Source organism: Magnolia sinica, chromosome 11 (genome assembly GCF_029962835.1).
Source record: "Magnolia sinica isolate HGM2019 chromosome 11, MsV1, whole genome shotgun sequence".
NCBI classification, from domain to species: Eukaryota; Viridiplantae; Streptophyta; class Magnoliopsida; order Magnoliales; family Magnoliaceae; genus Magnolia; species Magnolia sinica.
This window is the reverse complement of record NC_080583.1, coordinates 71568404-71640492: the sequence shown is the minus strand read 5'-3', so window position 1 is coordinate 71640492 and position 72089 is coordinate 71568404. Positions and strand designations below refer to the sequence as shown.

General features: G+C 40.4%; 1 protein-coding gene across 2 annotated transcripts; it reads left to right on the top strand.

Moving 5' to 3' along the window:
* The first annotated feature begins 14670 nt into the window (after positions 1–14670).
* LOC131219327 (probable methyltransferase PMT5) lies at positions 14671–70403 on the top strand. 2 transcript variants are annotated; one of them, XM_058214406.1, is made up of 8 exons: positions 14676–15480; positions 18951–19086; positions 46224–46464; positions 51787–52012; positions 52614–52795; positions 52994–53297; positions 63888–64023; positions 69572–70403. In XM_058214406.1, exons 1-8 carry the CDS (start codon positions 14981–14983, stop codon positions 69749–69751), a joined length of 1905 nt encoding a protein of 634 aa, XP_058070389.1. In that variant the 5' UTR covers positions 14676–14980; the 3' UTR covers positions 69752–70403. The 2 variants fall into 2 exon arrangements, with proteins under 2 accessions (XP_058070388.1, XP_058070389.1); XM_058214405.1 differs by lacking the exons at positions 63888–64023; positions 69572–70403 and having other exon boundaries at positions 14671–15480; positions 52614–52814; positions 52994–53161.
* The last annotated feature ends 1686 nt before the right edge of the window (positions 70404–72089 follow it).

Here is a 72089-nt window from a genome sequence, read left to right as displayed (position 1 = left end):
AGTCGTTGGCCTACGCTGGGGTGACGAGCCTCCCCGTAGTGACCAGTGAGCAACCCAGACTCGTGAGCCGAATACGGTGGTATGGGACACTATATTAGAGCTGCTGGCCTACATTGATAAGGTGACGAGCCCTTTGTAGTGACCTCGAGCGTACGCTAAGACTGCATAGAGGCGACGAGCCCTTACGTATCAAGAAGAGTACACTAGGCCTGCATTGATAAGGTGACGAGCCCTTTGCAGTGACCTAGAACCGTATCATCGTATGAGAATTGCTAGGACTGACGACCTTAGAATGGATCATTGTTTGGGAATTGATATAAGAAAGATACCTTAACTTCTCAATCCTGCTGTATAAAAAAGACTAATAAGAACTTGGTAATCATACTCATGCACCGCATTGCATGTGTCGTTTGGTGATGTGTAAAGAGCACGAGGAAGTGACTGACATGCGCGACCGTTAGATGAAGATCGCTGAGGGAGTGCAGGCGAGGGCATACATCATTTATACACACCATTCCTGCATTAATCAGAGTATCTAGGGATGTTTGATTGTATTACTTTATCATCACTGCTTGACTAAATTGATAACATGTTAACCTTTGCTTTATTGTTCCACTGAGTTGATCACTCACTCTCACGTTACGGGACGGTGTCTTGAACACCGACCAGACCCTATTGTAGGTTCAGACGATGGCGCAGCCCGAGAGGCGGAGCTGGACTTTGAGGATGATGATGAGGCATTCTCATATATGCAGTATTCAGGCGGGTTCTCGTAGACCGTTCTGATCGTTGGGGCTTCAGGGTTATACTTGTAGTAGACTATTACATTTTGGCATTTTGTATTTTGAAACCAAACATGTAATTATTAACCGGGCAATGCACACATACTTTGGGGACTTATACTGATTTGTAAACTTATATATATTCGTTTCAGTCTTCCGCTCGCGTATTACAACTGTCCCTGGATTATGTTTTGCAGTTTTGGCTTAATCTTATTCATGTTTATGCACTAATACAGACAACATTTAATCATCATTAAATATGTTGCATAAGTGATGTGTTGGAACTCAGGAGTTGGACTTTTACTCGACCCCCGATTTTCAGGGCGTTACATATATACAAGGACTACGTAAAGGCAACAAGCCTTTTCGTAGTAACCTCGAGTATAAACCAAGCCTGCGCTAAGGTGACTAGTCGTTTCGCAGCTACGTGGAACTGTTTTTCGTATGCGACTAACTAGGACTGACGACCCTAGATGGATCAATGTTTGGGCAATGTTATAAAAAAGAGGTACCTTAGTTTTTCAATCCTGCTGTATGAATATGCTTATCTAAGAACTTGGCTAATCACACACATGCACCGCATTGCATGTGCCTTTGGTGTTGGTGTTGAGCACAATGGGAGTTTTGCATGCCACGATCGTGAGATGATGTCGCAGAGGGAGTGTAGGCGAGGGCATACATCATTATCACATATCATTCCTGCATTAACAAGAGTACTTAGGACATGAGTGTTGTATTGTTTTATCATTACTTGTTGACTGAATTGATAACATGTTAACCTTTGCTTTATAACTCCACTGAGTTGATCACTCACTCCCACATTCTGGGACGATGCTTTAAACACCAACCCGACCTTGTTGTAGTTGCAGATGATAGTGATGCTTACGTAGTGGAGCCGGACTTTTATGATAATGATGAGGAGTTCTCTTACATGCAGTTATCAGGCGGGTCTATGTAGGCCGTGATCTGATCGACAGGGGTTACTGGGATGCTGACTAGATGACATTACACATTTTATATATTTTGAAAATTTTACATATAATTAATTGACCTGGTAACATGATCATACTCAGGAACCCACAGTCACTTATATACTTTATATACTTATCACAGTCTTCCGCTTGCGTAATTCAATTATCTTTGGAGTATGATATGTTGTTTTGGTATAATCTCATTCATGTTTAATGCACTAATATGGTCAACATTTAATCATCATTATCTATGTTCCATAAGTGATGTGTTGGAACTCGGGAGTTGGGCTCCTGCTCGACTCCTGATTTTCAGGGCGTTACAGGAGTATGTTGTGAGAGCAAAAATGGAATTTTTGTACGTGGATGCCATGAAAGATTGTTTGCTTCAAGTAGCAGAGGAGTTTCTTTGCAGCCGCCCAATGAGTTACTGTGGGGCTGTGCATAAACTGTGAGAGTTTATTCACGGAGAAACAAATGTCCGGATGGGTGAGAGACAAATATTGAAGACCGCCAATGACACTTCGAAACTCGGTACTATCAAAAGATGTTATACCATCAACCAACTTTAGAGTTGTGCTTGTGGACAGCGGAGTAGAAACATCCTTAACACCTGTCATGTTGGTTTTAAAGAGGTCTCGAATATATTTATGTTGTGAGAGGAAGAGACATGATGTAGTAGAAATGACTTCCATATCCAAGAAAAAGTGAAGGTGGCCCATGTCCTTTAAAGAGAATCGAACTCCAAGTTGGTCAATGATATGAGACCCAAATTGCATGTCACTGCCAGTGATAACTAGATCATCCACATATACCAATAAATAGCATAAAACAGAATTGTGGCGATATATGAACAAAGAGAAGTCTGCTTTCAAATTTTGAAAACCAAGATTCATGATTGCCAATCTGAGCGCCGAGTACTAGGCTCGAGGAGCCAGTTTGAGGCCATAGATGGCCTTATTTAACCTGCAAATATGGTGTAACGCCCTGAAATTCGGGGGTCGAGCAAAGCTCTACTCTCGAGTTCCAACGCATCACTTATACAACATGGATAATGATGTTTAGATGTCATCCATTAGCAATGCAATAAACATGAGTGAGATTATACTAAAACAACATATCACACTCCAGAGTTAATCTAATTTGGTAAGCGGAATATTGAAATATATGCATTTAATTATGAAAATGTTTCACAAATTTCGGAGTATGAGTATGAAACTGGGATAAATATATACATGTGTTGTTTATAATCATATAAATATAGAAAATAAATGTGTTCAACTAAACAAGTATCCCAGTAGTCCCGCGCATCGGTATGAGATCTACATAGATCCGCCCGATAGTTGAACGTAGGAGAACTCTTCTTCCTCGCCTACGAAGTCCAACTCTACTGTATAGACCTCGCCATCACCTGCATCTAAACTAAAGTCTGGATAGTGTTTAAAACACTGTCCCCATGTGGGAATGAGTAGCTAATTCAGTAAAACTATAAAGTAAAGGTTAACATGTTATCAATTCAGTTAAGCAGTACAACAATCATGTCCTAGGTACTCTTGTTAATGTAGGGATGATCTACTATAATGATGCATGCCCTCGCCTGCACTCCCTCAACGACATCATCTCATGGTCGCGCATGCAACACTCCCGCTGTGCTCAACTCTATCACCAAAGGCACATGTAATGCTGTGCATGTGTATGTTAGTTAAGTTTTTAATTAGACCTATTCATACAGTATGTTTGGGAAGCTAAGGTACCTCCCTTTATATTATTTACCCAAACAATGATCCATCTAGGGTCGTCAATCATAGTTAATCACATACGATAGGCAAATTCGAGAGTTTACACTCTAGGTTACTATAATAGGCTCGTCACCGTCAGCGTAGGCCTATTCTATACTTGAGGTCACACCACTAACGCCCTACCAACTGGTAGTATATTTTCGAAGGCTCGTCACCAACCCAATTGGGGACTACAGCCAAGCTGCACCGGGTAGGCCGACAGCTCGAATACAGTGTTTATATCACCGTATTCGGCTCACGAGTTTTGGGTTGCTTACTGGTCACTACGGGGAGACTCGTCACCCCAGCATAGGCCGACAGCTCGACCACGGTGTCTCATACTACTATGCCCGGCTCATGAGTCTTAGCGGATCGTGGTACTATGGTTGAAACGGGCTTTTACATTGGTAAGTGGTACCTTAGATTCAAGCAGTAGCGTTTATACATGGTAAACACACAATAGGCCCATCAGTTTATTAGACAAGTTCAACTGGTACGAGCGTACGCTGAATTAATTGATATGGTACCACTGTCAATAATCATCATACGCCTCGGATTTACCGAATACATCAAATGTGGCGAGACTAATTCGACCACTCAAATAAGAATTGTTACCAATTGCCTGGACTACATAGTAGTCCTAATCATACTCAAATGCAGCATGTGGATATATGTGATAATCATATAAGCATTTAACAAACAATCTAAGAACAACACTCGTTTGAGCATTTCATCAAACATACTGAACGTGTCACCGAACATTGCAATTCATCCATAAATTGTGTAATTAAAATTAAGGTTACATGAAGGAATTTATACATATGGTTAAAGTAATCGAGAATCCTATCTCAACACCCTTAATAAATTCAAATCATCAGACAATTTCTCATTCAGACATATTATCAAACACTTAGACTACACATTTTTAAATACATAGACTAGATTAGTTACGACGTGAATTGTAGCAATTTCCTACATAACATAGGTTATAAAACATATAACAAACATGGATCTAAGATTAGTAATCATGACAAGCATAATTCACCATATCATGTTCATTCAAGCATTTCGGCAAACACATGGAATGCATTTTGTATACAACCTAGTTTACACATATATGATATATTGAAAACGTCATAACTAAGATCATATGGCAGCAATCAAGTCAGACATAAATCATTAGCTGACATTGAAAGCCTTGAAAACTATAACCTAAACATTTATAGTCTGTACCTTTCGCCGGTATGCCGATTACGAAATCGGTTCGAACCCTACGTCTTTGTCTACGGCACAACGACTACCTAAATCACGAAAGAGGTTAGCTACTTCGCTGATTCTTCTACTTGGATTCCTAAAACGAGATTAAAGTCAGGATTCCTTACCCAAATCGAAGTTGGACACGATCATGAAGCGATGCGAAAGGATGAATCGAGGTGTAGAGTTGCGGGAGAGAATCCCAGCAACAATCTCCCACTCTTTCTCTTCTCTCCTCACACTTTTCTCCTCTTTTCTCTATTCTCTCTCTTGGGGTTTGGAGCAAATTCGTATGTGAGAGAGAAGGGGTGGGTTAAGGGTCTTATATAGGCCTAGAACTGGTTCAAATGGCCCCAGGGCCATGGTATACTTAGGTTATAGCCAAAGGGAGTCTATTTCTGATAAACGGGGCCCATCTGGAAGTCTATTACTCACCTACGGCATAAGGTAAGTTCCCTGGCAATGGATCTAGGTCAGGTTAAGATTTTGGTCTGATCAGATTTGTGGATCGACCGTGGAGGACCAGTTTCAGTTCAACGACTATTGTCACTTGATCAGGGCCACAAGTACACTGACCTGTGTAGGAAAATTTCCCTGATCCAAGGGTGTAGTTGGGTCAGAATCTAACAGTCTGAAACCTTAAATTTGTTCCACAAGCGAACGACCCAAATCACTCAAATATGAGTTCATTTTTTTAAAATATTCGGGTTTCCCACACACTTCGCTCCGGGCTCAAGTTGTGTGTTTTTAGTTACTATTTGGACTCGATTCCCGTGATGGTTGTCAAACCCAGTAAGGTGGTCATAACCTTATAATTTCGCAGTCATCGGACTTTCGACATGCGGTCCAAGTCTAATATGGAGTTCCAATGTGCTCCTTTGAGCAACTGGGCTTTGAGATTGATCCTAGGTTTTTAGGTAATGTTGAGTTAGTGATTTTAATGGTTTTGAGTCTTGTATTTTGTATAGAAAGTGGTTCAAGCCAAATCCATCGATTGTTTAGTTAAGTATTTAACTACGTGTCGCCCAATTATGACAGACTAGGTTGCTCTATCAACATCACCTATTTATTTTTGTCAGATTCCATAAGACTAATTGCCCAAAATCCATTTTTATTTATATATTTACTATTATAGTAAATTTAAGTTTAAGTATTATTCTCCATCATTTAAATGTTAGGATTAGCATCTACTATGAAAGTACTTAGAAAAATGTGAAGAATAAGGTGATGAAAGGTGAGATTTGTGAAGGAAATGGGTTGGAAAGGGATTTTAAACTTTGAGATTGAGTTTTGAGAAGTCAATAAGGTGCTATAATCGACCCATTTTCTAAGGACGTTTAACTCCAGATTGGCAAAAATCCCGGACGTTACACATGGTTAGGTTTCGAGGCATCTTTGAATCCCAGGGGTTGGATCATATATGCAGTTTCAGTCAACTCTCCATGCAGAAATGCATTGTTGACATCAAGTTGTCTCAAGGGCCATCCTTACATAATAGCAACTGTCAAAACAGTGCGAATAGTAGTGAGCTTCACAACGGGGCTAAATGTTTCCTTGTAGTCCAATCCAGGACGTTGATGATAACCTTTAGCGACAAGGCTTGCTTTAAAGCGATTAACTGACCCATCAGCTTTGCGTTTTACACAGAAGACCCATTTGCAACCCATTGGTTTACAGTTATTTGGTGGGGGAACCAGTTCCCATGTACCATGGCGCATGAGCGCAGTGAGTTCTTCTGACATTGTTGTTCTCCAGTGTGTTTCACGGAGTGCTTGGCCCACACAACTTGGTTCAATGGTGTTTGGAATGAGATGTTTAGTTGTTGAATTGAATTGTTTGGGTTTATAGATGTTGTTCATCGACCGAGTGCTCATGGAGCGGGTGTGGGTAATTTGTGGTGCAGGTAAGTCGCAGGGAACAAATATTGAATCAATGTGCAAAGTAGTGTCATGGGGGAGAGGAAGCACACGTGAATTTGATGAGGATGCCTCACCGTCATGCGAAGAAGAGAAATTAGGACACAAATGAACAGAGGCTAAATTTCGAAAAGTAGAGGAAGAGGAAACAGAGGCGTTACTTGGAGGTGATGCTGAAGTATTATCCCCTGCCGAAGTCACTAGTGGAGATAGTGGTGGAGACGAGGCGTTGATGAGTGAAGCAGCTGCCGAGGATGACGAAGACTCTGGGTTGTCATGAGGACCATTCTTGTTTTCATCAAAGAGGACATGTCGAGAATGATATATTTTTTTGGTTTTTGGATCAATGCATTTGTATGCATTTTGTGCTGAAAAATAGCCCACAAACAGATAGGGAATGGCTTTGGGCTGAAGTTTGTTGGTATTATAAGGCCGAGTGAGTGGAAAGCATAGACAACCAAACTTTTTCAACTTGAGATAATTTGGTAGCCGTTTAAATAATGCCTCAAGTGACGATGTGTTGTGTAGAAGAGGTGTTGGTTGACGATTTATAAGGTATGCAGCAGTGGAAAAAAAATGGGGCCAATATATCAAGGATAGTGAAGCATCATGTAATAGCGTGAGGCCTGTTTCCACTAAGTGATGGTGACGACGCTCGAAAACACCATTTTGCTGTGGTGTATGGGGGGCAGTGGTGTAATGGCTTATTCCATGGATGGAAAAATATTTTTTTAAGGCTACAAATTCACCACCATTATCTGAATAAATGCTTTTCATTTTTGATTGAAATCTGGTTTCAACGAGATGTTTAAATTGAGGAAATATTGTGCTAATACCAAATTTTGTTTCCATAGGATAGAACCAAATATATTTTGTGAAATGATAAACCAAAATCAAATAATAGCGGGATCCGTCAATGCCAATAGAATTGGAGGGACCCCAAACATCAGTATAAATTAAGTCAAGTGGTGCATGACTTTGAAAACTAGTGGGCTGAAATGGTTGTTTGTGTGCTTTATTGACCAAACAAGAAGTACATAGTTGAGAAACTTTTTATTTTATTATTGGAAGAGAAAAAGAGTTGACAAGTTGATGAACAATTTTATGAGACGGGTGTCCAGGACGTTTGTGCCACCCATCAACGGATGTCCATTCATGCACGTTTGCAACCATTTTTGGAGAAGATTTCACCATTGGCTCCGGTAGGGTGTAAACTCCATTTTCACATGCACCTTTGAGTAGAACCACCCCCGTGGTCTGATCCTTAACAAGAAAAAGAAAAGGATGAAATTCAATAAAAACATGATTTTGAGATGTAAAATGATGGACAAAAATAAAAATTTTTCGTATATGAGGAACACAAAGGGTGTCATTTAAATGAAATGTGCGGGTGGGTGAGTGAAGAACCAATGAACCAATGTATGAGACATGCGAACCTGAACCATCACCGATTAAAACCTCGTCAGTGCCATCATATTCAGAATGAATTGATAAATTAGCCAAATCACCAGTGATATTGTGGCATGTTGTCGAGTCAATAAGCCATTTTGTGTCATGGGTTGGTGATGTTGAGGCACAATTTGCCATTGCTGCAAAGAACTGCACACGGGGACAGTATTTTGCAATGTGACCCAATTGATCACAAAGTTGGCATTTTGGGGTGTAACGACCCTGTCCAGTGGGTTTGTTTTTTCTATTGTCTCGTGGGCCACCATTATTTCAGTACTGGGCGGAAGGAGAGTTTTGGCAATGGAAATGAATGGTGTTATGGTAGTGGTCGTCGAAGCCCAAATAGCACTGAGGATAAGCTTATCTTGTCTTATCCAGTGGGTTCTTTGAATGATGGAAATGGAGGGATCATTGGGATTGGGACAGGGTTTATCACCAGTAACATAATCAAGTAGATTATACCCAATGAGGAGGGCTTCGAACTGGGCACGCCATTGAGGGAAGGTTGAGGGTGTGAGTTTTTCGTTTATCTGGGCACGCCATTGAGGGAAGGTTGAGGGTGTGAGTTTTTCGAACTGGGCACGCCATTGAGGGAAGGTTGAAGGTTGAGGGTTTATCACCAATAACATAATAAAGTCCCTTGATATACATTAATACACCATACTCTGACAGCTTAAGTTTTGGGAGTAAATGGTTGTTTGACATGGTATCATAGCGGAAGATCCTATGTTCGAATCTCGAGAGCAGCCTATTTATGGTGTGAGTGTCTCTCCACCTTCGTCAGTATGTTCCTGTGTGGAGTTCCCATCCAGCACATGCGCGGGGGGGGGGGGGGTGTTGAAGTGATAAAGTTTGAAAATATTGACACTGAATTTTTTTATTGCTGTCTTGGAAGAATATATATTTTACAATTGTTTGAATAGAAATATATAGAATCTATTATAGGAAGGAAAGCTAAAACTAAGCCTAATCGTTACAGAAAATTTCTAGCTGTTACACGCAGATGTGTTGCCTAATAACTAGGATAAGATTGATCTTGTGCATGATTTGAGGAGTCCTCCGTTATAACAGATGTTCAGCCTAATAATAAGGATAAGATTGATCTTGTGCTTGATTTGAGGAGTTCTCCGTTATAGCCCCCACGATCAGAGCCGTACCATGTTTGGTGCGGCCAGGGAGCACTAATCCAATTCCATTTATATAAAAAATAAAAATAAAATAAAATTGAGGGATGGATTAGTTCAACCCATCACAACTTTTCATCCAAAAGTCTTCACATTACAAGAGTTTTTGTCTCTACAATATATTATGTTTCACTATACTTATCTTAAGAGGCAGGCTTAAAGTCTATGTCCAGTGTTTGACCAACGTGAATGATAGATGGCCTGTCTCAACTTGTTGGCTCGGTCTAATAATTGACTGGGTTAGTGTTAAATGAGATGATGAATGATTTGTGCGATGGTACCATTTAGCCCTTATTTATAATTTAAAGACACCTTTTGTTATATGAACATGTTTATATTGTCACGACCTTTTATAAGATGAAACAAGAATGAAACTAGCAATGGAGGGAATGTTGTACACACGCACATATATGGAAATGGTACTATGAGGTCAAGCTATGTGGGCCCCACCATGATGTGCATTGGACATTAAAACCATGCATTTGACAGGTCCCATTTAGGTTATGAGATTTCCTAAAAAAAAGTCTTATACATAACTCAGGTTGGCCATACCATCTATGACCATGCGAAGACATGGATAAAACATATAAAACCACTTAGCGGTGCCCACATGAATTTTGGATGCGTCTGAAACTTGGTCTGGGCCCTCATCCAAGTGGGACACACACAATGGATGAGCTGGATTTGTGAGCCACATTTTTGTGGCCCAGTGCACGATCATGAAGGCTTTAATGGGCGGGTAATCCCTCTCAACTATTGTATGTGACGTGGCCTACCTAAGTCATGGATTTGACCTTATTTTTTAGCTTGTGGCCCACCATGAAATGATGCATTTGACTGATGGGGTAGATGTTCGACGTGCATCACATGGGCCACCGTGAGGTCAACTTGATAGTACCCCCCCCCCCCCCGCTCCACACACACACATGCACGCGCGCACACGTAGTGAAATGCTCAGCTATGCACCATTTCTCATGAGAACTCATAAGCACATTTTGATACATGATATGAGCACAAAATCTAAACGATCCACATGATGCACCACCTCGTGAAAACCCTAAGACCCAATTTTCAGCCTAATAAAAAATCAGTGGGCCATGGCAAAAGGAAACAATTACTTCCATTGATTTGCCTCTCTTTATTATAGCTCACTAGAGTTTTGAATTTGGCTAATGGTTTGTAACAGACCGACCCCAACAGTAAGATATTGTCCGCTTTGCCCGAGGGCGCACGGATTTGTTCTCGGGCTAGCCCAAAGCGCGTCCCAAAATGCGTCTTACCATTGAAGGCCGAAACCCCACTTATAGCTCAGATTGATAGGCATTCCCTTTCCGATGTGGGACGAGCGCGCTACCCCCGACCAGCTAGAGCGCTATTTTCGAAGCCCAACCGATCCACAGGGACCCAAATGACAACCCACGCTCAAACCGCAACCTGGCTGGGCAGGCACCCACCCCCGCTTTGATACCATCTGTAACAGCCCCGGCTCCAATAGTAAGATATTGTCCGCTTTGCCCGAGAGCGTATGGATTTGTTCTCGGGGCTAGCCCATGGTTCGTCCCAAAACGTGTCTTACCATTAAAGGCCGAAGCCCCACTTATAGCCCAGATCGATAGGTGTTCCCTTTCTAATGTGGGACGAGCACGCTACCCCCAACCAGCTGGAGCGCTATTTTCGAAGCCCGACCGATCCACATAGGGACCGGATGACAACCCACGCTCGGACCACAACCCGGGTGGGTAGGCACCAGCCCGACCCCAACAGTAAGATATTGTTCGCTTTGCCCGAGGGCGTACGGATTTATTCTCGGGGCTAGCCTCGAGAAACAAATCCGTGCGCCCTCACGCAAAGCGGACAATATTTTACTGTTGGGGCCAGGCTGTTACAGATGGTATCAGAGCAGGGGCGCTCTGTCTCCCGAGGGGGGGTCGGTGCCTACCCAGCTGGGCTGTGGTCCGAGCATGGGTTGTTATTCGGGTCCTCATGTGAGTTGGTCAGGCTTTGAAAATAGCGCTCCAGCTGGTTTGGGGTAGTGCGCTTGTCCCACATCGGAAAGGGAACAACTATCGATCTGGTCTATAAGTGGGGCTTCGGCCTTCAATGGTAAAATGTGTTTTGGAGTGAGCCATGGGCTAGCCCCGAGAACAAATCCGTGCGCCCTTGGGCAAAGTGGACAATATCTTACTGTTGAGGCCGAGCTGTTACATGGTTCGACCTCGACAGTTTCATCTATATATATATATATCTTTTACATATCCCCTTGTTTGTTAACTTTTGGGGAAATTATACAAAGAAAGATGTCTTGTATGTAGATCAAATGAGACAATGCGAGTAAAAATTCCTAAAGTAATTCCAACTTCAACAGCATACTTTGTATCAACAAAAATTATATATATGTGTGTGTATAGAGAGAGAGTCATGCTCACGTGCGCACCTTTGCACACGTGTCATGGTCGTCTAATCCGAATGATCCATGTGACGCAAAATCCCATAAAACCCCGAGGGATAGATTTTCACCCCGTTCTAAAATTCTAGTGGGCCATAGAAAGGAGAAATGCAAATCAAGGGATGAAACTGTTCTTATTTTTCATGGCCCACTAAAGTTATGGATCAAACTAAACATGGGCCCGTGGGTTTCATGAGATGCTGCTTCACATGGACCGTTCAGATTTTAGAGTCACATCATATGTGGTGTGTGTGTGTGTGTGTGTGTGTGTGTGTGTGTGTGTGTGTGGGAATGCTCACTTGCACGCCTGTTATAACTTGTGAGAACTTTTTTAGAACCCATCACATGTGATGTGGGCCCAAAATCTGAACTGTCCATGTGATGCAACACCTCATGAAACTCCCATGGCCTACCTTTCACTCTGATCCAAAACTTTGGCGGGCCATTGAAAAAAAGAAACAACTTCCTCCCTTGATTTGTCTCTCTCTTTTGCCATGGCCTACCAAAGATTTGGATAAGGGTAAAATCGGCCTAAGGGGTTTCATGGGGTGCCGCATCACATGGACGAATGGTGTGTAGGTGAGCATTATACATAGAGGAACCTTCTTATGTGAGCATCCATGTGCACCTTTGCACATGCATCTTCGGCACAGAATCTGAAAGGTCAACATGATGCGGCACCCCTTTTAACTTTTTAGGCCCAATTTTCAGCCTGATTCAATACTATAGTGGGCCACAGCTGAAAGAAATGCAAATCAAGGGAGGAAACTTTTTCCTTTTGCCATGTCCCATCAAAGTTTTGTATTGGGCAAAAAGTTGGACTTGTGAGGTTTCTAGAGGTGCTGCATCACGTTGACCGTTTAGATTTTGTGTCAGAGACATTTGTGCAAAGGTGCGCATGAGTGCTAAGGTAAAAAGGTGCGAGATCAGTCCTCTCTCTCTATATATATACACACACCATTTCATATCTTTGTACTGTTATCCTCTTTCGTTAGCCCGACCTCTTTTCGAGCCATAATTGCCCAATTCAGGACTTGACTTGGGCCAAGGTAGGGTCAGGCCCTAGCTCAACCCATTGCCACCTTGCTTTCAACATATGCATTTCATCTACACTAATTTAAACACAATTGTGTAAACCATTCACTCCTCCAATTCCATTTCTCATTTACCTCAGTTTACAACATCTCTAAAATGTAATCCTGTCTGAGTTGCAAGCTGTCAATTTTTGCAGTGACAAAAAGTTGTGCCGGCCTTACCATGATGCTTGTGTGATGACATCCACTCCATCTATCACCCCAAAACTAAGTGTGACACTCCACAATAAAATAGGGATGGGACGCCCACTACTAAAACTTTCTTGGTGGGATTAATCTTTTGAATGGGTTTTGGAGCTTATATTTCTATTTCACTTCATATGGATGTATCTTTTGAATAAGTTTCACCGTTGGCTCAAGAAGGCTTCCAAAGTGAGTTCAACCCATTCCACGGCGCTTGCATGCCATGCAACCCGTTGCGCTTTTCTAAAAATAAAAACAAAAAAAAAAAACCTTTGGTGGGCCTCGACAAGGCTCCAACGGTGGGTGTCTCGTCTCCACCGTTTCCTACCGTGTGGCCCTCTTTGATTTTTTCTTTTCACGTCCTAACAGCCCGCATATCTGATGGACGGAATACATACCATGTGGCCCCACAGGACTTTCTGCTGCACACGTTCGTTCTCCTGGAAATTTGCGTCCATTGACGAGGAATTCGGTGATTGGCTACTCCCCTGCCACTAGCCGGGTGGCTGGTGGTCGGTGCACCGTGGGCCCCACCATGATGTATGTGTTTCATCCATGCCGTCCATCTATTTTTTTAAAGATGATTTTATAATATGCAACCAAAAATAGGGTATATAACAATCTCAAGTGGACCACATTATACGAAACAGTGTTATTGAACATTGACCATTAAAAACTTTTTGGGTGCCATAAAAGTTTTGGATCAAGATGATCTTTGTTTTTCCCTTCATCTAGGTCTGCATGACCTAATCAAAAGATTGGATGTCAAATAAAAAGTACAGAGGATTTTAATGGTGGATATCCAATTACTATTGTTTCCCCGTGGTGTGGTCCAACTGAGATTTATATCCCTCTCATTTTTGGGATCAAGCCCTAAAATAATCTTTAAAAATGGATGAACGGCATGGATGAAACACATACATCATGGGGCCCACAGAGCACCGACCACCAGCCACCAGGCTAGTGTCGGGGAAATAGCCAATCCGTTTCCGACTTGGTCCTTGAACACATCCCGCCTCTCTCTTCACCGGACGGCGGACGGGAGTTGCACGCGAGATTCCTGAAAGGCTGAAACACTCGCATAGCACGAAAGCCGTGTAGGGTTAGCTGCGACGTCTATGTAAAATCCATTCCGTCCATCAGTTTTAGGACCTCAGGTTACAAATGCGACCCAAAAATGAGTCAGATCTTATATCCAATTGGACCACACCATAAGGAAACATCGGGGATGGAAATGCCACCACTTAAACCTTACTGGTACTCACCGTCATGTCTATATTCCATCCAACCCGTTCATAAGTTGAATCCTACAAGGATGAAGGAAAAGAACAAATATTATTCTGTTAAAAAACTTCTGTGGGCCCTGCGAAGGTTTCAATTGTGGGCGTACAATATCTACTCTTTCTCATGATATAGCCCACTTGAGTCTTAGATCTATTTTTTTTTTATTCCCATCGTAATATGAGCTGAAAAAAAGGATGCACGGATTAGATCCCACATGGACATCATGATGGGCCCCACAGGCGTTTGTGTTGCAGGAAACTCGCGTATACTGGAGTGACGTCAAAAGAAGCAATCCACTCAAAAACACACAACAGAAATCTCTCTCTATTCATGCCATTTCTCCTCGTCGCAGAGCGGATCCATGCAGTTATCGTCTCGCCTTGAAGATTTCGATGCATTCGTCGTCCAGATCGCAGCATTTCGTGCTTCGGCAAGTTGATTCCCTCAAATTCTTTTCTTACATCTCATAATGCAGTGCAGATCAGGTTAAACTCGATCTAATCCCCCCTTAAATCAATGTACACCGTCTGATTACGACGATCCTAGTAATCAATGCCGTGTCTTCGGATCCGAACATCGATTCGCTAGGTTGGAAATTGGGATAAGATTCTTCTTCTTCACAATCCTCAACTCAGTTTGGAAATGAGAAAGCCCTGGGCCCACCAGCCCTCTGTCGATTCCGGGCGGGCACCACCACTTCACTGGTGGATCTTGTGCTTTTTTGGCGTCCTCGCGTTTATCGCCGTCTTAGGGAAGTTGCCTTCGAGCGGAGATTCCGATTCTGTAACTGATGTTTATAAGAATTATAGGAGGCTGAGAGTGCAAGCGGGGAGCGATTTTTCGGAAGTAAGTTCGCTCTTGCTGGGGCTGAGTCAAGCAAATGAGCTCGATCTCTGTGGCAAGGAAAGAGAGGACTATGTTCCTTGCTACAATGTCTCTGCGAATTGTTTAGCTGGGTTCTGCGATGGGGAGGAATTCGATCGGCACTGTAAAGCATCGGGCGTGGGCCTGCGTTGCTTGGTCCAGCCACCTAAGGACTACAAGATCCCGTTGAAGTGGCCTGTCGGGAGGGATGTCATATGGAGTGGCAATGTGAAGATCGCCAAAGACCAGTTCCTTTCATCTGGAAGCATGACGAAAAGGTATCTTTTTTGTTTGGGGAATAATATGATTAGATCCGTTCATTCATTCAAATGACAGGGTAAACATTGGATAGTGAGTGGTACACACAGTGTAGCTTGCTACCAACAGTCCATGGTTAAACGTTCACTTGAGGCAGATGATCTCACGCATCCATATGGTGCCCTTTATGGATGGTAAAGGGAAGAAAGATAGTTAATCATTGATATTTAGTAGGGAGGATGAGAGAATAAGGATGGCTAAGACTCAGCGTGGTTTTTAAACCATGGGGCATCCAAGACATTGCCCCCACTAGTGGGGTGGTTTCAATCGGCTCTCTACTTTGCCATCTACCATACCATGATAGAGATGGCTCCATGATATCACTTTCCTTCTTTTTTGGTCTTGTGGCATGACACAAATGTTCTGCTTTCCGATGATTTTTTTTTTTCTTTCGAGATATGGTTTTCAATAAATTTGGATTAGCGTAAACCTAAATCCACATAGCCTGTAAGACACTAATGCAAATAAAAGTTACTCCGAAAAACAAGTTCTTGCAGCTACTTATGCTAGGTTTAGGTCAAGGTCACCTGGATCATGGGTCACCTTGGTATGTCCTGTGGGAATGGGTACGTGGTATGTTACTTCGTCCAATACATGATATGTTAGTAGGTTCATGTGCATCACTCCGATACATATGCTGTATATAGATATAGTTTAATATGTGAACCCCGGATCATGGGTTGCTTTGGTACGTTGTGTGGGAATGGGTATGTGGTATGTTACTTCATCCAATACATGATATGTTAGGAGTAGGATCATGTGCATCACTCCAATACATATGTTGTATATAAGTATAGTTTTATATGTGAACTCATGTTGCAGTTTGTATATGAAATGGTGAATGTTATTATTATAGACCCTGCATCTTGTGTTATGTTATAACTAAACTAGGGGAAGTGGCATGTGCAATGCATGTGGAGAGAGGAAGGGAGATATTTTCGGACGGGAGAGAAAGGAAAGGATGCCATATGTGGGAGCATAGATAAAATCCATCCTGTTTGTTTATGTCGATAAATCCAAGCCGCCAGCTTGTAAGCAGGGAGATTTTCAAAATTCCATAAATATGCTTATCTTGAAAATCTAATTTAATGGCCATAAAATCTAAAAGGCCACAACTAATTGGATGGACCAAAATGTCTGTTTACTCCTGTCGTTATACACAGTGGAGATAAATAAAAGTATAAATCTTTACATCATAAATATAATTTTGCATTAATTTAATCAATAATCAGAATATAGAGCCATAATTTCTAAAAAAAGGGATCTGGATTGTAAATGATCCATTATCCAGTTCATTTGATCCAGAACATGGGGGGTTTCGTGTTTTAGGTATCATTGGTTTGGATTTTGTGTGGGGCATCCATGCCATGCATCAGGTGGTCCCTGCTGTGTAGATGGCTTGGCTCTAGAATCAGGCCAGCCCACTCATTAGGCGGGCCACATGTGCCAATTTAATGTCACATTTTGTTTCTACAAAATTTGAACCCTGTCCTAATTGTGATCGGACCCTATAAACTACATTAAAAACATGATAGTTACCATTTGATTTTGTCCTTTGTGTTTGGACTACTCACCATTTTTACTTGTAACCATGCAGTTGATAGCCATAAATAGGATTGTTATGATTGCTTGATCAACACGCTTTTAAAGATATTCTCCGTCCATAATGCATCTCACGATTTGGGTGATGTTGATGGCCATACATGAGTGCTAAATATGAAGAGATGAGTCACTGCTCAAAATGGTACTGAACTATCACAGGAGTCTAGTTTGGTGGAAAGAGGACGCCAATTGGCTGGTTCACCTTATTTATGTAAATGCCCTTTACTTTGGTTTAAAACCTTCACATGCCCTTAATAATGCATAGCTTTAGCAATTTCAAAAAGTATTTGCATGCAAAATTTGCTACTGATTACACTACTTATATGTAAATAGATATTGTCATTATTCATAATTGGCTACAATGTATATAATATGCGAAAATAATAGGGACTGAACAACATACATTATTGTGCTTTCATTTTTTCACAACAGGGTTAAATGCAAGAATGCGAGGAATCAAGATCACAAGCGCATAATTATTAGAGAATAAAAATGACACAGCGTCAAGAAGAGCCCTACAAAAGGTGGTGAGCAGCCCCAATAGTGGGTCTCATCCACAACCCAAGCAGGGGTCTTGAAAGGGCATGTGAACATGTGGTCAGCTCTTGTAGGTAACCATGGTTTGGGCCCTAGAGAAGCTAAACATGGTTTGCTTAATTATTTGTATTAGTTTTTGGGATAAAATAACTTCATAATACATTATATTAGAAGGTTGATCGAAGCGGGTTAGTAAACATGTTCCTAACTTAGCTTTTAGTGATGGTTTCTTCAATTACTTCATTTCAAATTAATTAAGGAGTGTCATTCGAATAGGTTGGAAATAGCCCCTACATGTAACAAGACGAGGGAAATTAGAGTAGTAGACTTAGATGGTATGACCATGTGCATTGGAGACCAAGAACTATACTGGTTCAAAGGAGTGATTTTGTTCAAATTAAAGGCTATAAAAGGGCAAGGGGAAGGTTGGAAAGGACGTGGGTTGAGGCAGTGAGAAAAGATTTTGATGGTCCTATGGTTTAAGTAAAGGATATGGTCCTTGATAGAGTGGAATGACGAAACTAGATTGTGTAGCCAACCCTAATTAGTTGGTATAAGGCTTGATGAAAATGATCATTTGAATAGGTTTGGGGTTTTTCTATTTCTAGGTTTAGATGGGAAAGTGCTTGTCTTTGTGCTGGTAGGACTTGAATTTTGAGCTTAAATATTTTTATTTTAAATTTTATTTTGAGGTGAAATACTTTTTCTTGATAGCAGGTTAAATTGGGAGTGTGTTAAAATTAGAAGTCTGGGTTTAGAGTTGTTTAGGTGGTTACAAAATGTGTCTATTTTGGATTTGCTTCTGATAATTATGAGAATTTTCTTGTAGCTTTATGCTTTGTTAATTATGTTTTTGAATCCTATCATCTGTTGTGCTCTCCTTTTTGTTCCTTTTTGTTAATTTGTTCATGGGAATTGTGAACTTCATTGAAAGAGTCACATTTTCTTTCTATACTAACATGGAGCATCATGAAGAAAGTACACAGTACGTCATCACATCCTAGGAGGCCAGCATCTCTTATAAGTTGCCAAATACAAGCACTGGATATTATGAAGTACATAGGTTGTGAACACAATACGCCTAGTAGGCTAGCTGACTCCCTAGCCTAGATCTAGGTTGATGGGGTGGGGGCGACCTTTCCCATTTGCTAGACCCCACACTTTATGCCTAGGTGATTGTCTAGGCACCTAGCACCTAAGCAAGTGCAATGACCATAGAGTTTAATTATTTGTGGCTTTTAGAGTTGATAACTAATTCCTCCTTTTCCTTTTCCTTTATGGTACCCTTTAGGCTAATGTTTTTGGAGGAGAACCAAATTGCTTTTCACTCGGAGGATGGCATGAACACCAATGGCGTTAGAGACTACTCCCACCAAATTGCCAAGATGATAGGCTTGGGAAGCGACTCCGAATTTCTTGAAGCCGGGGTAATGCTTTCTTTATTTTTCATCATTGCTGCTATCATAGTTGATTAGATCGTATATTGATTTGAGCTAATTTAATTGTTTATAACTGACACCAACATATTAGTTGTTTGGATGAATGATTGGTCTAGATCGATGATTGGCAGCCCCAAGTGTCAAGTGTAAGCTTTGGAGACAATGCCAACATCCTAATAGCATACACACAAAAACACACCCATGTATATATGTATGTACGTATTATTCCACATGATGATTGGATTGGCCTGATTTTGGGGTGTGTGTCCCACTTGATGATTGGTTATGCTTGATTTATTAGATGTGGTCCACTTGATGATTGGATTGATCTAGTTTTTGGGGTGTTCCATCGTCATGGTGTGGCGCAAACTACACGTCGCAGGATCCCATCCAAATGACTACCAACAACCAAGGAACAACAACATCATACAAAGACTCCTTCCTTGTTCTTTGATGGGGGCATTTGTTGGCCACAAAAACCGCATGGTCAAAGATATGAGCCCCTGAAAATATTTGGACTACATGAAGCCCCTCTCTACACCCCAGATATAGAGGATGATGCTTTCGGAACTATAGTTAGTTGTTTTAAGGTTTAAAGTATACAAAGGACAACACCACAACAAGGGCACAAACTAGATGCTAGTTTGAGCAACAAAATTGGCCCCAGGCAACATTTTATCTTTCAAAACCCTTTTGGGTAACAAAAGAGTCTCTCATAACTCGTCCATGAACGACAAGATCTGGTTTATGGGCAACCAAATTGTCCTTGATTGACAAAACACCTTGTGGGTGATAAAATATTGTCCTAGGGTAACTAAGGGTGGTAATGGGCTGGGTAGCCCACCCGACTCTATGAGCTCGACTTGGCTTTGGGCCGTGCTTGCATGGCCCGATCAATTTTTTGATCTGGCTTGGGTTAAGTCATTTTAGCTCCACTCAGCTCATCCTAGCCCGGCTCGATTGTCTTTATATGTATGTGTGTTACATCCATTATTCAAGGTATCGGTATCATTACATGTACTGATGATCAAGAGATGGAAACATGTATAGGTATCGCCAACGTTATCGATACTTCGAAAAATATCGTTTTCTAAGGGAAACATTGGGGAAATGTTGGGAAAATGTGGAAATTTCAGTGAAACTTCAAGATATGCTCATGTTTACACATATATGAATTAATATATTGCAAAAAACAATTATACATATTAAGTTGCTATTTTATAGGGGCCTAACCATGTGTTGTCGAAAAAAATTAGTATAAAATAAATACATAAAATTTGTAATTAATCAATAGATTGGCCAACACTAATTAATATATAAAATTTTCCTATTAACTAATAGTGCAAAATACATATTTTCCAATATAAAAATCGAATAATTAGGATTTCACCAATTTCTCTCATTTTTCACTTAAATGTTAATTTTTCCTTACAAATCCATGTCAGTGCCTGAGAATCATGCATAGAAATCCATGTTAGCATTTGAAAAAAAATGAAGTTTTTATGGATTTTTTGTCACCTATGAGTCCTAGCTTATCTGCATTTCAAGTCGAGATTTCTTCCCAAAACCAAACTTTGATTCAATAAAAACAAATAGTGATCAAAATCACCTAAGGAACAAATTTTGCAAAAAAAAAACAAAAAAAACAAAACCCAGAAATGGAGACTATTTGGATTTTTTGATTCTTTTTTTTTTTTTTTTTGGGTGTGTGAATTTTTGCCTCTTTAAATATGTTTCCTTGGTATTGGGGATATTATTGTTGGTCTCGGGGATATTATTGATAGTATCGCCAAAACCACTCAACTTTTATAAGCTGTTCTTCTCAAAATACCGCTGATATCATTAATATCGCTAAATATTACCGATGTTATTGAAAATATCAGCGATATTTGAAAAATTTTAAACTTATAGCAGTTTCGATATCACTGATCTAGTGATACTAATAATATTGACGATATTATCGATAATATCACCAATATTTGGAACACTGGCAATGTTTGTAGTATCATTATCATTACATTATCACTGGTTGGGGATGCGGAAACATTTATCAATATTGCCGATACCTGGAAATGTTAGCTGATTGAGGGAAATATAAGGAAAATGGTGGAGTTTCTCAATGAAACCTCAGGAAATACTAAATGCACATATTTTCTTATTTACAAATCAAATAATTGCAAAAAAGATGCATACATAATGAGTTTCCTTTAATGGGAGCCTAAAAGCATTCAACGCTAACTCGAGGAAACATTAGGGAAACATGGGGAAAATGGTGGAATTTCTTATGATACTTCAAGAGATTCTAAAAAACACATATATGCATATTTAGGAATCAAACAATAACGAAAAAGGCACATACATAATAAGTTTCCCTTAATGGGGACCTCAAAGCATGTATCATTGACTTTAGGGAAACATGGGGAAAATGGTGGATCCATCCTAACAACTATACATGCATGCATGCACATACATGTATACAAACATACATGCATGATCCATCATCCATCCATGCATACATACATACATACATACATACATACATACATACATACATACAATGACACGTACATATATAGACACATACATGATCCATCCATTCTATGTTGGCAGTGTAGCCTTTTTGGCAGTTGTATTATTTTTCCTGGTTTTGCCATTTTTTTTTCAATAAAATTTCATTCATAATCCTTTAAAAAAAAATCCATCCATTCACCAATCCATGCATGCATGCATAAATACACCCAGATACACATCCATCCATCCATCATCAATCATCCATCATCATCGATGCAGATACACATGCACACATGCATTTGCTCATACAACCATGCACCCGAAAAAAGTTTTCAAATGGAATTTTTTAATAAACAATTTTTTGGTGAGATCGAAACATTGGCGATATTATTGATAATATCGCCAATACATTGGTGGCACAGCTGCACAAGCGACACTTGGAATTTATATAGTTGAAAAAATCGAGATACATTGGTGATATCGATACATTGGTGATATCTATACATTGGTGATACTAAGCGATATATTGCCGATACCTGGAATTTCTAATACTACCAGTGTTAACATGGCGATGCCAATAATATCGGCAACGTTATCAGTAATATTACTGATATGTGGAATAATGGTCTGATGTAGGCAACATCTAGATCGAGATCATTGCCATTATTGTTGTTTGTCTGCGATTGGACTGTTCATAGACTGGATTCATGTGGAATTATGAACAAATCGCTGTGTATTATCTTGGTGGACAACAATTGGCCTTGTTCAGGTGGCGAAGATTCAATTTCCACCCCATAGCCTGCCCTTTCTTTTCAATCTAGTTGTTTTGATTTAGTTATTTGCTTAAGTTCTGGAGTATTTTTGTATTTTTACAGTGCATTAGTTTGAGTGGTTGAGATTCAAAGTTTGGAGAAACAACGAGGGGCTTAGATTGATTAGGGGTAAGATTTTAGTATGAATACATTTCTTTACATTGTAATTTGCAGTTTTTGAGTTAACAAATTGAGTTTTTCTCCACGTGAGTGCATCTCTGTGTTCCAGCGTGTGAGCTGAAGGAAACTTGTAAAACATTTTTTGAGGCCTATCGATCCCCTCATAGGCATTCAAAGACTGCTTATTGCATCGCTTCTGTGGGTGTACCTATCTTAATCTAACCACCCGTACACGTTGTACAGGTGCCTCGATGACCTGTAAGGACCACGCCACTAAGGAAGGTGCTTTGTAAGTAGTAGTTGCTACCATCCAGACCTGGTAATCTTTCATGGATTGCGAGCTTCCCTTGATGACTCAATCATCGTGATCACTATGCCTTTTGGCCCTGTTGTTCTTTGTCGTATCTACTGTTCTAGTGAGCTCATGTGACCACATTTGTCTTGAGACTGTCATATTCAGATGCTTGGAGTGCGGAGTGTTACCCTCTAGGCCTTGCAGTCTGCCGCATCTCTATTGTTGTTGTTGTTGTAGTGGAGGAAGATGATGCCATGGGTAATTAATAATGGAGAATAAACTAACAAAGATTGAAGAATAAAGGAAACGAAAGAAGTCAGATTTGGGGCGATGTTACCTCTAATAATCTGATCTGGACTATGACTGGAGAGCCACAGAGGACGTCTCTAATACCACGAAAAGTTCAGATTTAACACCAACTCCCAAAGAGCTTTATAGCATCACCTAGTGAATAATAACAACTCAAAAATGACATGGAAGGGAAGTTGCTGCGAGGGCAGCCCAAGGCTGCACAAATAGAAATATCTATATGCTTGACGTTCAGGGACATGGACCAAAAAGGCTGGTCTTTAACTATAATGAACTGCTTTCCCTTAAATAAAAGAAAACCTCTTTATCCCAGGTATAATGTAGAAAATGTGGAACTCATAACTGCACTAGGCCAAAAAAAGAGAAGAGGCAACCCTTCCATTGGGCGGATATACAGAAATCTTTCTCATTATCAATGGATCCTAAAAAGGACCGTGTCGAATGAAGTATGTTCTTCGACTTTTGTGTGCTAGAACTTTGGCTCACATACATAAAAGTATGGTACGTGCTTTTTTTGCGAAGATTAGGTTCGGAATTCTTGAAAGAATTCCCGTTGAGTTCAATGCTCAACTCACTTAAGTAGCAGCTCCCGTCTGTAATTGAATGTGCATTGCACAGCTCTGCACTCGTGTGTAGATGCACTTGCATCAAGATTGGCACCACTTGGAGACATCATCTGTTTCTACTCGCTCATCTCATGGATCTTAGTGCAACCTCGTGTGGGCCCCTCATAGTGACACATGTGCTTCCTCATTTGTGGGACCCCATGACATTTGCATCTAATTTGGCCACGTCACCCTCTAGTGACACCTCACCATTGGCTGCCATGTCTCACCTTCACATATGCTGCTAGATGCCACATATAGAGCAAGGATTTGCCTATTGGCTAGCTTCCTTTCCTTGCCACCCTATAAATAGGAGTTGTCTTTCACCAGAAAAGGTAAGGATTAGAAGAATAAAGAAGAGAAAGAAGAGTAGCAAGAAAGAAGACCTAAAGGATTCGATCGAGAGAGATCGATCGAGAGGGAGAGAGGGAGGGAGGGGCAGATGTAGAACAAGGCCCCACCATAAATAATAAAAACCTATACAAGGGTGTTTTGTGGAGTGCATTTATGTGCATTATAATCCTTTGTTTTCCTCCTCTCATCTGCTCTTGCAACCCTTAGCACCTCGAGGCTCTAGGCGTAGGGTCGCCCTGAACAGTTGGGATGGGGATACCTAGCATTAGTTGTTTGTGTGGCCAACCGTGGTGCATATATGCCATCCAGTCTGTTCATCTGACGTGGCCGACTAGGATGAAGGGATTTCCCCCAAAAGTAAGGGCACCACCATGTGAATTTAGAGGTTTCATCAGAATTTTTTAATTAACATACATACATACATACATATATATATATATATATATATATATATATATATATATATATATATATATAATGTTCCCTATGCTTTGCCCCACTTGCGTTTTGGGTCGGTTTGATTTTTTGGATTAGGGCTAAATATGGGGCTACACACCTTACAAGTGATGTGGATGTCATGCACATAAGTTGTTCCCCATGTTAGGGATAAGAATAACCCCTATATCCACATGCAAGTCAACATTGGAGTTACACGTTGATAAGGGACGGGGATTCTGATGGCTAGTGGCGTGTCATGGTTCTGCATTGGTCCAGACCATCCAAATCATGCACTCGACCATGGATGGAGCATAACTGAAAAATTGCACTGGCCTCTCACAAACATGGTGATGTAAGTATTAAGTATTCAACCTTTTGCTCTATCCACACAAGCTTATACTGATTGGTATATACATTGTTAATAGCTGTTGTTTTCACAACTGTATTCATCATAAAATAATCTTATCCATGCGTCACTATCAACCACATAACTGTATGACGTGTGTCAAACGGACCCTAAGAGTTAGTGGAAGGCAATTTAGCGTGTCATAGAAGGATTTGCGTGGAAGTATTTAGTTGAGAGTATGTGGAGCCGAAAACCTCCTCATGGAGGGCATTGGACAATATTAGCTAAGAAGGCCATATTTATGCGTCGAAAGGTTCATATTAGATACCTCTAAATTTGATGGGTTTATGCTCCCAACCGAGAAAATCCATAGTTCAATTGTTTAGAAAATTACCTCAAAGAGACACAGGTGCATTCAAGGTGTACCAACGAAGAAAGCGCCAACCACAAGTGCCGTCCTTGTGGATAGGCGAATATTGAGGAGCTGAAGACCTTTCACATGTGATTGGACATATAGAAGACCCCACTTAGGGAAGACACATGTGAAGGAAGATTGGAGAAAGAAGACCGAGCGCCTAAAATTTCCCATACTTATGTTATTTGTGCATTTTTTGACTTAGTTAGGGGTCTTTTAGTAATCTTATATATTTTTTGCTTATTTTAGGGGTATTTTAGTAATTTTATGTCTTTATTTGCTTATTTAAGTGGGGTAAAGCCCTAAACACGAATTTCAACTATTGATGAATGAAAAGCAAACCCTTTGGTTGCCTCCTTCCTCTCTTCTCTCTAATGGTGCTTCTTCTCTCCCCTTGATCTTCTTCTTCTAATTTCTTCTTGTGCCCCTCCAACTTCCTCAAGGTAATAACTTTCTTTCTTCTATTTTTTTGTTTTGGCTAATTCCTCTTCGATCAAAATCTTGAGAACCGATCTAAACCCTAAATCCCCAAATTCTCAAATCCCTAATCCGAGAAACTTCTTGGTTCTTCGGACTAGTGATCTTCATTGATCGATTGGGTGTGACCATGCAAGATCGGGAGGTCTCATCCTCCGGATCCAACCTAAGTAGTAATTGAATTCCATACTCCATGGTTGTAGTGATGGCCCGCTCCATTGCATGTTTCCTTTATGATTTTCTCGGTTATGATGATTATTGTTAGAATTTTAGATCATTTATTCCTTTTATTTCCATTGTTTAATTAACCGAGAAAATCCATAGTTCAATTGTTTAGAAAATTACCTCAAACAAATTGTAATGTGCCCTTCGCAATTTTGACGATACCTAGCAGGGGAGATATTGGAAAGACATGATGTGATTTGGGATACTCACCATGATTGGCTTTGATGAGAGTTAGGTGCCCTGCTTCGATAAGGGCCGTGCTTTACAACCTTGGATTTTTTTATTTGCACCACTTTCCAAATTCCAACCTTAGAAGATTCTCAAGTCGTTTAGGAGCTGAGCTCGGTACTATGCTCAAAAAGTTAGAAGGATGTTCATTGATTAATACAAGCAAGATGAGAAAAGAGGGATTCAGTGCACTTGGATTGCATGAGCTTGGCATTACATTTGCAAGGAGAGGATAATAGGTTTAGAAAGTGATTTTTGTATTAAAAAAATCTTTAGGCTTATCCTGATTTTTATGAAAGAAAGCATCAACTATGAAAAAGTGTTATTTGTATATGTTCTTAAAAAGTGGAGTTGAGCATTATGGTTATCGTGGGTCCATTCGGTGCGCGTCATAGCATTGTGTGGACAACTTCTCCTGGATATGGTTATTTATGATGATTACTGTTGTAATGGCAATGGATAGCTGGTATTTTGCAGTGACTTTAACTATCATTATATAAGCTTGTATGGATAGAACTACCTGCTTGGATGTAACGCCCTGAAAATCGGGGGGTTGAGCAGGAGCCCAACTCCCGAGTTCCAATGCATCACATATGTAACATGGAAAGTGATGATTTAATATTGTCTGTGTTAGTGCATTGGACATGAGTGAGATTATACCAAAACAACATATCATACTCCAGAGACAGTTAAATTTCGCAAGCGGAAGACTATGATATATATATATATATATATATATATATATAAAGCATATAAGTAGTAGTGCGTCTCCAGAGTATAATCATATTCCAGGTTAAACAATTACATGTATCATTTCAAATTACAAAATATCAAAGGTGTAGGCCCGTTTACATCATGAAATCCCTGTAGTCCCGATGATCAGAATGCGGTCTACATGAACCCGCCTGAATACTGTGTATACGAGAACTCCTCCTCATTGACATCAAAATTAGGCTCCGCTTCATAAGCCGCGCCGTCATCTACAACTAAGACAGTTTGGTTGGTGTTTTAAAACATCGTCCCAGAGTGGGAGTGAGTGATCAACTCAGTGGAACTCTAAGGCAAAGGTTAACATGTTATCAATTCAGTTAAGCAGTAATGATAAAGCAGTACAACAATCATGTCGTAGATTACTCTTGTTAATGCAAGAATGGTATGCGGTAATGATGCATGCCCTCGCCTACACTCCCTCAGCGACTTCATCTCACGTTCGCGCATGGCATCCTCCCGAAACGTGCCCTTCCTCGCCATAGCACATGCAGTGCGGTGCATGATCGTGATTGGTCAAGTTCTTAATTAGGCGTATTCATACAGCAGGATTGGGAAGCTAAGGTACCTCCCTTCATATCATTTACCCAAACATTGATCCATTTAGGGTCGTTAATCCTAGTTAATCACATATGAAGAACAGTTCCAAGTAGCTACGGAGCGGCTCGTCACCTCAGCGCAGGCCTGATTTTATACTCAAGGTCACTACGGAAAAGCTTGTCGCCTTAACGTTGTCTTAGAGTATACTTGAGGTCACTACGGGCTCGTCACCTGATCGTAGGTTGATAGCTCGAATACAGTGTCCCATACCACTGTATTCGGCTCATGAGTCTGGGTTGCTCATTGGACATTACGGGGAGGCTCGTCGCCCCAGCGTAGGCCGACAGCTCGACTACAGTGTCCTATACCACCATGCCTGGCTCATGAGTCTTAGCGGATCGAGGTACCAAGGTTAAACGGGCCTTTCTCTGGTAAGTTTGGTACCTTAGATTCAAGCAGTAGCGTCCATATACGGTGAATATACATTGAGCCAATCGGGTTACTTGACAAGCTCGACTGGTACGAGCGTACGTCGACTTGATCGACATGGAGTGCGTAAGCATTCCGCGTAGCCTAACCACTGTTGACAAACAATGTATGACTCGAATTCATCAGGTGTATCCGTTGTGGCTAAGCAGCACGGCCACCGATCGTAAACCATTACCGATTGCCTGGACTACATCGTAGCCCCAATCACACTCCAACCAATAGCATCCACATGTGATATTTCAAGACAGCATGTGACAACCAAATCTAAATATAAATCCCATTCGAGCATTTCCACAAACACCTACCACATATGTCATCATACATAGGCATTCATCTGTATATCACATAGTAGTAAGATAGGTGGCATAAAGGAAACTGTAACTATATGTAAGGGAATTGAGAATCTTATCTCAACACCCTTAGTAAGTACATTACATCAAGCATTTTCTTATTCAGGCATTTTATCAAACACTTAGACCACACATATTGCATACAGGTAATAAATTCATTAAAAACACATACTATATCTAGTCCTTTCACAAGGAGTAGCCACGTATACAACGATCATGTATTAGCAATCAATAATCATAGCAAGCACAAATCATAATTCCATACTCATTCAAACATTTTTACAAACACTTAGACTACACACTTCAACATACATGGCGTATGTTGGTCATAACATGTATTAGGGCAAATCCTTTCACCAAGGAGTTGTCACATATACAACAATCATTTATCCATGACAGATAATCATGGCAAGCACGAATCCAAATTCCATACCCAATCAAACATTTTTACAAACACTTAGACTACATACTTCAACATACATGGCGTATGTTGGTCATAACATGTATAGGGCAAATCCTTTCACCAAGGAGTTGTCACATATACAACAATCATATATCCACGACGGATAATCATGGTAAGCACGAATCCAAATTCCATACCCATTCAAACATTTTTACAAACACATGAATTACACTATATTCGACATAGTTCATATATATCTGTAAAGTGAGGGAAACATCGTATCTAGCATGAGAAATCGCAACCAAGTCAGTTATAAATCATTAACCGACATTGACAGCCTTGAAAATCATAACCTAATCGCTTATAGTCCGCACCTTTCGCCGGTAAACTCGTAATGGATTCAGTTTGAACACTCGCCTTGTAAACTAGACTTTGAATACCTAATCAATAAAACAGGTTAGCTATTTCACCGATCTATGTATTTGGATTCCTAAAACAGGTTAGGGTTAGGGTTTCTTATCCAAGAACGGAATCAAAATCTTCGGTATAGCGACATGGAAGTGGTAGTTACGTACGTGGAGTAGTGGGATCGAATCCTAGGAACTATCTCACACTCGCTCTCTCACTTCTCCACTTTCTCCTTCACTTTCTCTCTCTTTTCTCTCTTAAGGTTTAAAATTCGTATGAAATGAGAGAGGGGTGGGTAAAGGCCCTTATATAGGCCAAGAAGTGGAATGGTCACGGCCATGGTATACTTAGGTTATAGCCAAAGAATGGCTGTTTTGGTCCAAGAGCACATCTGGAGGCCCCCTTTTTGCATACGATCTGGTAAACTTCCCGACATTGGATCTAGGTCGTTAAGTTTTCGGTCTTATAGATCGACCGCAGAGGACCAGTTTCAGTTCAACGGTCAGCGCCACTCGATCAGGGCCACAAGTACACTGACCTGCGTATGAAATTTTCCCTGATCCGAGGGTGTATTTGGGTCAGATTCTGACGGTCTGAAACCTTAGAATTGGCCCGCAAGCGAACGGCCCAGTTCACTTAAGTTTCAGTTCATTTTCTAAAGATATTCACGTTTCTCACACACTTCGCTCTGGGCTTAAGTTGTGCGTTTCTGGATACTATTTGGACTTCATTTCCGAGATGGTCATCAAGCCCAGTAAGGCAGTCATATTTGTATAGTCTCGCGATAATTGGACTTTCGACGTGCGGTACAGGTCCGATACGGAGTTTCGGTGTGCTCCCGAGAGCAACCGAGCTTTAAGATTGATTCTAAGTTTCAGGGTAATGTAGCGTCAACGATTCTACACGTTTTGGGTCTTGTAGTCCGTATTTAAAGTGGTTCAAGCTAATTTCATAGATAATCTCATTTAACACTTAGTTAATTCTCATCTAATTTCTAAAGGATTTGGTCCTGAGCGATTTATGCCCGAGGTGGAACTCGGGTCTTTGTACGGATTTTTTTTCCTAGACGTTACAATCTACCCCCCTTAAAGAAAAATTTCGTCCTCGAAATTAATACCTTTTCGTACTCCTCGAGAATCTGGGGGTAGTTCTTACGGACCTCGGCTTCTGTCTCCCAAGTAGCCTCTTCCTCAGTGTGATGCATCCATAACACCTTCACCAACGGGATAACCTTACTACGCAACACCTGCTCCTTCTTGTCTAGGATCCGCGTCGGCCGCAGTACATAAGTAGCATCCTCACACAATTGTACCTGCTCCCATTTGATGACATGGGAAGGATCAAGAACGTATTTCTTTATCATAGATACATGAAATACATTGTGCACGCTCGCGAGTGGTGTGGGCAAAGCAAGGCGGTACGCGACCACACCCACTCGGTCTAGTATCTGGAATGGACCAATAAATCTCGGCGTGAGCTTCCCCTTCTTGTCAAACCGAAGGACTCCCTTCATGGGTGAAACCCTAAGAAATATATGGTCCCCAACCTCGAACTCTAGTGGTCGCCGTCTCGTATCGGCGTAGCTCTTGTCTGCTCTGTGCTACAAGAAGTCGACACCTGATAATGTTGATCTTCTCTAAGGTCGCCTGTACTAACTTGGGTCCAATCAAACTTCTCTCGTCAACTTCCACCCAGCAATGCGGTGCTCTACATGGGCGCCCATACAGTGCTTCGTAGGGAGCCATGCCAATACTCTGTTGTTGTAAGCGAACTCGGCATAAGGAAGACAGTCATCCCAACTGTCCTTGAAATCAAGCACGCAAGCTCGCAACATGTCCTCTAACACCTGGTCTACTCGTTCTGTCTGCCCATCGGTTTGTGGGTGGAACGCGGTACTGAACTTCGACTTCACACCCATTGCTTCCTAGATATGAGTCTAGAAGATGTGAATCGCGTGTCTCGATCCGACACGATCTCCTTAGGCACTCCATGCAGACGTACTATCTCCTTGATGTATAGCCTGACCAAATCGTTTGCAGAGTTTGTAACTCTGATCGGAAGGAAATGAGCCGATTTCGTTAATCGGTCCACGATCATCCAAATGGAGTCATGCCCCTTCCTCGTCTTCAGTAACCCTGAAATGAAATCCATAGAGATGAAGTCCCACTTCCATTCAGCTATAGGCATAGGTTGAAGTAGACTAAGAGGTCGGCGATGCTCGGCTTTGACCTGCTAGCACGTGAGACAATGGAATACGAAGTCAGCTATGTGGGCCTTCATGTTGTCCCACCAGTATGAACGCTTCATGTCTCGATACATCTTTGTACTACCCGGATGCATTGCCATCTTCGAATTGTGAGCGGCTGCTAGAACTTCTCTCATTAAGTCATGGAGATTCGGGACGCACAGGCGGCCATGATATCGCAAACCTCCATCTAAACCAACCCTCCATTCGGAGTCATCACTGTCGCTCACCAGCTCTCTCATCTCGGCCAATCGCTCATCCTCTTTCTGAGCCACTATGATCCCATCATCCGCAAGTGGCCGCACACGAACGTGTGCGACGCTCGTAAACGGCTCCTCTACCGTGAGCTTCTGCTCAAAATCTCGCATGAACTCCACCATATTCTACTCCTCAACCATTAGCGGAGCCGCAAATGCTATCGCTTTCTTGCGGCTCAACGCGTCTGCCACAAGGTTGGCCTTGCCAGGATGGTAGGAGACCTCGAACTTGAAGTCATTCAAGGTTTCCATCCATCGGCGCTGCCTCACATTCAAGTCTCTTTGGGTGAATATATAGCGAAGGCTCTTGTGGTCGCAAAAGAGCTCGAACTCCTCTCCGTAGAGGTAATGTCTCCAGAGCTTCAATGCAAAGATGACGGCCACTAACTCCAGGTTGTGCGTAGGGTAATTCTCCTCATGTTTCCTCAACTGTCGCGATGCATAGGCAATCACCTTGTCCTTCTGCATAAGGACGCAACCCAACCCAACATGAGATGCGTCGGTATATATAGTATATATGACCCCTTGCTCTGACAATACGAGCACAGGGTCGGACGTCAGCTTGTCCTTCAGCTTCTGAAAAGCTGCTTCTGCCTTCTCATTCCAAGCAAACTTAAGATCCTTCCGAGTCAGCTGTGATAACGGCCTGATAATCTTGGAAAAGTCCCTAATGAATCAACGGTAGTAACCTGCCAGACCAAGAAAGCTCCTCACTTCAGTAACAGAACCGGGCTGCTCCCGGTCCTGAACTGCGGCCACCTTAGCAAGGTCCACAGCTATCCCTTCCTTGGACACCACATGTCCCAGGAACTTGACTTCCTCATTCCAGAAGTCGCACTTCTTGTACTGAGCGAACAACTAGTTCTTTCTGAGCGTATCAAAGACTACTCGCAGATGCTCCTCGTGATTTTCCGGACTCTCGGAGTATGTCAGGATGTCATCTATAAACACGATGACGAATCAGAATAGATACGGCAGAAAGATCGGGTTCATCAAGTCCATGAACACGGCCGGGGCGTTTGTGAGTCCAAACGACATCACAAGAAACTCGTAGTGCCCGAAGCTGGTTCTGAACGCTGTTTTCTGCACGTCCTCATCCCTGACTCGTAACTGGTGATACCCCGACTGTAAGTCGATCTTCGAGAAATACTGTGCCCTCTTCAACTGATCAAACAAATCATTTATCCTGGGCAAGGGATACTTGTTTACCGTCGCTTGGTTCAGCCTGCGATAATCGATACACAGTTGCAGAGATCCATCTTTCTTCTTCACAAACAACACGAGTGCTCCCCAAGGAGATACACTCGGTCGTATGAAACCTGAATCCAACAGGTCATCAATTTGTCTCCTCAATTCCTCCATCTCACATGGAGGCATGCGATACGCAGGCAATGAAATGGGTTTCGCACCAGGTACAAGGTCGATAGTAAAATCGATCTCGCGCCGAGGAGGTAATCCCAGTATCGTCCTGAACAGCTCCGCAAAATCCTGGACTATTGACGTGTTCCCCAACGTCGACCCATCAACATGCTCTAGTAAGGTAGCGTAGCAACTGATGCGGTAGTACCAACTGACCTGCACTGGAAATGTAAAGGTCGTGCCCTTCGGTCCATGGGCAGTCACCAGTCGGGTATCGCAATCGATCTCTGCCCTCATCACGGTGAGCCAATCCATGCCGAGGATCACATCATAATGACATAGCGGGGCAATCATCAGGTCGACGAGTACTGTTCTGCTCCCTAGGTCTATCAAGCAACCCTTACACATCTTTGTGGAGTCTGAGAAGGTCCCCGTGGCGGTAAGGAGTCTCATCCCAATCATAGGACTAGCTTCCAACCCTAGTTGCTTAACTGCTGCGCATGATACTATAGAGATGGTGGACCCGGTATCCACCAATAAGAAAACTGGAGTACCTTGAACATGTGCCGTGACTTCGAAAGCCATCGGTGCTGTAACTGCTGTCTCAAATGCCTCGGCTGCAAGTGAGTGCACACGAGCCTGTTGTGGATGGTTCGGCTGCGGTACCATAGGCCGTTGAGGCGGCCTGAATCGAGGTGCAGGTGGCCGAAAAGATGAATGCGCAGGTGCTGACCGTAGAGGTGGAGCTGCAATAGTCTGAGGAAGCTGGCGGTTGATTCTCTGAGGCGGCGAGAAGCCGCTGTCCCTCATCCTACTGAAACAATATCTATCCGTGTGGCCCGTCCTCCCGCAGTAGTCGCACCGCAAGTCTGCTCGCCCCAGCTGAGTCGGTGATGCCGCAAGCCTAGGAGGCGAATCCGCACGTGGCCCCCTGTCTAGGAACGGCCTGGTCAGAAAATCAGGGCTGGGCCGAGGACCTACGGGTGCACGAGTACGGAATAGACTATCCCCGGGGTGCCGTAGGGCTGCGGGGTCTACTTTGGTTCCCCCGATTTGCGTCATTTGGGCCCCTGACTCCGTTTGAGTCGTTTCGGATCCCATTTTGTGTATATTCGCACCTTTCAGTTTGTTCGAGTATGGAATCTGTCAATTCATCATCTAAACCCGTCGGTTGACGGTCTAGGAAAGATCTGGGGTCACCACGCATGATCTCGGATGCGTACGGGCCCCGATTTCAACAGTCAGTTTCACCTGGCGGTGAAACTGGGAGTCCTATGATCATTTCTACATTTTAACGCCCCCTCCTAAGTCAAAGTACGTCAGTGTGCGTCGTGTGACCATAACCCAGGTCCAGTTTAATTTAAATCATGCTTTGATACCAACTTGTAACGCCCTAAAAATTGGGGGGTCGAGCAGGAGCCCAACTCCCGAGTTCCAACGCATCACTTATGCAACATGGAAAGTGATGATTTAATGTTGTCCGTGTTAGTGCATTAGACATGAGTGAGATTATGCCAAAATAGCATATCATACTCCAAAGATAATTAAATTTCGCAAGCGGAAGACTGTGATAGATATATATAAAGCATATAAGTGGTAGTGCGTCTCCAGAGTATAATCATGTTCCAGGTTAAACAATTACATGTATCATTTCAAATTACAAAATATCAAAGGTGTAGGTCTGTCTACATCATGAAATCCCTATAGCCCCGACGATCAGAATGCGGCTTACATAAACCCGCCTGAATACTGCATATATGAGAACTCCTCATCGACATCAAAATCAGGCTCTGCTTCATAAGTCGCGCCGTCATTTGTAACAAAGACAGAGTCTGGTTGGTGTTTTAAAACACCGTCCCAGAGTGGGAGTGAGTGATCAACTCAGTGGAACTATAAGGCAAAGGTTAACATATTATCAATTTAGTCAAGTAGTAATGATAAAGCAGTACAACAATCATGTCCTAGATTACTCTTGCTAATGCAAGAATGGTATGCGGTAATGATGCATGCCCTCGCCTACACTCCCTCAGCGACTTCATCTCATGTTCGCGCATGACATCCTCCTGAAATGTGCGCTTCCTCGCTAAAGTACATGCAGTGCGGTGCATGATCGTGATTAGTCAAGTTCTTAATTAGGCATATTCATACAACATGATTAGGAAGCTAAGGTACCTCCCTTCATATCATTTACCCAAACATTGATCCATCTAGGGTCGTCAATCCTAGTTAATCACATACGAAGAACAATTCTAGGTAGCTACGGAGCGGCTCGTCACTTCAGCGCAGGCCTGGTTTATACTCGAGGTCACTACGGAAAAGCTCGTCGCCTTAACGTAGTCTTAGAGTATACTCGAGGTCACTATGGGCTCATCACCTGATCATAGGCCGACGGCTCGAATACAGTGTCCCATACCACCGTATTCGGCTCACGAGTCTGGGTTGCTCATTGGACACCACGGGGAGGCTCGTCGCCCCAGTGTACGCTGACAACTCGACCACGGTGTCCCATACTACCATGCCCGGCTCATGAGTCTTAGCGGATCGAGGTACCAAGGTTAAACGAGCCTTTCTCTGGTAAGTTTGGTACCTTAGATTCAAGCAGTAGCGTCCATACATGGTGAATATACATTGGGCCAATCGGGTTACTTGACAAGCTCGACTGGTACGAGCGTACGTTGACTTGATCGGCATGGAGTGCGTAAGCATTCCGCATGGCCTAACCACTGTCGACAAACAATGTATGACTCGGATTTATCAGGCGTATCCATTGTGGCTAAGCAGCACGACCACTGATCGTAAACCATTACCGATTGCCTGGATTACATCGTAGCCCCAATCACACTCCAACCAATAGCATCCACATGTGATATTCCAAGACAGCATGTGACAACCAAATCTAAACATAAATCCCATTCGAGCATTTCAACAAACACATACCACACATGTCATCATACATAGGCATTTATCTGTAAATCACATAATAGTAAGATAGGTGGCATAAAGGAAACTGTAACTATATATAAGGGAATTAAGAATCCTATCTCAACACCCTCAGTAAGTACATTACATTAAACATTTTCTCATTCAGGCATTTTATCAAACACTTAGACCACACATATTCCATACAGGTAATAAATTCGTTAAAAATACAGACTAGCTAGTCCTTTCACAAGGAGTAGCCACGTATACAACGATCATGTATTAGCGATCAATAATCATAGTAAACACATCATAATTCCACACTCATTCAAACATTTTTACAAACACTTAGACTACACACTTCAACATACATGGCATATGTTGGTCATAACATGTATTAGGGCAAATCCTTTCACCAAGGAGTTGTCACATATACAACAATCATATATTCATGACGGATAATAATGGCAAGCACGAATCCAAATTCCATACCCAATCAAACATTTTTACAAACACTTAGACTACACACTTCAACATACATGGCGTATGTTGGTCATCACATGTATTAGGGCAAATCCTTTCACCAAGGAGTTGTCACATGTACAAAAATCATATATTCACGACGGATAATCATGGCAAGCACGAATCCAAATTCCATACCCATTCAAACATTTTTACAAACACATGAATTACACTATATTCAACATAGTTCATATATATCTGTAAAGTGAGGGAAACATTGTATCTAGCATGAGAAATGACAACCAAGTTAGTTATAAATCATTAACCGACATTGACAGCCTTGAAAACCATAACCTAAACGTTTATAGTCCGCACCTTTTGACGGTAAACTCGTAACGGATTCAGTTTGAACACTCTCACCTTGTAAACTAGACTTTGAATACCTAATCAATAAAATGGGTTAGCTATTTCACCGATCTACGTATTTGAATTCCTAAAACAGGTTAGGGTTAGGGTTTCTTACCCAAGAACGGAATCAGAATCTCCGGTATAGCGACATGGAAGCGGTAGTTACGTACGTGGAGTAGTGGGATCAAATCCCAGGAACTATCTCACACTCGCTCTCTCACTTCTCCACTTTCTCCTTCACTTTCTCTCTCTTTTCTCTCTTAGGGTTTAGAATTCGTATGGAATGAGAGAGGGGTGGGTAAAGGCCCTTATATAGGCCCAGAACTGAAGGGAATGGCCCCAGGGCCATGGTATACTTAGGTTATAGCCAAAGAATGGCTGTTTTGGTCCAACGGAGCACATCTGGAGGCCCCCTTTTTGCATACGATCTGGGGAAAGTTCCCTGACATTGGATCTAGGTCAGGTTAAGTTTTCGGTCCAATCAGATTTACGGAACGACCGCAGAGGACCAGTTTCAGTTCAACGGTCAGCGCCACTCGATCAGGGCCACAAGTACACTGACCTGCGTATGAAATTTTTCCTGATCCAAGGGTGTATTTGGGTCAGATTCTGACGGTCTGAAATCTTAGAATTGGGCCGCAAGCGAACGGCCCAGTTCACTTAAGTTTCAGTTCATTTTCTAGAGATATTTGCGTTTCTCACACACTTCGCTCTGGGCTCAAGTTGTGCGTTTCTGTATACTATTTGGACTTGATTTCCGAGATGGTCATGAAGCCCAGTAAGGCGGCCATCTTTGTATAGTCTTGCGGTAATCAGACTTTCGACGTGCGGTATAGGTCCGATACGAAGTTTTGGTGTGCTCCCGAGAGCAACCGAGCTTTGAGATTGATTCTAAGTTTCGGGGTAATGTAGCGTCAACGATTCTACACGTTTTGGGTCTTGTAGTCCGTATTTAAAGTGGTTCAAGCTAATTTCATAGCTAATCTCGTTTAACACTTAGTTAATTCTTGTTTAATTTCTAAAGGATTTGGTCCTGAGTGATTTCTGGCTGAGGTAGAACTCGGGTCTTTGTATGGATATTTTTTTTTTTCCCGAGACGTTGCATTGGATGACACATATTGACATGCCACATATTAATTATGTAAATTATTTTTTCATACATGGCGGTAGAGTTGATGAATGGACTGATATGATTTTTGGGCAATAATAGCTATATGGAGTTCATGGAGTGACCCACCTGATGGATGCTTAGATCTTGCAAACGTTTGCCACATTGACATATGCACTAGCATGTAGATGGATGTGCTATGTCCATGTGTGGGCTCCAAAATTTTTATAGGGGGTGATTAGATGCATAGCAAATTCATGAGTTTGACTAATCTTTAATTGCCATGTGCATGAACTATGTGATTTAAGCTTGTTGCCTAATAATTAAATTCACTAATTGCTCAATTACCAAAAGGGGGATTAATTGTGAACTTGGCAATTAAAAATAAAAGTTAAAAATTCCCCTATTCATGAAGTTAGGAAATCAATGACTTCTAAGGTTTAGCTTCAAATGGTTCCCTACCCTTTGCACAATGTCTATTTTGCAACTATTTGTCCGATGGCAATGGTCATTTAATCAAAGTGATATTTGAGAGGCATGAGCAATCAAAGGTGGATCCCACATGATGAAATGTCCAAATCGTTGAACCTTTTTAGTATTATCAATATGGACCATTAAGTTTCCCACCCATTGTTTAGACAGTTGGCATCACATCCGATTTGAAATTTTTTTTGAGAGTGATGGGCTATCAAAGTTGGACCCACATTATGGATAATCGTCAAACCTGTTTTTTGGCATGATAAATACGGATCATCCACTTCCTAGCTGTTGATCAGTGGCTAGGATCATCCAATCAAAGTGATTTGTTTTTTTTTTTTTTTTCAAGGGATCGACAATGAAGGATGTGCCCAACATGATGGAGGGTCCAAATCATAGATAGGATATTTTCTAGGATAATAATTGTGGACCGTCCATTTCTTATCAAGAGATCAAATGGTTATGATCATTATATCAAAGCAAGTTTTCAGAGGGACTAGAATCGAAGTGCGTGCCCCATGTCCCGGATGGTCCAAATCAACAATTGGACCTCCTTTAATATAATTAATATGGACCGTTTATCTTCTATAGTCATATTGTAAGTGTCTTATAAAGTGACTTTATGTACTTTCTAAGTGGCTTATACTTTACAAGGGACACGGATTGCGTCCTACCCCCGCCCGTCTCTAGCCTCGAATGGGTAGTTCTGTGGGCCGGCCCAGTGTGATGTATCGTTTTATCCACTTCGTCCATCCCTCCTCTAGGATTATTTTAAGATACGTGCACAAAAATGAGTCAGATCCAACGCTCAAGACGACCACACCAAATAATAAGCTTGGGTTGGATGAAAAGACGAAGCATTAAATGCCACTTGCATTAAATGCAGGAGTCATCTGTGGTGTGGTCCACTTGAGCGTTGGATCTGTCTCATTTTTTAGCTTATACTTTAAAATGATCCGAGAGGAGGAATGGATGGTGTGGATAGACCGATACATCACAGTGGGCACGCCCACAAAACTGCCTGTTCGTGGCTAGAGACAGGCAGGGGTAGGACGCAATCTGCGTCCCTTTACAAGTGACATTTGCTCTCTAAGTCAATTTGTAAGTATCTTATTTTGAAAAGTGACCATATATGTTGCAAATGACTTGTATACTTTAAAAGTGTCAATCACTTTTTAAATCACTGTCTTATATGGGGAAGTGACAATATGAGCTATAAGTGACTTATATACTTAGAAGTGACAGTCACTTTGTAAGTGCCTTGTGTACTTTTATAAAGTGACTTATACTTTATAAGTTACTTATGTACTTTAGAAGTGATAATCACTTTCTTAGTTACTTTATAAGTGCCTTATTATGCTTTAGAAATCAAATTTATATACTTTATATGTGACTTGTATCCTCTAGAAGTGAGTGCCACTTTCCATGTCACTTTGTAAGTGCCATATATACTTTAGAAAATGACTTTATATACTTTAGAAGTGATAGTCAGTCTCTAAGTCACTCTGTAGGTATTTTAACTATATACTTTAGAAAGTGATTTTATAAACTTTATAAGCGATTAGAAGTGATGGTAACTTTCTAAGTGCCTTATATTCTTTAGAAGGTGACTTCTATACTTTAGAAGTGATAACCACTTTTTATGTCACTTTTTAGGCGTTTGGCGTACTTTATAAAGTGACTTTATGTGCTTATACATTTCTAAAAGTATACAAGTCACTGATAAAATATATGAAGTCACTATATAAAGTATACAAGATACTTATAAAGTGTCTATCACTTTTATGGTATATAAGTCACTTACAAAGTATATAAAGTCGCTTTTTAAAATATATGATGTACTAACAAAGTTATTATCACTTTTAAAGTGTATAAGTCGCTTATATAGTATATAAAGTCACTTATAAAGTATATACAAATTTTAATAATGTTTATTAAACTTTTTTTATTTTAATCCCATATGTATATTTTATATACACATATTCCATGTATGTAGCGATGTTTTCACTCTGTTCTTTTATTCGAACCATATTAAGCCCTAACTTTCATTCTCCAAAAATTTGGGATTTTTGTCTATTTGGCTGTATTTTTAACTGTCTTTCTAATCGTCAAGATCAAATTCAACATAGATATTTCTTGTACTATTTTTTGCCGTATGGTGTTTTCCTATGGTCCGACTTTGGATGGACCACTCCCAAAAATCATTTTAGGTTTGGAGGTCCCAGATCATTTGAATATATTATTTCTCTTGGTAACCGTCTTCCCCCGTGGATGTGTTTTTTGGATTACATCCTATCTTCACTGGATTCTATGATTTGAATGGTTTATTTTAATTTAAGATAGGACATGTGTACAATTTCTTGAGTGCCTATTTATCACCCATCACACTCTATTAGAGAGAATTAGACTATCTTAGTCCCCTTGGTTCTTTGCTATGAAAATAATTGTATTCCACATTTTGCACAACAACTCAATTAATGCTTAGAAAATGAGCATGGAATAGCATTGTTTAGCTAAGCTTGCTATGAGTATAGCCTGTTAATGCAAACACGAGGCAATCTATGCTCATAGTACTATTCTCATACAATGACACACTCCAAAATGGTATGATGTGTGCATGAGATCCGACCCATCAAGCAGGCGCACCCTATGATGATGATGATATGTCCCGAAAATCAGGCCGATCCAATTATCAGGTGGACTGTGGACAACATGTGAGATTGGAGGTTTTTGGCTCACTTGATGATTGGATAGGCCTGATTTTATGGGGGGAATGCTCATCATGGTATGGTGCATCTGTTGCATAGGTTGGATCTCATACAAACACCATGAAGACCCCCCAATGCTCAACTCCACCACTAAAAGGACGTCAGCAACATTTTGGTAATTTTCCCTCCATCTGCACAATCAAGAGATTGTTTTGTGAGCTTGGAGTAGTTGAGATTTAAAAAAAAAAAAGGAAATTAGGAATATTCGGGGTTTGTCTTTATAAAAATCCATTTCGAAAATCACGGGAAAATAAATAATCATAGCTAGTGGAATGAGGAAAAATCTTCTGTATTAGAGTGCAAGTGATGAAAAGATAGTGCCATATGTTCATATACAAATTATAAGTAGACAAATAATCATAACTATTTGATGTGCTACTCGCCCGACGTAATACAAATCGGAGTAGAGTATGGGTTGGAGGAGAACGCCACATGAAGTGCTGTATGCCTAAGAGATGATGAGATGTTGCTTGGCTATAAATTGCCAGCATCGGCAAGTATTTATCCCCATAAATGATTACTATGCACTGTACAAATCGTGAGGTCGATGAGCATCAACGGGGTATGCGAGGTTAGAGTTATGAGTGTACTGAGTCATGACACAACCAGCAGGAGGAGATCGGCTTTAGTGATGCACCGGGAGGTCTGGAACATTAGCAGGCCTATGGTCCCGAGCATTATGGATATTCTTACGGTCAATGGGATTATACAGAGCTTGTTCCGTCATATTCATGTTGGAGTTGTCCTCCTGATCTACCATATGATTATAGATATCCAGATCCAAATCCAAGTTATTCTTCACAGACACATTCTCAATCTTAATAGCCCCAGTACGAGCACTGGTAGATATTCTTATTCGGGGTTGGAGTCATTGCTTTGTCAAGATCAATTATCCTCTGGTTTCGTTGACATGGTCTTTCCCTTTGGCACTAAATATTATGGATATCCAACACCTATTCTACAATGGAAGCCTGATGATGTCGAGGACATGGAGGTCGAGCAACCACAACAAAAAAAATTTTCATTTTGGTGGTGACTTGGGAGTTTTATTACGGTAAGTATATTTTTTAAACATTATTTACATTTAAGGTAAGTTTTTCTACCCATTACCCACACATTCACCAAGCAAGCACACACTTGACACTGACGAACTTATGCTTAAAATAACTCCCCTGACAACCAATCAAGTTGCAGGAGAGTAAATCAGACACTGTTGATTTTTTTTAATATCTTAAGGATGACAAGACAAGAATCACTGGATGAGAGAAGTCTCTAACATGTTGAAAACTTTAAATAGAATGAACATTGTAATTTATGCAAGTCCTTAAGTATGTAATTGAGAGTAAATTATGGAAAAAAATAGCAAAAACCTACACATGTGAGATATTTTGATTTGACATTTATTCTAATGTTTCTATGATCGTATTAGGTAGTTAGAAAATTAGATCTATGAGTTTTGCAGTCAATTCCAGGTTGTCATGTTCATAAATTCATCAGATAGCCCGATGGAGATTTCTCACCAAAGAGTGAACCGTTACACCACCATAAACATGTTCAAAATTTTAAATGAATGCATATTTGGAATATTTAGAAATTTCTGGATTTAATGAATATTTTTTCGGATTTTTTTTGAAAAAAAAATAAAAAAAAATACCGTTACAGGGGTTGTAATAGCCGATACAGCTTGTAACGGTAACAGTAGGCACTATTACGCCCATTGTTACCGCAACAGAACACCTTGATCATACCTATAAATTGTCTTGAAGAAATTCAAAATGAGTAACTATAAATCTATAGGGTGTTTCATATATAAATGAACAAAATTATCAAAAGGCATAACACCTACAAATGATAAAGAGATAAATGAAATGAAAGATAAATCCTATGCACAGACTGTTGGAAGCCTAATGTACACAATGTTATGTATTAGATCGGATCTAAATTTTGTGACAAGACCAGTTAGTAGACACCAACACAATCCTAGTTGGATAGCAGTTAAATGCATTGCGCTATAAATTTAAGGAACTAAAAATTATAAATTGTGTTACGAAAATGGTCACTTGTCAGTTAAAGGTTATGCTGATGCAGACTTTGGTGGAGATATAGATGATAGAAAATTTACCATAGGGTACATACTCATCAGATTTAAATTTTGTGACAAGACCAGTTAGTAGATACCAACACAATCCTGATTGGATAGCAATTAAATGCATTGTGTTATACATTTAAAGAAGTAAAAATTATAATTTGTGTTATAGAAATGATCACTTGTCAGTTAAAGGTTATGTTGATGCAAACTTTTGTGGAGATATAGATGATAGAAAATTTACCACAGGGTACATACTCACCTTAGGAGGTGGAGTTGTATTTAGTTAAGTAAGAAACAGTGTTGTGTAGTTAGATGCACTATGGAGGTGAAATACATCCTCTGTAGAATAACAACTAATGAAGCTGTATGGATTAAAGGATTCATAACTGACTCAAGAGAATCCCCTGACTAACTAATACATATTTACTACATAGCAATAACCACGATAAAAAATAGAATAGTAAGCTTGAAAGGAAAACATATTGAAATGCAATATCATTATATATATGACGTCTTCCAAAAGAATAAATTAATTATAAATTTCTTACCATATAAAGAAATGATAGTAGACTCATTAGCAAAAGCTGTGATTAATGAAAATTTTAAAAGGCATGTGTTTGCTATGGATCTGAAAATTGAATGATGGCTGGCTACATGGAATAAGTTAGCCAATGAAGTCACAGATGATGGAAAATGATCCTCATACTGTAAGATAAAATGAAGTATCCCATGACAACCAAGGATGATAGAAAAGATCCCCATACCCTAGTATAAAGGAAGAGGATAATTACTAAATCAATTTGAATTATCTTTATTTTGTGAATGTTGAAATGACAAATATTGTGACTGTCTGGGTAAATTAACCGATAGATTAAATCTTGTATTAGTAATTGTGAGGATCAGTCATAGTGGCCAAGTGAGAGATGTAAATTTGTGTAAGCACGTTAGTGGCCACATAGCTTTTAAATCAAGAATTGAAAGATTCTACTTCTTCCATTATACCTGAGAGAATGCACCGAAGGAATCGGTCGCTGGGAGGACCGTTTCTTCAAGGAATCATCTTGTTTTCACTAGCCAGTGAAGCTAAAACCCAGGAACAGTAATATGAAACTATGGCTATAAAAGGATTGATAGCCATGAATGTAAGTAATGTAGACAAAAAATAAAAAATAAAAATTAATTAAATAAATAAAGATAAAGAGCATAGTAATCACCTGTGGGGATAAATACTTGCTGGTGCTGGCCATTTGTAGTCAAATGGCATCTCTTAGGCATCAAACTCTTCTTGTGGTGTTCTCCTCCAATCCATGCTCTAGTAATTTGTTTCAATCCGAGACATAAACAGAGACAAGGGTAATCTTTCTAAGAAGAAAAAGGGATTTTCTAAAGGACCCGATGGACAAATAAAGGATCTGTTTTGATATGAAATGGATATATCCATATGTCTCTGACTCATATTTATGAGATGATAAAATATGGCAAAACCTATACCAAGAATTGGTTCACGTAGGAATGGGCGTTTTGGTTCACGTAAGAGTGGACGTAGAATACTAAAAGGAGTTATTCATGTTCAAGCGAGTTTCAATAATACCATTGTGACTGTTACAGATATACTAGGTCAGGTGGTTTCCTGGTCCTCCATTGGTACTTGTGGATTCAGAGGCACAAGAAGAGGGACACCATTTGCTGCTCAAACCTCAACAGGAAATGCTATTCTCTGATTTGTATTGGGTCAGGCGAGTGGTGGATCTACAACTAATACTTTATCAAACAAATACATTGATTTCATCATACACCCTTACACTCTCAAGTCTATTGAGGAAAAGGGATCTTGGTTTTCAAATGCACTTGAGTTAAATTTGTATTGCAGTCTGTCAAGTTTGTTTGCAGCAATCTCTGCACAATTTGCTGAGGTGATGGGGAATATTTTTATTCCTAATGAAGTGAGTTTGAATTGAAATTGCTTGAGAACTAGTGATCCATTTGATATTGTTTACTTGGTTTGAAACCTCCATGTGCATTTGCATTTGATAGTTCAATATGCATTTGCTCAATTTTGTAGCCGAAATTAGAGCTGTACATGAGTTGAACCGAGTCGAGCTTGGCACAACTCGACTCGGCTCGGCCGCTAGCTGACCCTAGCTCGAACTCGGCTCGGCTCGATCCTCGAGCCTGACTTGCCAGCTCGGCTCGGTTCGGTCAACAGCTTGGGCCAGTTCGAGCCTGTGCGGCATTTTCTCAAACACATGAAGTGCACCTTCAATTTCTCACAGTTTGCAAAACAGCAGCAGCAATTTACATGTATTTCATCAAACACTCAGTAGGCAGCATCAAAATCAAGATCCAAGGGTAATTTTATCTTGTAATGTTTGTTTTTTTGGTAGTGATTTGTTTCATATCCATACCTTCCTCGCCACTGGCTGATCCCAAGGAATGTATCCACCCGAAACAACACTTCGTTGAGTCATTTCATCAAACACTTGGTGAGCAACATCAATATCAAAACAACCGAGTCACCGAACTAGTTCGATCCATGTTTGATTCGAGTTGAGGTTCAATCCAAGTCGATTCGAGCTCGGCCAAGCTCGAACTCGGCTCGAAATTTTTTCGAGCTTCAAAAATCAGCTTGACTCAGCTTGAACTCAGTTTCGAATTGAGCCTTTTCGAGTCGAGTCGAGCGAGTTAACCGAGATAACTCAGTTCATGTATGGCTCTAGCCGAAATATTTCTGAACAGAATCCATTATCATCCATTTCCATTGGCTGGGTTGGTAGATACTCATGATGTTGTTGGAGTTGTCTACAGATAGTTCTTTTCCTAATTGGCTATAAAATCACATACACAGTCTTGCACAGTTACCAGCTGCAAAATATATGTGATATACTTTTATATGTATGCTTTAACAATATCAATTTTCAATTTTCTTCATGGTTATTATAGGTCCGCACTGTATTGGATATTGGATGTGGATTCGGTAGTTTCGGAGCTCATTTATTTTCACTAAATCTGATGACCGTGTGTATAGCGGCTTATGAGGTATCCGGGAGTCAAGTCCAGCTGACCCTTGAGAGGGGTCTCCCGGCAATGATTGGAAGCTTTATTTCAAAGCAACTTCCATATCCCTCCTTGTCATTTGATATGGTTCACTGTGCTCAATGTGGAATCAAGTGGGACACAAAAGGTACTCCCTGATACGATTGGATTAGGCTTTTTGCCCACTGCATGTGATTCATATTCATTGCAAATGCTAACCTCCTCATCAAAAGCTAGTTTTGAGTTCTCCATGTTTGATAAATATAATTTCTAACATTCTCTCTTTATCTAAAAAAAAATTTACTGCTATTTTATTCTTGCTAAGGACATGTATCAATGAACATGATCCTCTCAGGATAAATGAAATTGGTTACCATATGTGCATATGATTCACTAAAATTGATTCTCGGTGTCTTGCTTTGAACTTAAAGAGATTGCACTGTTTTACATGCAAGTCACTGTTTACTAATCCAAGTTTCTGCAAACTATTACTGTAAAAGAGCCAAATTTCCATCATCATTTCTGCTGCTGTCGTCATCATCATTATCATCTGTTGCCAATCATTTCTAAGGTCCTATCCTTAGTAAGCCATCATCGTCTTTTTTGGTTTTGTTTTATTTATTTATTTTTTGTAAATGATTCCCATCTAAGGCCCTATCCTCAATAAGTCACTGCCTCCATTGAATTCCTTTTAGATCTTCCCTTCATCCTCCTCTCAAGCCCTTCATGGCTAAGTCACCGGCCTGATCCAACACAGCTGGGGCCATTTCTGGTTTTCACAGCACATGGGTAAATAATCTCAATCAGTCTGTTGTTGTCGTCATCATCATCAACATCATGTTTCACCAATAATTACTATTTAATGCCCTATCCTTGGTGAGGCATCACCTTGACCTTAGTGGCCAAGTCCTTTTAGGTCATCCCCTCTTTTAGGCCCTCCAAATCTAATCAAACTTTCCCTCCTTTAAGGCCCTGCACCACTGTACTTGCCATGTCATTGCCATCGTCATAATCATTTTTCATCCTATCATCAGCATGATCGCCATCGTCATCGTTATCATGTTCCGCCTCATCATGTTTTGCATCGTCACCATCATCCTCGTTGCCATTGTCACCATCATCATCCTTGTCGTCATTGTCATCATCATGTTTTGCAAGTAATGCCTATCTAAGGACAATTATTTGCAAGGCCCATCCTCGGTAAGGCACCACACCTCAATCCAAGTCCTTTTAGGTCTTCCCGTCATCATGCTTTCAAGACTTTTGACCATAATCAAAACTTCCATGCTAGGGCTATTTTTGGTTTCCATAGCTCATGGCTGAGCTATCTCAGTCTTCTTTCCATTTTATCTCTTCTAAGAGGTCTCTGTTATTGATAGACAAAATTGGCAAAGACGTGTGAACTATGAAGGGTTATGACTGACGGGTTTGTGCAGAGTTATTGCTCGAAATGACACAATGATCTTGACTCTTTACTATGAGCTGAACCATCTCAATCTGCTCTCTGTTATTGATAGAAAAAGTCGACAATGATGGTGTGAACTATGAAGAGTATGATTGACAAGCTTGTGTAGAGTAATTGCACGAAATGAGGCAATGATCTTGAGTCATTACTATGGGTTAGGGTCTCAATAGTGAGAACGTGGCCACAAGTGTCACAGCAATGAGATAGGGGAATCTGTCACGAAAATGAGTTTAGGGTTACTATAGGGAGATTGCTCATGATAATGATTACTAGTAATGCTGATCTTTGGGTGACTAGAAGAGAGGAAGATAGAAAAGAAAATCAGTGAGGAACACAGTCACGTCGGTTATTAAGTCAACATGATCCTACATGATCAAATGTGGACTTGAATTTATACTCCTGGAAACTATCCTTTAATAGGATAGTCAGATACCAATAGACGGACTCTATACTATTGTAGGGTACTGTACTACCATTTAAGTTCAGAGAACTGGATTGAGTATTCTAGTTGCTATACGGGGCCCCTCCTGAGTTTGTGGCTTTTTCGTGACTTGTGGGAAGGAATAAGGTGCTCACCATAGGCAATTTTCAAATAGGGGCAAAGGTGATTCCCAATTGTTGCCCGATGTGCATGCGGGAGACAGAGTCGGTGAACCACTTGTTCATTCACTATGCGTTTGCTTGTGTGGAATGGGGGAGATTTCTTGCTCTTTTCAATGTCTCATGGTGGATTGCTGATGCCAAGGTCTATCGATGATCTCTTCCTTGTGTGGGGGGAGGAGTAGGGAGGAAAGATGAGGTGATGTAGAGGTTGTTTTTCGTTGGCAATTTTAAGGGATGTATTGAGTGGTTGGGTTTTCAATGGTTGTCACAGGTCGGTAGTGGATGTCTTCTTGAAAGCAAAGTTGGGTGTATTAGATTGGGTCAATTGTTTTGTCGCCTCCAAACAAAGTGATTGGGTTGAGATTGGCAGGGTCTTTGTTGTAATTTTTTGCCTTTTGGTGCTTCTTCAATAAAAGTTAAGTTACCTTTAAAAAAAATAGAAGGAAGAAGAAGAAGAAGAAGAAGAAATAAGCCCTGTATGCATAGTTAGGGGAAGAATAACATAAAAGAGAAAAACTTTGATACTCTAGCAGAATGTGTGATTGTTGACATGCAAGTGGTTATAAATTACTTAGAAATTGCATACATGGAATACACATAATTGAAATTAAACTTCCCAAATCGTGGTTCATAGTTTTAGAAATATCTTGAACCAAGAAGTACTGTTATTTCATTTGCTGACTATACAGTTGGATATTTATTGGCTGCTTAAAAATGAAAATATCCAATGGTCCTTTTTGAATAAACGTGTCCACGAATCAAAGGTTAGGACTGTTTGTCTAGTCTGAGTTTAGGATTGTGACAACAAGTACTGGCAATTTACTCGGTTTAATTTCAGTTAATGTATGCCTCGTGTACAATTTCTGAGTGACCGTGTATCAAGTTTCAACTGTGTATCAAGTTTCATACACAGCTGGAGTATCAAATAACTCCCCTGACCCAAAGCATTGTTTACTTTGTTCCATCGTTACAATTTCAAGAAAACATAATTTTTTCTGCTGTTTTAAGTCTTGTTGTAGCATACGAGTGATGAAACTAAGGGTCTGTTTGGTTGCTGGGAATCTTATTCACTGGTATTTTTCTTTCCTGGGGAAACCCAAGAAAGGGTAAATGTTTTCCAGAAATTGTTTAATTCTGTTTGGAATGAGACTGAGAATTCCTGGGCAAAGTCTGAAATCTATTTCGTTAGCATTGAGAAAATCTTGGGAAAAGTTTAAAGCTTGTTTTAAGACATCTGTTTACATGTGTTGGGGATCTAATCCATTGAGTAAATGGGCCACATGATTCATGGATTGGCCTAAATTGTGGGCCACACAACTGTAACTACTGGTAAATGGCCAAAAAAGTGGACACTCCTAATTGATCACATTGAAAAACGTTTGATCATTGATCTAGACCATCTATAATGTGTCCAATTTTTGATTGCCCATCTCTCTCTAAAAGCACTTTGATTTCCCATCTCTCTCTAAAAGCACTTTGATTGGATGATTCTAAGCCATTCGATCAATTGCTTGGAAACTGATGTTTCATATTGATTATATAGAGAAGGATGATTTTCTGAGGCTTATGACGCACCTTCACAACATCTCCCCTTCCCCTTCTTCCCCGGATAGCCTGGTTTGGAGCGCCTCCCCGTCAAGGATTTTTTCAGTCAAATCTCTCTACCAATCAATTAGTCCAGCTTCATCTTCCAGTGGGGGCTTTTACGCCTTTTGTTCTTATGGGTCTCCCCCAAAGGTGGCTACCTTTGTTTGGTTAGTAGGCCGCAAGCCCATTCTCACAATCGACAATCTTCATGATCCTTCCAAACTTTGTCTTATGTGCATGAGGAATGCGGAGTCCATATATAATCTTTTTATTCACTGTGATTTCATCCACAAAATCTGGTCAGATTTGCTCAAGGTCTTCAACTCATCAGGGATGATGCCGGCGTTAGTTCTTTTGTTTAGAATGTGGCATGAAGCGCAGCTCTCTAATCCTTCTCGGATCCCATGAGGCCATGACGAATGTCGCTTTTAGCTGTCTTATGGAATATTTGGGGGGGAGTGTAACACTAGTTGTTTTCGTAACAAAGAATGTCTGTGGGAAGAGGTTCTTTGGAAAATCAAAGGGGATATTGTGGATTGGGCTTGTTCATCCTGCTAAAGAGGATTCTTCTCTTGCACATTTTTTTTTTTTTTTTTTGTAAGTTTTAGTTTTCCTTTGCTGCCTTGTAGTTTTTCTTGGCTTGTTTTCAAGCTGTTTTTTAATAAATCATCTATTACTTGTCAATTTTATTATTATTATATAGAGAAGGAACAAATGTTGATCTAGGCCATCTATCATGTGGGGCCACCATTGGTTGTACACTCCTGCTTAAAAGTGACTTTGATTAAACGATCATAACCAACCCACTAGTGGCCATGAAAATAAATGGTCCATATTGACTATGCTAAATGCTTGATCATTGATTTGGACTGCCCATCATGCGTGGTTGTGTTGCCCATCCCTCCCAAAAATTCACTTTGATTGCATCACCCTAATCATCCAATCCACGATAATGAAATGGATGATCCAGTTTTCTACTATAGAAGGCTAGATCATTGTATATCATTTGGGTTTCTGCCTTTGATGGTGCATTCCCACCAAAAAAATACTTTCATACAATGATGCAAATTGTTTGATCAATGAATGGGAAATGGAATATCCATCTTTATTATGTTAGAAAAGTCTAATCGTTGATCTAGGCCGTCCATATGGGTCACACCTTTCATTGCCCATGTCACCTGAAAGTTACTTTGATCTTATCATCTTTATCATCTGATTGATTGTTAGGAAATGGATGATCCATATTATTCTACTAGAAAAAGGAGTAATCACATCATGTGGGGCCCACCTTTGATTGCACATCTCTCTCAAAAATATCTTTCATCTCTTGATCTTTGTCATCACATCAATGGATGGGAAATGAATGGTTTATTTTATATATTAGAAAAAGGTCTACTAATGATTTAGACTGCTTCTCAGTGGGGCCCACCTTTGAGTTGGATAATGGGTGCTATTGTTTTATAAATTTTCCAGCTTTCCCAGGGAATTTTTTTCCTCAGCTTTTTGTGGAAATAATTCTGAGAAAAGTTGGGAAAATGGGGCCTGTTGGAAATTACAAAACAAGAAGAAGGAGAAGAAGAAGAAACCTAACACATCCCTTGGAAAAGCTAAGATTTTTTTATTTATTTATTTTTTTTATTATTATTATTATTTTTTGGTGGGCCCAGGTAACAAACTGGTGTGCAAAGAAAATGTCTGATTTCTTGCGTGGCAGAACCTGCATAAATGTTGTGTTTGGAGATCAAGTTTCTTAACCATGCATAGTGTGTTTCGATCACTGATTTGTTCCACTCTAACAGTGTTTATTGAAAGCAGATGGAGCATTCCTTATTGAAGTGGATCGGATGCTTAAGCCTGGAGGTTACTTCGTTTTGACATCACCCACAAGCAAACCTCAACCAGCTTCACAAAATGGGAAGAACAGAATCATGTTCATGCGAGTTGAGGATTTTACCCAGAAAATTTGTTGGAGTTTATTATCTCAGCAAGATGAGACTTTCATTTGGCAGAAAACAGCTGACATTAATTGCTTTGCATCTCGGTGTGGTTCATAATTTTCACTTTTGTCCTGAATAAAATTTTGCTTCATTTTCTTGTTGGCCTTCTAAAATAAAATGTTAACCTTTTTTCTTTTTCTTTTTCCAATGTTATTCATTTGAGAGTTTTGCTAACCCCGCAAGCTTGTACAGTGCACGCCAACACGTGTGCCAATGTGGAACAAAGGTGCAATATCCAAGTCATCCATCATCAGGTATTCCTCATTATGAAGATGCCCTGGGCCCTGGCCTGAAGATTAGGCCAGTCCCCTCAAGAATGCCATATTGGCAAAAAAAAAAAAAACCGGGTGGCTTAGAGAGCCTTGCCCAAGTTTTGTGGAGCCATCCATTTGTTCAAGCACCATGGCTCACCAGATGAGAGACCAGCCTGGTTTTGGCCCAGGCATCAACATGGTGGGTCAAATGACGGACAGCCTGGATGTCAGACACACGTGCAGGTGCAGCCAGACCGGTGCAGCTTGTCTAGGTCTGCTTTGTACTCGCCCATGGGATTAGTGAACCTCATATTTTACAGTTATGGTTCTCTGTAATGCTTCTTTACAAGGAAAATTCATTATACTGTATTTATTCTGGTTTCCATTGTAGGAAGCAGGGGGGCATACCTCCTGTTTGTAAAGATGAGAAAGGTGTGGAGTCATATTATCAACCCCTTCTTTCATGTATAATAGGAAATACCAGCAGACGTTGGATTCCCATACAAAACAGATCCTACTGGCACACAGATGCGCAATTGAGCTCATATGAACTTGCTCTCCATGGAAAGTATTGTTTTGGTGGATTGTTTTTGTGAGTTTTAGTGTCAGCTCTTCTTTCCTTATTTCATATTGTAATTTTCTGCTGCATTTGTGGGTTGATTATTTTGGTGTCTGAAATGTGATGGACTTTGTGAAACTCATTCCTCTTGAATTTAAAAAAAGTTAATTCTGCCCTAATGCTAGTGTCCTGACTCTTGTTGATCTTTGCAGGGGTCCATCTCGAGGATTTTCTTGAAGATTCACTTGTCTGGAGATCAGCGCTGAAAAACTACTGGTCTTTGCTTACACCTTTGATCTTTTCGGACCATCCAAAGAGGCCGGGTGATGAAGACCCCTTACCTCCATTTAACATGATGCGCAATGTAATGGACATGAATGCTCATTATGGAGGATTAAATGCTGCACTTCTGGAGGCAAGGAAATCAGTTTGGGTGATGAATGTCGTCCCCATTAGAACCCCCAATACACTTCCTTTGATACTAGAACAAGGCTTTGCTGGTGTTTTGCATGACTGGTAAACCATCTCCTATTGATTTAACTTTTCCTTTTTTGTTGTTGTTGTTTAGAATCTGGACAATCTGGACATTGGTTCGAGAGCTGGGTGTAAAATAAACATCAGTAAAAAATTTCTCATTCTCTTAAGAAAACCATCAGCAGCCTTTTTATATCACATTACTTACATTTTTTAAGCACTTCCATAACTTAATTTCTTTTTTTTTTTTTTTTTTTCTTTTTAAATGGTAATTTCTTGACTTTCGTTATCCAAGTATAAATTTTCAAGAATTTGAAGTTCCCAAGGAATCCAGATTAGTTTGGTGTACTTGTTAGTATTTCCTCAGGTCTAGCCTATGATATACACTTGCCACAATAGGTTAAGTTGTGGTGACTCATCCACTAGAAACATGGAATACATGCATCTTGATCGAAACTAAGTAGCGGAGTGGGTGACATTATGGATGGGAGTTGTTGGATTGTTTTTCAAAATGCGGTGGAATTAAAACCTTTTTTTTTTTTTTTTTAAATGATCAGATTTTGTATTAGCCCTAATGGATCCCCGTTTTGATAATCTCAATTTTCTATAAATAATAAAAATATAGATCAATTATTAGAGCTTACATGATTGAAAACACATGTTGTGATCTTAATCTTGTCACTGTCGATCTTCCAAACCAAGATCTCTCCCTGATCTATCTTAGTTAAAGGAGAGATGGGAACCAAATAGGTCAGCCCCGGAATAGGGCCAGGCTAAACCACACCGTCCACACATAGGTGGACCCCACACATTTATGCACTTGTGATGAATGGAGGAGAGTTCTCTCTCTGTCTACAAGTTGACGCCCAAAGGGGGACATCTAAGTCTCTCTCCGTCTTTGGCTCTCCCTTTTAGATAGGATCTATTTATAAGGAACATTTTTAGTTCCTGAGGAGACACCAGTTATGGTATTCCATTACCCTACAGTTTTCCATATTTCCCTCTTCATTGGAATCCTATGTTCCTGCTTTATGCCATGCATATCCGATCCAATCCTTCCACTACCGTGACTATCCACCAAAGACCCAGTGCCCATGCAGATCAAGTGATGGACCCTCAAATATGGACTATTAGATTATCATCAAGTGTGATCAAAACATTTTTAACAATTAAAACAAAAAGTTTAATGGTAGAAAACATTTTCAAAGCCTTTAAAAACCTTTCCGAGTGCTGGACCCAATGGAAAAACTGGTTAATGAAATTTGATCTTTTAGATCTATGCCATAAATAAGTTCTTAGGAAACCAGTGGATTCCTTGTTAGCTAATGCGAGTATTAATGGACCTTGATAGATGCCTTTAGACACACCCGCTTTTCGTAGCCACTTGATGATCTCGTAAAGTGAGTCAGAGCACAAATAATTAAAGATCTTGACCCTCAAATGTCCTCAAGCCTAAGGATTAATCGGATCCAATGCACCCTCAAGTTGGTCATTATCCAGGCATAATGGGCCCTAGTCTAGAGACTTGACCTTGATCCACCAATGCAAGTCCCTAATAGGTCCAAACCAGGAGCCTGTATCCATGGCTCACTTACACTCTCATGTGGTGTAGGGTGAATGCTCACTGACCCGTCGTCATGCCTGATTGTGGAGACTTTCATCCTATCTCATCATCAATTCCCTTACATAGGATGATCATATCCATCACCATGATGATGACAACAATCACATGTTTGTCCTATAACCTACTAGATGGCCATGGTATAACAGGCTACTGATATCCATGGACCACAACTCCCATTGGTTAGTGACTGTCGTGTCTAGTCTCAAGTTCCTAAGGACAACTAGAGGAAATTCCTCTCTCCTTTAACCCATGTTTATGTATGCTTTAGGCACCTCCACATATTAATTAACGTAAGCAATGTGTCCATCTAGGACCCTTGGTCATCATGATCTATGGTTGAGATCTTCGATATCTTATCCACATCACCAATGGACAGGGTTCACATTGGTTTTCTAGGCACATCTCCAATAGGAGCATAGGCCGAAAATCATGGCAATCAGATGATTCTAACTATCCAATTCATGAGCATCAAATTGATGGTCAAAAAGAAAATGGTCACTGGTCCAAACTCAACAAATGGAAGCAGGAGTTTTTGTCTAAACAATCGGATTTTGGCTATGCTCCCATCATGGCGGTCATGATTTAGATGATATGACGTCTAGATTGACAATTTAACATACACTTATGCTACATGTTTGGTGGACGAACTATCATCATTTTATAGTCTGGTAAAGGCAAGCTAGATCTAGCCCATTTCCTGCTTGAATTTGAAACAACGAATATTAGATTTTCTGAAATATGCAAAACATAAAAGCAAACATAAATTTCAGGGTGAAGAAAGGTCATATTGATATCTTATAATCTAAAAAAGCTGACATTAAACTTGGAAAAGCAATCCAGTGCTCTTAGAGAACTACAAGTTATAGTGCTCCTACTTGCATCTGAAAATTGGGCAGTCCGATAGATCAACATGGACTGTTGATACAGGACATGAAATTAAATATGACATGCAAGATTTCAAGCTTTAGATCATACCAATTTTAAACAATCACAAAATTCCACGTCCCACATACGATCAAACATTCAACAAGGGGAATCTACGGGGGTCCAAGCCTACACAAGTTTAGGGATGGATCAAATAAAATTATAAACCAAACAATGCCCAAAAGAGTGTAAGATTCATCCAATCTTGCAAAGGATTGTTCCCCATTTCAAGAGATTCACCATGTTTCAAGTCAGGGGAAAATCTAGGGTTTGTAAAAGTTGGAAATACTTGGAATTGGGGATTATCTATGGTTAGGGTTGGAGATTTAAGGCGAGAGAGGGGAAAAAGAGAAGAAATCCAGAACTTGAGACGCTCCACGCGAGTGGACAACAACCTGGCCCAGGCGCACGTGTGTGAGTCCCTATCTGCACGTGTGTGGGGCCCACAGAATCGGAAAATGACTTCTAGGGTTTGGTCGGCCAGGGGAGGCCCACTCTCACACCAATTTTCGTGTCGATCCGCAGCCTGGTGTGTGTTTGGTGCTTTGCCGAAGTTTCAGCCCCCTGGAGGGCCAGAATCTGAAAATCTGCTGTGGAAGAGAACTTGGGTACAAGAAAAAGGTGAATCTGAAGATGGGAGGGTCGTTGAAGATGATGAATGTGGGGTGTAGGAAGTGGGGATGATTTGGGATGGTTGTGGCTTTGCACCACAGTAGTTAGCCCTTCGAGGAAGGGAGGGTTTCGCACCCAATTAGCTTCTTCAACTCAGAGGGATAGAGAAGAAGAAAAAACGTAGAATTTTATTCATAAACTTCAATGAAAAATACCTACATGGGGTTGCCTATTTATAAGAAAACCCTAAACCCCAAAAGCTGCGCCATGTGCGCACACTAATACTTAGAGATGAAGTAACAAAAATAACAACTAATCTACGCAATCAAAACCGTTCATGATGTTTCTAATAATGATAATAACCAAAAATCAAAATCGTAGATCATCTAGGGTAGTGGGCTACGCTCATGAGATCCAATGGTGGAATCCACATGATGATCGGGTCCACTCCAATGCTCCATAGCATAGCCTCCTAATTAAGAGGTCCTCCATAGATGCAGTCGTTGATCCAGATCGATAGTGGGACCTTCCTCCTCCTTGAGTACGTGCGAAGGGTGGGGGGCGTGCACATGCGCATGATGTCCCCATTAACTCTCCCTGGCTGCAAAGGTTTCGCCACTGGCGAAACAAAACTCCTGAACCGCTCCGAGATGTCAGGATCAAGTCTCTGAAGCTCCTCTTCAGTGAGCCACGTACTGTCTAAAGCTGGGCATGACTTCCACTTGATCAGGAACTTTTGAAACCCGTCGTCCGACGTCGATACTATCTAATGGTTCAGAATATCCTCTATCTCCCCTCTGGGTGTGAGAATGATAGGTATGGGAGGTCACGACTGGGAAGATGGGTCGGGAAGGGGCCATGGATCAAGGGAAAGGTTTGGAAAATCGGGATGGTTAGGTGAAAGGCTGGACGATGTATCAGTGGTCCCCTGAAATGCAATTAGATCTTCCACATTGAATGTGGAACTAATTCCCATGGAAGGTGGAAGATCTACCACATACGCATTGAGACCGTTTCGTTTTATAATTTTGAATGGTCCATCACTATGCGCATGTAATTTACGAACAACTCCCTAAGAGTACCGCTCTGGCCTGATGCGGACCATCAGAGTCCCTTACATTGAATTCCTTGAATCGTTTATGTTGGTCTGCAGAAATTTTGTAATATTCATTACTAGTATTGATCTTTCACCTAATTTCTTGATGCAATGAATGAATGTGATGTGTAAAGGACTCTGCAGACTCTGATGGCCTATGGGACAGGGACATAAGGACAAGATCAATAGACTTCCTATAACCAGTAATGACTTTAAAAGGGCTTAAACCTGTGGATCTATTGACAGAGCTATTAAATGCAAACTCGGCGATAAGTAGTACAGTGTCCCACGTCCTGGTGTGCTCCCCCACTAAACACATGAGCAAGTTTCCTAAGCTCCTATTGACCACCTCAGTCTAACCATCGGTTTGAGGGTGGTAGGTAGAAGAGAATTGGAGCCTAGTATTCATAATATGTCATGGTGTCTTCCAAAAATAACTCATGAATCTCATGTCACGGTCAGACACTGTGGTTTTGGGTAATCCATGAAGCTTCACGACCTCACTAAAGAACAACTTGGCAACATGAGATGCGTTAGAGGTCTTTGAACAAGGAATGAAGTGGGCCATTTTAGAAAAAGGTCCACGACAACAAATATGGAATCGTGTTTCCGAATAGTCTTGGGGAGCCCAAGCATGAAGTCCATACTGATGTCCCGCTAAGGGGCGAATGGAACTGACAAAGGTGTGTATAGCCCTGTATTCTGTTTTTTTGCTTTACTAGTTGACAAGTACGACACTACCCTATAATTTTGACCACGTCTCGCTTGAGGCTTGGCCAATAGAATCTATCCTCCACTAGGGCAATGGTCTTGTCTCGACCAAAATGACTCGTGACCGTTCCTGAATGTAACTCCCTGACAACAAAATCACGGAGAGAGGTGCGAGGTATGCACAAAAGGTCACTCCTAAAGAAATATCCGTCCACTATCAAGTACTCACTGCTAGCTCTTGACGGACTCTCTAACAACGATGTGTACACAACTCTAAAATCTGGGCACTCAGAATAATCCTCTCTGACACGCTCTTGCCCCGTGACTTCGACACTCGTGGTATTGAGTAACTCGACTTGATGACTCAACGCGTCGGCAAACTTATTCTCTACACCGACCTTGTTCTTAAGCACAAAAGTGTATTCTTGAAGGAACTGGACCCACTTAGCGTGTCTAGGCTTTAATTTCTTCTGAGAGTTCAGATATCTCAAGGCCTTGTGATCCGAGAACAAGACGAATTCTTGCGGCAATAGATAAGGACGCCAGTGGCGCAACGACCGTTCTACCACATATAATTCTTTGTCATATGTGGAGTATTTTTGCTCCGCATATAATTCTTTGTCATATGTGGAGTATTTTTGCTTCGCCTCATTCTGTTTCTTACTAAAAAAGGCGACAGGGTGCCTTTCCTGAGTAAGTACTCCTCCTATGCCAACTCCTGAGGCGTCGCATGCGACTTTAAAAACTTTCGAAAAATCCGGAAGTCGCGTGACTGGAGCTTCGGTCATCCTGACTTTATCTCCCTGAAGGCCTTCGAGGCTGCCTTTGTCCATTGAAACTCTCTTTTTTTTATGCAATCTGTGATGGGAGCCATAATGGAACTGAAGCCTCGAATGAACCATTTATAGAAGGTGGCCAAGCCGTGAAAGCTGCGCACCTCGTGAATATTGCAGGGTTTAGGCCAATTGACAATAACTTTGACCTTCTCGGGTTCCGCCGACACACCTTCAGCTGACACAACAAGACCTAAGAAGATAACACTACTAGACATAAACGCACACTTCTTTAGGTTGGCGTACAATTTCTCGGTTCTAAGGATCCCACAAACCTGCCTCAAATGGTTGAGGTGTTGTTCCTTGGTTATACTATAAATCAGGATATCATCAAAGTAGACGACCAGAAACTCCCCCATGAAGGGCCCCAACACTTGGGTCATCACATGCATGAAGGTACTTAGGGCATTAGTCAGCCCAAAAGGCATGTCTAGCCACTCATATAGCCCATCCTTTGTCTTGAAGACCATTTTCCACTCATCACCAGGGCGTACACGGATTTGGTGATAACCAGTTTTGAGGTCAATTTTCAAGAAGATAGTAGCGTTAGCCATCATATCCAACATGTCATCAAGACGCAGTATGAGAAACCAATACTTGACTGTGATTTTGTTAATGGCCCTACTAGCAATACACATCCTCCATATGTCATCCTTCTTAGGCGTAAGAAGGGCGGGCATGGCACACAGGCTCATGCTCTCTCGAATGAAAACCTTTTCTAGGAGCTCATCAATCTGTCTCTTCAACTCTGCATACTCTTTTGGGTTCATTCTGTAATGAGGGAGGTTTGGTAGAGTCACTCCAGGGACTAAATCAATGGCGTGCTGTATATCTCTCATAGGGGGAAGCTCATCTAGTAGATCCTCAAGAAAGACATTACGAAACTCATCCACTACCGGAGTGGCCTCAGTGGGTAACTCTACGCTAGCCTCTGGTGCACTCTCCCTAGCCACAAGGGCGTACACTATCGAGTCCGACTCAGTCTCTCGCTCAAAGTCTTTGGCATTTAGAATATGGGGAGGCTTAGACTTGAACTTCGATTCCTTCAATTCTTTTGAGTCGCTCACACTACTCTGTGTGGTGGACTCCTTTCCAGTTGTGTTCTTGGGTGGAAATGGATTTAGCTTGACTTTCTTGCCCTCAAACCAGAATGTACACACATTCGAACGACCAAATATGGTGACATCCTTGTCATAGAGCCAGGGCCTACCCAGAATGATGTGGCCAACATCCATGGGGACAACATCACACCAAAGTGTCTTTATATAATCCAAACTGAATAGGTACAAGACAACGGTGCGAGACTGGAATAGAAGTTTCATCAACCCAAGACGCTCTATATGGTTGAAGATGGGCTTCAAGCTTCAAGCCCAAATGGCTCACAGTGCCAGTTGATGATACGTTGGCACAACTACCACTATCCACGATCATCTTGCAGCTCTTATCACCATATTTTGCATAAGTATATAAGATCATGTTGCGGTGCCAATCGTCGGTATTCTTGGCTTGTGCAAAGACGCGTAACGCACAACTGCAAGGGTCACAGACTCTTGCGCTCCCTCTTCCTCATCGCTAGGGGTTTCTGCCGGTTCATATTCTTCCTCCTCAATGTCACTTCCTGGGGGCACTACTTCTACTTGTCCATCAATAAGGAACACCTTGGTGTCCTCTTTCGTGCCACACTGATGGGCAAAGTGACCAAACCCCTGACATCTAAAACAGCTAGTTGCATTACTTTTGCGCAAGCTAGACCCGACAACTCCTTTACCCTTATCATCCTTGGGCCTAGACTGAGAACTACTGGAAGGCTTGTATTAATATCCAGTACTGGGCTTAGCCCCAGAAGGGTTGGCCTTAGCGCCAGAATCACGAAACTCAAACTGCCTTCTCACAGATAATTTGAGGTATTGCTCGACCTCCAACACTACTTATACATCTGTTCAAGAGTGTCTATGTTCTTGGTGAGCAACTCTCTCCTAATGTCAGAACGGAGGCCCATCTTAAATCGAGCAAGAGTGAGTACAGGATTCTCTTCAACTTTACATCGGGTCAAGTACTCTTCGAACTTCTCAATATATTCAGCCAACCTTGTCGAAGAGACTATCATTCCTCAACCAACGTCAAGTGATAAGAGAAAGAGAGGTACTTTTCCTTAAAAGTTTCTTTCATTTATCCCCAATGGACTATTAGGGGCTTTCTTGACATTTCTTTCTTTCGTTCCACAGGAGCCCAAAACCTCTTTGCTTGGTCCACAAGTTTTATCTTGGCAAATCGGATTCGACGAGCATCCGACATATCATACCACTCAAAATAGTGGTCCATATCTGCCAACTAATCTAGAAAAGCTTTAGGGTCCAAGTCGCCATCTAACGTAGGGGCCTTTACTCTAATTCCCTTGAAGAGTTGCGTATCTGGGTCATAATGATCATGATACCCCTCGTAGGGTCGGTGCACGGGTGCGCGCTCATGACCCATTCCTTGGCCACCCCCATTCCATTGTCTATCCTCCTGACCACCTGCCTGAGATTGGGCATCTTCCCTAATGGTGGAGTTTGCCCGGGTGGAGGTCTCTAGTTGGGTAACGAACACATTAAGCTGTTAAAAGCATTGGTCAATACGTTGTTCCAAGCACCTACCCAAAGACTCAAACTGCCGGGTTATGTTGTTCATTGACTATTGTAATTGCTCAATGTTTAGTGTAGGGTGCAAACCAAAACCACGACCAGTACGTGTGGGCATACAACCACTTACTCAACTCAAAGACCCTCTAATACAACTATATGTGTCTAAATGAGACTAAATGATCCTATAAGACTCTATATGAGGGAAACTACACAACGCTACTAAAATTCCAGCAATATAATTGGCCAAATAATTTGTTAACAGAAAATTCAGCCATGAAACTTGGGGATTTTCTGGCAACAGAAAATTCAGCAACCCATATTGTGAATGATGGGTCCTAGACAGCCCTATATGAGGAGGACTTGGTGCAACATAGACATAAATAAACTAAACCCTAAACATGCAATGCATTCCCCTATGAAAACCGTAAGCTCTGATACCAAATTTGATGCAGGACATGAAATTAAAAATGACATGCAAGATTTCAAGCTTTAGATCATACCAATTTTAAACAATCACAAAATTCCAAGTCCCACAAACGATCAAACATTCAACAAGAGGAATCTACGGGGGTCTAAGCCTATACAAGTTTAGGGCTGGATCAAGTAAAATTATAAACCAATCAATGCCTAAAGGAGTGTAAGATTCATCCAATCTTGTAAAGGATTGTTCCCCAATTCAAGAGATTCACCATGTTTCAAGTCGGGGAAAAATCTAGGGTTTGGAAAAGTTGGAAATACTTGGAATTTGGGATTATCTATGGTTAGGGTTGGGGATTTAAGGCGAGAGAGGAGAAAAAGAGAAGAAATCCAGAACCTGAGATGATCCACGCGAGTGGAGAGCAACCTGGCCCAGGCGCACGTGCGTGAGTCCCTGTCCGCACGTGTGTGGGGCCCACGGAATCGGAAAACAACTTCTAGATTTTGGTCGGCCAGGGGAGGCCCACTCTCACACTAATTTTCGTGTCGATCCGTGGCCTGGTATGTGCGTGGTGCTCCGCCGAAGTTTCAGCCCCTTGGAGGGCCAAAATCTGAAAATCTGTTGTGGAAGAGAACTTGGATACAAGAAAAAGGTGAATCTGAAGATGGGAGGGCTGTGGAAGATGATGGATGTAGGGTGTAGAAGGTGGGGATGATTTGGGATGGTTGTGACTTCGCATCATGGTAGTTAGCCCTTCGAGGAAGGGAGGGTCTCGCACCCAATTAGCTTCTTCAACTCAGAGGGACAGAGAAGAAAAAAAATGCAGAATTTTATTCATAAACTTCAATGAAAAATACCAACATGGGGTTGCCTATTTATAAGAAAACCCTAAACCCCAAAAGTTGCGCCATGTGATCACACTAATTCTTAGAGATGAAGTAACAAAAATAACAATTAATCTACACAATCAAAACCGTTCATGATGTTTCTAATAATGATAATAACCAAAACTCAAAATCATAGATCATCTTGGGTAGTGGGCCACGCTCATGAGATCCAATGGTGGAATCCACATGATGATCGGGTCCATTCCAATGCCCTATAGCACAGCCCCCTAACTAAGAAGTCCTCCATAGATGTCGTCGTCGATTCAAATCGATAGTGGGGCCTTCCTCCTCCTTGAGTACGTGCAGAGGGTGGGGGGGCTTGCACCTGCGCATGATGTCTCCATCAACTGTCCATTAGGTCTAGCGCACATTTCATGGGCGACCATGGAAAAATTACACATATAGGATGATTCTCACCATCCAATTAACAGCCTATAAAATGCGCAGTCATGATCTTTCATACAATAATAGGTCCAATCAACAATTTGAGTCATCTACTTGTTGGGGCCTCATGGATTACTTATGGTTTTAAAGAATCACAGTCAGGAAATCTCAACCATCCCATCCATGGCTTGGCAAAAAGATGGCTCAGAAAAGAAGGCAAACTTACGGATGGCTCATATAATCCTGCTGGTGTGGTTCAAATTTTCTCACTCTTGTGAATCTGTACAAGGCCTAATCTTTTTTGTCCTCACCACCTTTGGAAACTGCCCGAATTAGCAGTAATTTATTACATGAATAAACAATTTATGACAGTAATTTCCTCAGCTGTTGGAGAACTACTAACTGATTTACACATTACTTTGTATTGCAAAATAAAATCACATCTCTTGGTTATTGTCTTAAATTTTGAACATAGAATGGATTTCTCACATGCAGTGTGTTCCTGTCATTTTTGTGCAGGTGCGAACCATTCCCCACATACCCTCGGACATATGACATGCTTCATGCAGCGGTTCTCCTTTCACACATTCTCTTTTCAGAAGCATGTGACATGGCGGATGTGTTCTTGGAGATGGATCGGATTCTTCGCCCTGAGGTAGAAGATTAATCTAGTTCCTTTTATTTGAGTGCTTCACAATGAAGAATTATTGGATTATTATGGTGATGATAGAAAAAAGTTCGCCTCTTTTGAATACTGAAGTTGCCATGATTTAGGCTTTTGTCAAGACCCGAGAATAGCTTCTGTAATTGGAGATAGATTTGATTTGTACAAAAGTGTGAGTTCCCTTAAATGCATTCATTTCTAATTCTATCCTTGTCTTACCACTCATCCATCTCAACATCCTCATTTCAACTACACATCCTATGAACATTCTATTCCATAAAGCATGCTAGTCTTATATCCATCATATAAAATTTCCCTTTCTTTTGAGTGGTACACGACAATCACATAAAACTCCATAGGCAAATCTCCATTTCTTCCACTTCGCTTGATTTCTATCAGCGACACCTTTCTCTTAGTGATTTAAGTATCGGTATCAATGCATGTATCACACCCTTGGGGTATGGAAACCTATCGATATTGCATGGGAAATATCGCATGTGTTGCAACATGTATTATTGTTTTTTGGAAACATTGGGAAATTGGTTGAATTTTTCAACGAAACTTCAAGGGATATTAAAAAAGACATTATTACACACTTTAAACTCAAAATATTGCTTAAAAAAAGTAAATATAATAAGTTTCCTTAGTATAGGGTCCTCAACTATGCATTGTCTACAGAAGTGATGCAATTATATTCAAAATCAGTTCATGTAATTTATAAATTGTAGAAGACATGTATGAAAACACAACCGATACATTTAAAAATCAAAAAGAATATTAAGAACAACAAATAATATCATCTCAAATATTTTCACAAAATTTAAATTAAAATTAAAATATAAAGGGATTTTTACTACCAAATTCCTCAGGAATCGACATTTTACCAAATAATGCCTAAATGATCAGAAATCACAAGGAGGTGCTTTTAGGGAGGGAAATTATGAAAATGGACTCATCTAAGTTTTTATTTAAAAAATTAGTGAAAGTCAAGACTTGTGGGACCCATGTGGTATTTGTATAAGATCCAAACGATCCAGCATATGCAACCTACCATGGTGATCATTCAAACAAAAAATCAGGCCTATCAAATCATTAGATGGGCTACACTTGAATTTGGATGTTTTAAGTGATGTATATTCTTTTTTAGTTATTGGTGCACCTTATGATTGGATCCGCCATATTTTTGGTTTGCCTAATAATCTTGTCGGTGTGCATCTGTTGGACGGGTTAGATGCCGTATGCATGCTATGTGGCCCATACAATTCTGGATTCTCAACCTTGTAAAGGAAAATAATAATAATAAGGGCAGTACTGTAATTTCTTATCTGAAAAAACACTTTTCGAGAACATCAGTTCTAGGAAGCACTATTTGGTAAAATCTGACTCCTAGAGGCATTTTGCGATAAAAATCCCAATAATAAATATAACAATCACCAATAATTCTATAATTCATATCATTTATTGCATATTGAATGGATTAATTGCTTACACTAAATTTGTCTTACAACGTGTGGTGCATTTATTTAAAAAATGCTTTTAATTTTTTATAATTAAAAAAATAAATTTATTTTTGAAAAAAATAAATAAATGAGTGTGGATGATTTTAAGAGTTAAGATCAAAGAATACTTATAAAGACACAAATATTAGGAACAAATAATATCTGGTCAATGTAATTTATTTATTTATTTTTTTAATTTTTCAATATTTTAATTAAAAAAGTTTTTTTTTCAAAAAATCTAAAAAGCTTTTTCAATCTATGGATCAGCTCTAAGCGCTCTCACATGATTTTTCCATCCTCCGTGGGTGAAGTCCGAGAAATTTTGGATTTTCCCTATATTCCTTAATTTTCTCCAAAATCAAAAATTGAAGGTCAAAATTCATTATTGAACATGCAAAACACGCAAAATCATGGATTAATAACTTCATTCTATAGACCTGAGCAAACAATTTAAATTAATAAAAACTCACCGATTGGGTTTCCAGTACCACACACTCTCTGATTTGGATTTTTGCACCCAAATCTCCTTCTCTATAAACTAATGAAAAGGAATCATTGAAATCCCCTTAGGAACGTAATCTCATATATATATATATATATATATATATATATATATAAGAAAATGTTTTTTGTTTTTAAGATTTTTGACAATTTTCTGTTTTTTTTTTTTTTTTTTCCCGCAAGGGGACTGATGCATCATTATGCATTGCACTTATCGACAATATAAGGCATTTTATAACTGCGATATTTTGAATATATTGGAATGTATCGAAATATCATCGATACATTGTGTTCTATCGTGATATTTTGATCGACACCCGAACTCCCCCCCTGTTGTTTTGTATTGGCTAGGTGTGATAGCAATAGTATCAGCTGCTACTATTGATATTTGAAATGTTGTTCTCAATCTCTCCACTCTTATCAACCCAAGATATGGAAAGTGGTCATTTTGAGAATTTTTTTTTTAATTTTATTTTTGAAATGGATTTTGAGAAACTTTTTGGTCAACAATCTTAACTAATTCCTCGTCCCACTCTTATTGTTACTAAATTGCATTCCATATACTATCTTCGTCACTGATTTTAATCCTTTAGTTCTAAAGCACCTGTCCATAAATCTAGCTTTGTGTTTATGCCCTCCCTTGTCTTGTCAATCAAAACTATGTCATTTGCAAAAAGCATACACCATAGGATCTCTTCCTACAAATACCTCGTTAACTCGTCCAACGTATAATAATTGGGAACTTACTTATCTCTCCAAAAGTGGTCCTCACATTTTCTATTGCTCCCTCATACATATCCTTAATTATGTCAAACTTGAAAGGAAGAGAAAGATCTATCTATTTTATTTAGTTATTCAGTTAAACCCATGATTGGTTATTGGAGCATATAACAACAACCATTTCATCGAACATGTTTCTTTTTTATTTTCCAATATCCTCTTGAAACTCCTTCCCAACATCCACCAGATTAACTCTCTAGGGACCCTATTGTAAGCTTTGTCCGAGTCAATAAAGACAATGTGGAGATCCCTCCTTGCCTTATATTTCTCTACCAATTGTCTTAAGTAGGAAAAGAGCTTCTGTAGTAGACCTCTTTGGCATGAAACCACATTGATTTCTGATACATTCATCTCATGCCTTAGTCTTTGTTCAATCACTCTTTCTAAAGTTTCATAGTATGGCTCATAAGTTTAATCCCATGATAGTTAGTGCAGATTTGTATGCTTCCTTTATTCTTGTAAATATGTACCACAGTACTCCTCCATTCGTCTGGCATTTTCTTTGATCATACAATCTTGTCAAACAACTTCGTCAATATCTCCCATACACTTCCAAACCTCTATTGGTGGCCTTTTCTGTTTTCACCTTTCTCAAAGCTTCTTTCGCTTCAGATATTCTAATCCTACAAAAGTATTCATGGAATCCAACGTCATTTATGGTTTCTTTTATCCTAATGCTTTCATGGTAATTGTCATTTAGCAAGTTCTAAAAATAGCTTCTCCACCTTTCATTGATATCATTATCCTTGACTAGCACTCTCTAATCATTGCTCTTATGCATCTAACATGATCTAGGTCCTTAGTCTCTCTCTCTCATTTTCGCAATCTCAATTTTGCAATTTTGAAGACATCTTTCTCACCTTCTTGTCCTAATCTATTGTAAAAATCATTGTAAGCCTTAAGTTTAGCCTCACTACTTTCTTAGTAATCTTTTGGCATTTGTGTATTGTTTAAGCTTTTCATTGTTTCTAAGCTCTTTGCCAAGCTTTGAAACATGAACGTTTTTCGTTAATAGCTTTTTGTCCATCATCATTCTACCACCAAGTTTTCTTATGTGGTTGGATTTTCCCTTTAGATACTCCTATATAACATCTTTGGCCACTTCCCTAATGCACCTAGCCATCTCATTCCACATAATGTTTACTTCTTCCTCGACATTCTACTTTCCTTCTTCTATCAATTTATTCATATAATATTGTTTTCTCTTTTTTAAATTCCACCACCTAGATTTTGGATACCAATTAATTTGATTCACATTAAGATGCTATTCATGTAACCCTATGGTATTTCCAACTTTCTCAATCCACCATCCTCTTTAACAACCATATTGTTTATCAAAATTTTCATATTTCTCAAGATTTTATAAAATTGTTTTTCTTATCATAAATACATGGTAAGGCCTCACTCTTTCTTTGTATTAAAGACTAATTCAATTATTTAATTCTTCAATTGTTATGTTTAAGTTTTTGGTTGAAACCTTGTCAGAATTTACAAGACTAGTCTAACTAATTTGGTTGACTCATGTCTTGATTCGTTGTTCAACCAAACTGATTTCTAGTTACTGGTTTTAGACTGTGCTAAATGCATCAAAACTCATCAAGGAGTAATAGGTCCTGGTTATTGTGGAAGGCGATTCCTCAAATATCATCATTTGAAGGCATTCTGAGTCTTGGAGACTATCTTTTGTTTTCAATGAAAATTTAGTCTCGCGTTCAGGCTGAACACATTGTTTTCCCACTTTGGCAGAGGAAATGAGTTGGCACTTGGCAGATTATCAAAGGCAGTGCCTTTCTCCATTCTCTTATAACTCGGAATTTAATCTCCTACCAATGCACTTCCTTTTTCTTGGAATGCAACTATCTTCACTTATAAAAATAAAATAAAATAAACAAATGTATAAAAACTATTAAAAATGAAACCACCAAAAAAGGGAAAAAAACTATTGAAGTTTTTCCTTCGCAGAGCAACCAACAAGATTTAACAACTTGGAACTGTACTTGCACTCGATGATGGCCTAAATCCAAATTGACATGAAACCACATATTCAATTTGACTGTTTTGAGATCAGAAGTGTATGCTTTAATCCGATTGTTCGAGTGTTTCAAGTACCGAATGGAATTTTTCTTTCTATAAGAAAGTTCCCATTTTGATCTCGAACTTATCTCTTGAATGAGTCAAGTGCATTTAGTGGAGGTATCGAAGATTTCAAACATATTTTCCAAACATTAGTGTCCGAGTTGCACAAAAGTACTGTTTGGACATAGCTTCCTTAAGCCACACACGTGTTCAGGTGGACCATCTACACAATAGCATGTCTCAACATGGCAGACAGGTTCACCATCCAAGCCATCCATTAGGTAATCAGATCTTGTTGATGTTCTTGCTCAAACATAAAGCTGGTCCCCTGAGCAGGCAGACAGACCACAATGATAGAAACAGGCACATGGATTAGAAATGTTTGGCCAAGTTTTTCTCAGCTGTAAATTTGTTTTGTAAACTATGTTCCTCCTAACTAGTGAACTGACCTGATTCTTAGGTCGGGGCATCTAGGTAGTGGTGCTCCTGTGCTGGATGGGTTTGATCCCATGCAAATATCCAATGTTGGCACATGCTGCATCTACAGGAGCTGCCTTGTACATGCTTGTGGGCTTAAGCAAAGCTCTTGGACATATATCAGCCAAATTGCATAGTTATATTGATATTTTTTCTTGATTGGTTTGATCTTGTGATTTCTTATATATTGTTTCCATGGTTGGCAGGGTTGGGTTGTTTTGCGTGATAAAACACAAGTGATAGAGAAAGCCCGCATGCTTGCAGCGCAAAACCGTTGGGATGCAAGGGTGATTGAATTCCAGAATGACGATGACCAGAGGTTGCTAGTTTGCCAGAAGCCATTTTTGAAGAAACTATCAGTGTATATTCCCACCAGCGGCTGCTAAAACTTCATAAATATGCATTTTTTAAACTACGTAAATATGCATTTTTTAGGTATTGTTTCATTCATTCATCCCATTCTTTCTGTTTTCTTCCTTTGTTTGGTTTCTCAACTCCGTCTCCATGTGTTCGACTCCGTCACTGTTATTACCAATGTGAGAGGCAGCGTTGGAATATGACTTTGTGCTGTTGGCCTGTAACTTATGATGAGCCATCTCAATTCGATAATGGATTCCTCACCAATAAAGACTATAAAAATGGTGGGACCCATCATGGATGGAGCATGGATGATCTGTTTGGTAGCTGTCTAATGGACAATTGAATAGGCGGGTGATTCCTCACCAATTCGATAAATAAAACAAAGGAAAGGATTCTGGACCAGTTTGCATGTACGCCAAAAATGGAAATTTTGGAGCCCATTGGAGGAGAGCAGAGTTCTGTCATCTGTGAGGTGGGTGATTGTGATTATCCCTCCATCGTAGATTTTCCTCACCGTATTGGGTTTTTTTTTTCCTTTTTGTAGAGCTTGCAAAACAGTCAAATCTTAGCTGTTGAGAGTGAAACTGCTGTATTAAAATCAACGGTGCATATTTGCTCCCATTTTTGTTTGTGAAACTGATTTGCAAAAGCTATTAATTGCAATGTAGTTTTATTATTGTCCCGAAGTCAATACATATAGCAACAAAAGCAATGATGCTCAATGGCCACACTTGCTGGATGGATGATGCTATTCCTCTTTTTCATGAAAGGGATATTTAAACTGACCTTTGCTATAAGCCCACACGCACCTCTAATACTCTATGGTGAATGACACTGTAGCAGAGAACTGCAAGAGTGGGGCCCACATTGATGTTTTAATGATATCTGATCGTCCATAGTGTGCTCTGCCACCTATTCTCCTCAGATTCCAAGACTCAGGTTGATACACAACTTGGGCGAGCCACCCCATGTAAAATGATTCGAAAGACTTCTAAATCCCATCTCGGGTCCCACCTGAGTCTTGGAGTGGTCTGATATTTTGGGTGTGCATTCATCCTGGTCGGATGCATCTTCTGACTGGATTTGATGGCATATACAAAACATGATGGGCCGCACATACAATCAGGAGGACTTTTAATGGTGGGTGCCCCCGTTCCAACTGTTCCCTGTGGTGTGGCCCACACGAGTTTTTGATTGGCTTGATTTTAGGAAGCGCACATGATGGATGGATGGATTGGATGTCAGTAAAAATCATTACGGGCCCCACAGGTCGATTTATACGGTATGCTCGTCCTAGAAACGCTTGTGTTGAATCCGTCCTCATCATGAAGTTGTGGATACAACAACCCTGGGCCTTGAACGGTGCTATGAAGATCGACGGTCAAGAAGAAAATTCATCCAGATATATACAGATTCAACAGAAGCCCAAATTTTGGACTATGTCACTGTACAGGATCAGGGTTATTAGATTAATGTTCTCATCAACTGGACATTGACCCTCTCACTTGAATGAGCTCAGAGCTCGAGGTTCCTCAATTCACATGCCATTCCACGCCCGGTGAGCCACCCATAAACACCAGAAATGGAGAGGAACCCACCCAAGGAGACTCGATTGGAGGTGCATGTGTTGCTGTGGCGTATGCAAGACATGGGTCGAAACATTGTGTGGATTAACATGCCGTTAAAATAATTTTTAAAAAAAAAAGAAAAAGAAAAGAAGGTAAGGATAAATAGTGCCTCTAGTAGCGGATTAGAAATTACATCACCACTCTCTGCCTTTTCTTTACAATAGAGTGGAAATTAAAACCCACGTGGCATGTATCTCACATCCAACCTAAGATGCACACCAGTATTATTATTAGATGAGCCATATTTTTGCTAAATCCAACCGTAAGATCTAATCTCAAGATGGGCTGATCCATAAAAAAGTAATGTACAACATTTCAAAATATCTCAATTCAAGTGTAGTCCATCTGATGTCTTCATATTATACCATGGTGTGGTTCATACGTTTAAGAGAAGAGATTCTTATTACAAATTTATGAGGAATCTATATTTTACCAAATAATGCCTCTATAATGAGAAATTATGTGGAGGTGCTTTCTATGGGATGGAATTAGAAAAAAAAAATGCTCTCATTTTATTATTTTCTTTAAAAAGAAACATAAGACTTGGGGGGCCCACGTGATATGTGTATAACACCCAACTTGTTAATGTATGCACCACACTGGTGGTAGCACAAATAAAACATAAGGTCAATCAAATCATTAAATGGGCTACACTTGAATTAGGATATTTTAAATGTTGTTGTGATCATTGGGATGATGATCACAGGCTCTTTTGGGTCTTTTTTGTGTGCGTTTG

What these genes read in the sequence shown, in the direction of transcription:
- LOC131219327 (XM_058214406.1), top strand. Translation starts at nt 14,981, where the DNA reads ATGAGAAAGCCCTGGGCCCACCAGCCCTCTGTCGATTCCGGGCGGGCA. An exon ending in TCTGGAAGCATGACGAAAAG is followed by an intron (nt 15,481 to 18,950) that starts GTATCTTTTTTG and finishes GGTACCCTTTAG; the next exon opens with GCTAATGTTTTTGGAGGAGA. An exon ending in AATCAAGTGGGACACAAAAG is followed by an intron (nt 46,465 to 51,786) that starts GTACTCCCTGAT and finishes TATTGAAAGCAG; the next exon opens with ATGGAGCATTCCTTATTGAA.